A 60,652-nucleotide genomic window follows, 5' to 3' on the forward strand; every position below is an offset into this window, starting at 1 on the left:
TGTCAGAAATTATTTAGGCCCAAATAGTAGTAGACTAGACACAGTTAAAACTATGTGTGGTTCTAAGGGAGGACGGGGGTCAAATACAGCCCATAGGCTGCTTTTTCAGTGTTATATTCCATTCTAGTCTTATATGCCATCCTATATTAAACGTTAGTTTAAAGCTTATTAAACTTGGAAGTGGCGTGTCTATCTGACAATAATATTCATGTGTTTTTTATTCCAGAAAAAAACATTTTACGGCATGTAAGACAGTGACATCTGCTGGCTAATTGCTGTTTTGTTAGCATAGAACGAGCGTACTGTGTGTTGTATTAAAATAAGTTGTGACAAAAAAGGACCAATCTGGAAGTTTAGAATTGTGTAAAACAGTATCACACTATCTGGAGATCAATGTGCCAATCGTTTTGGGAAATCCTGCATCGGACCACCATTATGATATTACAACTGGGATTTTTAGATCTATCAATGCAGGGGCAGCAGTCCTGAAGCTATCTAAGACAACAACCTGGAGTATGATTTCAGACCAGTAGATTCTAGAAAAGATGCAAACAATAATTATCTTATTTTATCTTAAAGGGATGCCTCAGGAAGAAGGAAGAACATAGTTTTGGCACAATTGGCTCTTGATATAGCAACTTGTTTTAAGATGTCATGCTGGCTTTAGATTGAGGTACTTTGCCATACCTGACTGCTTTTGCTCCGATAGAGTTTTGTAATCTCTGGGTAAAAAGTGGGTTGTACTAAAAGGGCAGTGAGTACAATGAAGACCACGGGAAACAGGGTTTTGAGGTTGTCCGATCAAAACTGGATAGTGCAGCCAAGTAAAATGTAGGTACTCTGGCACTCAAAGTAGGTACTCAAAGTGGAAATGTGTCCTCTGGATTGATGAATCTGGAAGTCTGAATTTTAGTTTGGTGGATGCCAGAAGAATACTACCTACTGGAACGCATAGTCTACTGGAAAGTTTGGAGAGGAGGAGTAATGGTCTTTAGCTGTTTTTTTTAGTGTTTGCACTGCTTAGTGCCAGTAAAGGTTAATGCAATGCTACTGCATATAAAGACATTTTAGACAATTGTATGCTTCCAACATGACACCAATTTGAGGGAGGTCCATTCCTGTTCCAGCATGACTGCTCCTGTATACAAAGCAAGATCCATAAAGACATGGTTTGGCTAGTTTGGTGTGAAAGAACTAAAATGGCCTGCACAGAGCCCTGACCTTCACTCCATCAAACAAATAAGAGATGAATTGACTGATATATCATAAAATCATTTTATATGATGGGTCCTGCATACTTATAGGATAGCAGTTTTACTATCTTCATTACTTATGTAAATTAAGTCTTTGTTAAGGACCAAAGATAGGCAGCATGGAAACCATTATACAGAAACACTTTCCATGAGGATTACAAGTCTTCCTGAGGTTTGAAAAAACAAATTAAAGATTGAGTAAGTGTTTTGTAATCAGACAGCCAAACTAAACACAATCCATGTAACCCTGTGGATTACTGGGACTGTGCAGTGAACACAGACGTCATGTTTTCCTGGCATCCACCTAAGACAGGTGTCACTTTGAATATGGATGATTCAGTGGATGCAGACAAGGATGGTTTTTGAACTCCCTTTGCTTCAGAGACTGTTTGAAAGATATGATTATCATTATTATCAACCAGATGTAACATTTTTATTTACGCTGTAATTGTAATATAATGTTTCCATGGGCTACAAAATATACAATTGTTTACATGAAAGCATACATGGGGGCAGCCCTCTATTTTGGAACACTAGCAAAATGCTTTTCATATTAGAACAAAAATTAAGAAATTCCAAAAGTAAAAAACTTGAGGTCTTTGCACAAAAGCAATACAATAATAGTTATCTGGGGAATCTAGAGGAGACGGCAAAAACATCAACAATCAACAATCTATTAAATTGGCTAAATTAGTGGTGTTAGTGATTGGAGAAAGTAGTCACGTGCACATGTTGGCATACTGCATTAAGGTCCAGGCTGTGGATTTATGAGGAAAGCATAAGTGCGTGCTGGCATGCTTAGCTGTGAACCTTACTGATTGCCGGATCTATCACTGGTCAATGATTTATCCTTATGCATGCCTTGTACACATGCCTTTGTGCATTATTAAACAAATTTAATCATTTCCCTACATCCTGATTCAAATAATATCCTTAACTTGGAATCCTCTGTGTCTGGCAAAACCATTAGGTTAGGCTTAACAGCTTTAAAGTTCTGAAACACAAGCCACACTGAAGAATTGCCTTTTTTTTTTAAAGTTCAGTATTTCAGGACAGCTTGGTCTCAATATGATTTGGTCCATAAAATAAAATATGCAGGACCATACCTAAAAACAAAAATGTCTTAAAGCTTCATGCTCCCCAGGTATTCTTGTCTATGATGGAGAGTCTCTTTCAGAGACCCTTTTCTTTCTGTTCCCTTATATCCTTCAGCATCTCAGAATGTTTGTTGGGTATACAGAGGCAAGAAAAAGTAAGTGAACCCTTTGGAATTACCAGCATTTATGTATAAATGTGTCTTAGAATACGACATGATCTTCATCTCAGTTACAATAATGAACAAACACAATCTTTTTTTAACTAATAACACACAGATTGTTGTATTTGTCTTGTCCATATTGAATACATCATTCAAACATTCATGGTGAGGGTTGGATAACCCCTAGGCTAATCACTTCAACAAAAGCAATTTGGAGTCAGTAGTTAGCAAACCTGCAGTTCAATTAAATTGAAGGTATGTTTCATAGCTACTTTGACACACAATAAACCACTGAAACATTTCATGTGAACCATGCCTCACAAAAAAATCAGAAGACCTACAATCAATAATTGTTGATTTTCATAAATCTGTAAAGGGTTACAGAGTTATGTTAAGGAGTTTACATATTCATCAGTCCACAGACAAATTATTAATAAATGGAGACAATTTAGTACTGTGGCTACTTTCCCTAGAAATGGGGATCCAACCTAGATAAATCCAAGGACACAATGCAGAATGTTCAATGATAACAGCTAAATGCTTGGCAAAATCATTGGAGCTGGTTAACATCTCTGTTCATGTGTCTACCATACGGAAAACATTGAACAGGCATGAAATCCATGCCAGGACACCACATAGGAAGCTGTTCCTCTTCAATTTAACATCACTGCTCACCTGAAGTTTGCCAAAGAGCACCTTAACACTCCACAACATTACTGGGAAAATGTTCTGTTTTTTGGTGAAACTAAGGTTGAATTTTTCCAGAAGAACACACAGCTCTACGTATGGTGTAAAAAGTGCACCGCATACCCACATGCAAACAATATCCCAATGGTGAAGTATATTGAAGGGAGCATCATGATTTAGGGCTGCTTTGGTGTCTCAGGGCCTGGACAGTTGCCATCATCGATGGGACAAAGAATTCCCAAATCAAGGTATCATACAGGATAATGTCAGGATGGCTGTCCACCAGGTGAAGCTCAGTTTCACCAGATAAATCTTTTGCCCATGACAAAGCCGGGATTGTGTCGGGCATGCTTCAGTTTTAGTCTGACTGACTATTAGAAAATGTATTAACTTTCATTTAGTAAATTGTGATTTATAGATCTCTCTCCCCTGGTTCCCTGCTATTCAGAACCTGGCTTATCGTTTAATCCCCTTTCCACTATATGCAGCTAGTATTTCAAGTGAATAGTAATCTGGGGGCGGGAATTTGCATTTTATATTATTTATCTAAATGACCATTTAATAATTTCAATGAAAGGTTAGGTTTTATAAGATCACATATATCCGTTTTCAATCATTTTCTCCTTAAGGTTAAGCCGTGGTGTATCTTTTTGGGCAACAGCTTTCATTAAATACTTTGAGATTAGTAGTGAAGGAAACTGCTATTTTATTAGTTTATGTATATTTTCAATAACTAATGCAGGAAAATTTGTTGCATAGTCCTTTTTCGTAATTACCACCACCTTCCTGCTGTTATTCACTAGCCAGTTCTATTCTTGGATTAGCCTCTGAAAGATTTTAAGGTCAGCGTTAATCTTATTTCTCTTATGTAGCACATGTCTAGTAAGTAATCCACTGGTGGGTTTAATTCCAGCTCTCACTGTTTACAGACCTGTCATCTAAATAATGTTTCTAAAGGTATCATTCCATTTACATATGGTTGAGGTCTGGTTTCTTTTTGGCACCGCTTGTTCATCCCTTTCATTGTAGATGGTCACTGTCCATAGTGGTCTAAAAGGTTTATGTTATAGATATAAGGTTCTTAGCTTTGTATAACGTTGTGATGCGTTTACATACCAGTATCCCCATGATGAAACACGTTCAGAGACCAATAATTTGGGAGAGCTGGTTTAGTATACCTACACCTGCACCATTACCCCTGGCATACTGGTGGCAGCCTGTTCATGGTATCAGTATGGACACCTTATAGACAGTGTAAGGTGCTAGTTGACTTCTAGATAGAAATATTAAAATATGCAGCCAGGTTGTAAGACTTAGAATTCGATCCTTTTCTATAACATTTCTATAGTCCTGTTTATTAAGAGGTATTGTCTTATTTATCGATACCTATACATTATTACATGTGCATATTGAGTTTTAGATATATTTGGGGGTTTAACATTATTACACCATGTTACTAGATATGCCCTAAAGGCTGAAAGTGGTTCTACTACAATAAGGCCTGCCAGAAACCCATTCTGTGCCAAAAACTAGCTAATGGCATGTGATTCAGTTACTTGAAAGCAGAATATTTTTTAAATTTTAACTAGTTGCCTATCCTACAAGAGAGTACCATTGGTAGAGGGTATTGTGTTTTTTCATTAAACTGAATCAGTTTGTGTCAGTAGCCTATTTTATTTACTTAACATTTATACCGGTGCCCATCATTCAAGAGCCTAGACCTGACAGGGATTAACATGGTCCTGAAACTCACGTGCATAATCCCAAATCTCTGCATTTCTTTATAGTACTAAGGGATAGAACTGATTAAAGATCCACCCCCCACCTGTGTGTGTAGTATACTTTCTGGCTGTCCCAGTGATTGGAACTGCGTACCAGGTCCTGTTCTTTCTACCCTATGTGATACTTTTATAAGTAAATACAGAGTTAAAACCAACATTGCTAGTTGTGATGAATTCCAAAAGCCTGCCCAAAATAAGTATTTATACATGTAAATTTATGTCTCATTCCTGCTTTCCCGGAATTCATAATTGTGGCATTTATTCAACGTATAGGTATCTCATGGGAATTGGTAGGTTTTGTTTTGACTCAAGAGGTCTGCATGGACATTATATGGCATATATGGGCCCTATACATTTGTGCACAATTTTCATTGGAAAATTGGTGAATATATAGCCAATGGTACTTGCCATGTAAGAACACTTAGATATATCATGTATGCTTAATGTTTGTTATCATGTTTGATCATGTTTAGATAAAAATATGTGTTTCATTGTGGACCCTTGGGATCAGTTGAGCTAATGCGTAGCACTGTTGGGGTGTGAGCATCTCGTGTGTCCTCGGTGATGAGACTTAAGGTCCTTATACGCATGGAAATAAAGACAGAATGAGCGAGAGGCTTATGGTAATCATTCAGTTAGTAGCAGTAACTGAATTAGAGACTCAAGAAAGACTGAAGGCTCACATTTAACTCATCTGCTCTGAATCACTTAATTTTCTATTTACTCACTTTTCCCAGCGGCAGTGCCTTCTAGATCTCAAGATGCTATGGAGCAGGCTAAAAATATAATATGTTAGAAGGCTACAACCAGGTCTTATATACATTGTTCTACAGATACCAAATGTCAAGAAAGGTTGGAATAGTGGAGGAGGTAATGACAGAACTTCAACAAGATGTAGCACAGCACAGAAATAACCAAGACTCTAAGGAACTTGAGATGGTATGGGAGACGCCACCTCAGCCAGATGGTACTGAAACTATTGGTAATATACCAGCTGTACATTTACAGGAGACGGACCCAGAACCTGAAGAATGCAGAGAGAATGAGAGGATGTTGCAACGGACTCCCAGTTTTGGGAAAACTGTCAAATTTCTGTTGCCCCCCATTACCATTGATGACAATGCACCCCAAGAGGAGGAGATGCTCTTTTTTCAAACAGTTCAAGAGGTTATGGGATCAAAAGGCTATACTTTTAGGCATCTATTTACCACAGATCAGTGGATCGATATCACAGGTAGGTAGAAACATGATAAATATCACAAAAATAATGTGAAATCTGTACTTTTTAGATAAAGAATTTGCAAACTAGATGATATGGCATGCCATTTTCTACTGTACAATTGTATGTGTCTCTATGTAATTAACTATTCTTAATGTGGCAGTAGATCCTTAATATCATATTAATAAAATATTCCAAACAAATATTGTTGCACGTACAGTATTACCACAGAATTAGGTGCAAATTTGTCTAGAATTCTGTTCATATCTCGTTTTGGAAGTATATATATATATATATGTATATATATATATATATATATATATATATATATATATATATATATACATATATAATAGGATAGAGGGACACTGAAGAGTTTAATTTAGAACTTTCGCTTAAGGAATAATATATGCTTATTCTATTAGATATTTATTAGTAGAAAGATTCCAATACCATTTACTGTTAAAGTAACAGATAGTACTTGCACAATCAACACAAAATTTGCTTTGTAAATACTACTTAGTGTAGTTTGACCTCCTATTTGATCAAAGATATTTATGAAAATCTGGTTATAGGGTTGACCAATTATAACATAGTAAGGGAATGTAAACATACATGAGGTAGGCATATTGGTATTTTACACAAGACCAAGACAGAATAAATGTCTTTACATCAAGAAAAATGGGCAGACTAGATGGGCTGAATGGTTATTATCTGCTGTCAAATTCTATGTCCCTATGCTTTTAGTCATGTATGCTGTATTATTGTGGTTGTAGGTTTACAGTATGATTTATATAAATAAGTAGAGGTAATAAGTAAGGGTGTTCCAGGCTGCAGACAAAGACAGCAAACAGGTGTGGGAAATCTACCTACAAACTTATAATCACCAGGTGGAAGAAAGAATTGAAACTTAAATTCCAAAAAGGTTAAAAGGGGACCCGGGCCAATTAATATGGGGAAACTGTACTGGCTAAACTTTTGTTCAAAGTGCCTCTTCCATGGGTGTATTACACATAAATTAATGTTCAAATGTATATTCATTTTATTGTTGAATATTTGAACCATTTAGACATAAAACATAACAATGTCTCTCAATTTTTTTATTTGCTTTGCTTGTATTCATTGGGTATTATTTTTTTGGTTGGTTATGTTGCAGCCTGTGAATGGGAGTCCCTCACATTGTACCTAATGCAACTTCTTAGTCTTCTCAGTGCTAAATGGAAATATCATGTAAACCTGAGTGGCCCTGCTGCTTTCAAGTTGATTAACGGGTTTAGTAAACAAATGTGCTATTGGAACAGATAGAGCCAGCAGGGTACAATCCTGAACGCATTTAGGGGAGAAAACATTGGGCCAGCTCCCACCCAACACTTTTGGAGGTCAGAATAGATATGAATATATTGCATGCATGTTAGTTGGTAACTGACATTATCACAGGCCATGTGACAAGTAAATTTAACACCCCTTTGAGTTGTTGCTCCTTTAGAACTGTTGGCGGAAGTAGCTCAAGGGTCTTGTAAATGTGTGTACATATAATAATAAGACAGCATTTATTGAAAAATCCATTTGCAGCATCAATACATATTGGTTGAACATGGTGGGGATTTCCAAAGAAAATAAACTTTATCATCTTGTTTTTGAAATACATTGTTACTCCTTGCAGAAGACAAGCTGCTAAGAAAGAAAATCCTGAAAAGAGGACTTGGTGAGGCTACTAAAGCTCTTCCTGGTCAAGAGGTTACTGTATACCTCATAGGGATCTTGGAAGATGGAAGTCTAGTGGAGAAAGACCCAAAGTTGTCCTTTGTTCTGGATGAAGGAGACGTCATACAGGTTAGATAGCCTCTCAGAAGACATTCACCTATGTTCTCACTATTACACTGGATAAGGCATGCAGCTGATTTAATGCAAGTAAATCATTGTTATGTAATAGGCCTTAGATGCATAGAACAGAAAGGCAAAGTGCTTGAACAAAAATTTAGTACAGTAAAAGTAGGCTGTTGTGTTTTTGTGTTGTGTCTTCAGACACTTTATGCATTTACCTAGATCCTTAGAGATGTATTTTCCAAGCTATATAAATTTAATTTTAACTAAGTTCAGACACAAGCATGATCATCATTTGTCAACTTACCAGGTATTGCCAAGACAAGAGTTCTTAATGGACCTCTATGTGTTTTCAGCTTAACTATGTGGGTAGGGGACTGTTGCCAGTAACATTCTACCAAGCTCTGAACCCAGCAGCATTAGAACATCATTAAAAAATGGCATGGCACCGTTATGTAGAGTATTACATTACAGGTACTTCATGTTGGTTAAGTTACTCATTTGGTTAACAGATAAAACCCCATTTGAATGCATATCATCCAATGTGTGAATGACAAAAAAACAGACCACTATCTATCTATCTATGTGTTACTGAATTCTGTATCAAATGTATAGATAAAGTTATATATCATACTTCAATTGAAGCCTGTTAAAATTGATGGTCCCAAGCTACCCAAGAGGAAATATCCCATAGTCTCTGCGAGTAGTGCCATGCATCATATTGATAATACAATAGAAAACAAATAAATATGATTCTTCTATAATACATCCCCCATAAATTTGCATTCTCCCTTCTTGTCAATGAATGCAGGCCTTGGAACTGGGTGTTCGATCAATGCAGCTCGGAGAAGCAGCCCTTCTGTTAACTAATGGTCTTTACGCCTTTGGTCTTCTGGGAAGGTATTTATTTCATGTTGTGTGATCTTCCGTGACTTACGTAAAAAATAAAAATACTTAGACATATTAAAACAGCATATTGAATAGACAAGGTAAAGGATATTGTATCATAAAACCAAATCATAACAATGATTAAGCACCTCTACACAGTGGCATCATAACCCGGGTGCGGGGGGTGCGGACCACACCCAGGTGACACCTTACAGGGGGTGACACCACACCAGGCAGGGAATTCTATGAGAGTGTAATCCGCCTGGGATCACCCTACCATAGGCAGACCTGGCACTGGCAGATCATCACTGGATGGCAGAGAAGGAATTACGGCACCACGCAAGTCGAGGGGGTGACACCATGTGTCATCGCGCCAGGTGACACCAACCCTAGTGACGCCACTGCCTCTACACACATGCAGAGCAAACTCCTTATTATGGTGCCTTGAGTCTTAATCATCCAGCAGAACCCTGTGATAAACGGAAGTCCATGGAAAAATTTCTTGGATAAGCTGTAACTCATTAATATTGCCTTTAACCATCAGCTACATGGTATTTGTGTAGGGGATGTCACCCATATATCACATGACAACTTACAGTATCTAAAGTTCATTGTAATTATATGAAATAACATGTTTGTTCAGGGCTGCACTGGCATTACTGTATATATCACATTTGAAATGCTCATACTCCCTGCTCTTAGGGTCTATGTGATCCCCCCATTGTGGGGGGGGGGGGAAAGCAGAGGTTTTTATAACAGGAAACTACTATTCTTTTTACATATTTTTTAGAGATGTTGGCTTTATTGTAAGCCCTTAAAGGAAAGGAGATGTAATATTACGTACCAGCAGGGCTGGCTTCTCTCTGATGAAGACAATTTAACACCATAGTGTTTCTTACATTGTTAAGTATATAGATGCATTTCTGGGATCTCCTTCTGGTAAGATCAGCACTGATGACCCACCTGCCACTGAAAATACTGACTGACAAGCAGCGAGATTCTCCCACTTCAAAATATGGGGAAATGTACAATCCATTGGCATTATTGATAAATTAATTTGCTTTTGGTTGACTAAAAAGTGCAATCTCTCTGACTGTAGACTTTCCTAATATATCAGTAGAACACTGCAGGTTCATCCATTGCCAAGACTTTTAAACGGCTGCATATAAATAAATGATATAAAGTTAGCAGTGATTCATGGTTACTTTTGTCACTAAATGATAGATGCGTAGCTTGTGAACATCTTTATTTTTAGATAAGTTTTAAGAGACATCAAAGACAATGACTTTATTTACATTTCCCAAGAATGCCATTTTAATTAGCCAGCTCTGTTGGCAGGAGTGTTTCCATGGCTCTGCAGGACAGAAGGCTAAAGCCTTGAATGGAATTCGGCTAATAAGAGGTTCAGATCTGGATTGAAGAGGCTCTTTACAATCCATGTGTAATTTTACTGTCCCTCTTCGTTTACTGAATATGTTGCAGAACATATAAAGTAAATAGTATAAAGTATATACATATATAGCAACAAAAATGAAAGAGTCAATGTCTAAAATCTGTATTACATACAATATGGATCTCAAATCTACTGGTTGCCTTTGCGGTATTCTTTTTTTTTTGGTTTATCACCTGCTGAATTTCAGTTGCTGCTTTGCGTTACGTTCACAAGATTTTAGAATACTGGAAGGGACTCTCAACTGTACAGTCTGTGTGGACCCTCCATCGACTCTACTTGTCTTCACAGGGATCCCGACATCCCCTCAGATGCCTCTTTATTGTATAAAGTGACTTTACTCAAAGTCAGAGACAAGCCCAGCCTGGGAGTCCTCTCCGCAGCTGACCGCATAAGCCTTGGAAACCAGAAGAGGGAATGTGGAAACTTCCACTTTGAACGTGAAGAATATCGAAGTGCCATGCACTCTTACAGTCAGGCCCTCAGCATCCTCACCCCTAACAGTACAGGTAATATACATTAACAATGAACCGGGCACTGCTATATCAAACATAAATGACATATCATAATTAGTTATATAACACAAACTACTGGACCACTTTTTATCCAAAAAATATTAACAATGACAGCAATGTAGACTTTATTGTACGAGTAATCACCACAAAAATGATGGTGGATGTGATACAGCCAATTGGAATGTGGTGGCTAATTTAGGCTGGGGTTTTTTTTAGCAAAATTCTGACATTTCACTTAATGAATATTTTTAATTTACTATTTTTATTTATTATTTTACTCTATTAGAGTTTACCCCATTGGCTATGTTGTCTATAGCGGAAGGAAAGAGTTAGAAGAGGAGTTTTTTGCACATCAACTTTGCATGTTGATATTTGAAAACGGAATGTGGTCTTTCGATACGTTGTCATGGTAGCCTACAGAGAGATGCTCTTATGTACTCTTTTGCTGCCTAACAACTCACAATTATTTGTATTACTCAGACCTGCTGAGCTCAGAAGAGGAAGAGGAGATTCGTGAGCATCGAATCAAATGTCTGAATAACCTAGCAGCTACCCAGCTGAAGCTTCATCACTTTGATGACGTCATTAACTCCTGCAACGCTGTCCTGGAAATGGATGTGAACAATGCAAAGGCACTTTACAGGAAAGGGAAGGTAGGGTCAACGTATTAGTCTTTTCATTTTCAAACTAATTGTTCTGTGCACCACTGTCAAAATCTTGAGAATTCAGCTCCTTTCTGTCCATCGGTCCCCTCTTTGTAACTTGAAGTGTTAAATTTGAATCTGGCCAGATAAGAGGTTAATAGGTTGCTTATAAAATTGCATGACTCACTGCTCCAGTCAATATCATGTCTGCCTGGTTTGTTTTATGGCATGATCACTCTTGGCTATTCATCAGCGTCAGTAAGGGTGTATTTTGGGTTACCTATCATTGTGTTAACTCTCCATATCTGCTACACATAACACACATTGTCATGTAACAGATCTTTGATATAAATCAACATATCAGGTTTATTACGTTATATTTATGTAAATTCAGATTTCATAGCACAATTAAAATGGGAACAATGAAAATTAACAATAATATTAACATTAACATATTAACATTGACAATACTTGACAACAAGACATAGTGGTACATAAGGAAAAGAGTTTGCTCTTGCAACTTACAATCTATTAGGTATATCTAAAAAATGATGTGTCTATAATAGGTGATCATGATCAAAAGCTCTCATGTATTGTGAATTTGCAACATTGTACTAGGGAAAAGCTAAAATTTGCATAAACCTAGAAGGTCTGATCATACAGAGATGTTTTTAAAATGTTTAATTTGTTAGACAAGACAATGCAGCGCAATCTAAGGAAGACTGAAAAAAAGAACAGTAACAATTGTAACTTCAACTAAAATGATACAATTTTCAGAAAGCAACAAAAGAATAAAATGATTTTTAGCATTATGCACATTTGGAGATTTTACATTCTGTTATGATATCAATGATACGAAGCGTGGGCAAATATATTTTCAGAGAAATTTACCTATAAGCAAAATTCTGAACTTTTACAGAGAACCTGGTTATGCAGATGTTTTAAAATGTCTGTGTGATGCTACTGTATTCATCAGGTATTGTCAGAGAGAGGAGAGTATGAAGAAGCAATGGTGATCCTAAAACAAGCCCTTAAATTGGAGCCAACAACAAAGGTATTTAGTAGAGTTTGGAATGAATGTGTAACCATAACTGGAACCCTTAAATGCCATATAGGTCACTGTTTGATCCTTACTAACACCAATGAAAACTTGTACCGCTTTTTTATTATTTATTTGCTTGCACAAAAGTTGTTCACAGTTCTCAATAATTTAAACTTGACTAGTGCTACTGCCATGCCATGTAATGCCACTACTGTTAAACTAGTGAGAAGATATGGGAAATCATAAGCACTTCTTCCCACCCATCTGTATACAGAGAGGTCCATTAATGAAGACATACACCTGGTACAAGTTCGTGTCTACAGCGATGCACTGCCGATGAGTGTTCACTAAATGCTGTCAAGCCATATACTCTTAAAACAACACCAATGAGCACTTCAATTAGTATTTGTGATATATACATATCTCACAATACTAGTGTGGAGTTACCACAATGGGATCTTTGTTTATTTTTGGGGTTGGCGTGAAATTATGAATGGGAATACTTATGTAAGAATGATCAGGGCTGTATGTAATGACAACAGGATCCCAGGTGAACCTCAACTGCAACAGCCCTATCAAAAGTCCTAAGAATAGACTGTGAGACCCAGATTGTGTGCCCTTTTGCCTTCTCTGGCAAGTAGAAATATTATGTTGCACTATTGTTTTACAGCATTTCTTAGTTCATGTATATTTAAATCCATAACTTGTGTTAGAGATCCTTAACTTTATGCTTAGACCCTTTAAGGAGCTGCCATCCAGCTGTTGCAGAACTACAGCTATCATCATATTCATGGACCAGCCGAGAAGAAAAATATGTATACGTATAATTACTGGTTACCAGTAGGCTACTCCTGACCTAAAGCTGAATCTAGTTTTAGGAAACTAAGAAAGTACTAGGCAAGTTAGCACGACAATCAAGGCTTAATGCTTTCCCTACTTTGAGGTCTTTTTTCTTCATCATAGGGCACAAGTAATATTTTTATATCATTTTTAACACTTTTTCGGTACTGTGGCACAAGCCATTCAGATGGAAAAAATATTAAATGTGGAACTGCCAGTAAATTGGCCACAGATGTTTTACTAACTCCCCCTCACTACCCTTGGAACAACTGTCTTTCCACGTCATGTATGAAACAAGAGATCAGGTTGGGCTGTCAATATAATTACATTTAAATTTTCCTTATGAACTGGATCAGATGCTGTGTATATCTTGGGAAGATTAGTTTACCCTTTGTGGAAAATAGAAAAACAGCCAAATGTTTCTGTAACTGTATGTTTTTCTTTGTTTCATCTGAACGAAAAGGAAATGAAAAAAGTATTGCTCCATAAAAAAACAAATGTTAGCAACTAGATTTATTCACTTTATGTTCACTAAGCGTTTTATAGATGGCTCGAAATCAACGGATGCTAACCTGCAGTCATATATGCATTTTAACCATATCATCTGTAGAAAGTTATAATATATAATTTGAATGTAGCCCAGAGAAGAGCTAGTTACCTAGCAGTGTAATGATGAAGATGGAAATCTTGATAAGACTGATAAAACCAATATCTTTGTTTATTAACTTCCTGGTCCATGTTAGTAGCTAAAAATATTTCAGATTATGAAAAAAAATACTTAAAAAGATGTCTTTACTTTCCCACCATCAAGGATAGCACGTCCTGGATCAGATTCATCCCTAGCCTGTGGCAAGCTGTACTTAAGACGTGGCAAAGAGGCATTTGCTCAGGTCCTAGGGATTCCACAGGAGACCCCTACAGCAACCTATATTACGCCAGCTATTGGACATCTGTTTGCTTGCCTGACAGGAGTGGTCATCAGGCTTAAGTGTGAACGTTTTGTGAGGAGTGGACTGAGTTTTCTTTTTGTTCTTTTATATAAAGATATTGGAAAAAGCGTTCCTATTAGGTGCTTTCTGGGAATTCCTACCCTGAGCCCTTTTTTACAGCCCTTCATGACTTTCTCTTCCATTTAATGTCAGGATAGGCACAGTGTTTTCTAGCCTTTCCCATTTAAATAAATTTGCCACTTTGGAATGAACTGGAAATTACGTGGATGCATTAATGGTTAAAATGAATACTACATTATGAATGTTGCCTACTATTTCTTCACCACTAGAAGGTGCTATCAAGCACAGACTTTTATAGGTGATATTTAGTTGAAATTGATACTTTTTATTAGACCAACACAGTAAGTGGTGACTCAATCTTTCTTGGCTTTATATATGATTCCTGGGTACCCAACTTCCAGAGGAAGAGGTAGGGAGTAAAAAAATTGATAATCATAGATGACTTTTGAACGCACTAGATATATATATTCTGGAGGCGGTTGCTTCAACGGTGTTGCTCCAGGGCCCCTCTTAACATTGATTGATGTTTCACACACTTTCAAGACCTCAGAATAGTGGTATAGTCTGGGGAAGTGTCAGCACTTACTAAGTGGTCCAGTTGGGAAGATCTAAGATTTCTTCTGCCTCCATAGCATGCGGTATCTGAGCCACACATTCTTAAGTGATGGACTATTGGTATATTACATCATTTCCCAACACTTAGCAGAGGGGATGGCGGCTTAGAAGTAAGTGCTGAGGTGCTGCACTGTGTCAAGTCTAGGACACCCCTTAGCCTATATACACCACTGGTTCAGAGGTCTCGTCTTCAGGTAAAATGATCACTAAAGACTCCACCTCAAGGCTCTAAACATGTACCGTTCTCCACAGTCTTTGCCAATAACCCAAGCAGACAACATAACAACTTGAGCAGTAAAAGTATTCTTCTAATCATGGTGCCTCTTCCCCACTGTATGTACTTTATACGATCCTCTATGTTTTATTCAAATTTGTTTTAGAAATGCTTTCACTGCCCTGGAAAAGTTGAAGGTGCCTCTAATATAACAAAGCCAAGAACTCTTTCTCTGTAATTTGCAGAAATGTTCCTAAAGCTTAAGCACTTATGCGGAATAAAAATAGAATTTGTGAACACAGGAAGTCCAGATGCCACACGTGTTACACGGCTGGGTTATTCGTGTTGCTTCTACTTCGTATATAACACTGCATCTTCTGCCTTTTCGTCATGATGCCAGCACCATGAAGAATGTCTGTAATGTCAAAGTCAGCAAAACCTCTTTACCCCATAAGTGGGAAAAGCAGGTTTCTGCTCGAAATTAGAAGTATAAAAATAACTTTTTCATGTTGCAATTATTGTCATTCTCAGGCTATTCATGCAGAACTATCCAAGATAGTAAGAAGACAAAAGGGACAGCCTGAAATCGCCAAATCCTCAGTGAGACCTAAACCTAAAGCTCATCTAAAGCTTAGAGAGGACTTAAATCCGCTTATTCGTCACAACATAAAGCAGGGGGTGAGTGCAATGCTTCTGGTATGACTTCACTTTACTTCTGTGCTTCATAATCTCATTTGCGTTCTTAAATCATGCAGTAATGGAACATATAAAAAAAAAAAAACATGTGGTAGTTCTTTTCTTGGACTTCTGATTGAGCGTTAGGCTTCTACTTTGTTCTACAAAGAGCTACAGTAGCTTCAACATATTGCTCCCACATCCCAGTTCTACCAGGGAAAAACTGACTACATTTCCTATTCTTGCTGCTATAAGGTCATATATAGCACATAAAACGTTACATATTATTACTTTTCTTAAGAATATTTGCAACAAACCCACAGGTTAAAGTCACATGGAATAGTGATGTATGTTAACATGCACTTACAATACCCAGATTTTTATGTGTTTAATAAGTGCATAATTGAATCCCCTTAATTTTGTTTTATGCTTGTATATGTTTAAATATGATAAGGAAATGCTATGCAACGTGCACATATACTGTAAAAAGTCTTCATTTTTAAGATAATGCAAAATGCAAATATGTGTTACACTGTAAACTTTTATCATATGTTTACGTTAACTAAAAGTTCATTTTGAAGTACTTGTGATATTGAGAAAGTGGATTGCACTTATATAAAATATATTTCTCTCTTAATTACCCTTAAAAAAGATCCTTAATTCAGAAAGGCTCTGGATAGGGAACATATTTGCTTTTGAACACAGCTAAGATGATGCCTCAATATTTTTGTGGAAACGATATCCCTGCTACTAGACAACATGATGCCTTCTGGAGATTGAATAACATATTAGCATCTTCTAGCATTGTTCTATCAACTATATCCGCACAAGAATGTACAATCAAAGGTAATTTTACATACAACTGTTGTAATGTATTTGCCTTTTTGTTGTTTTTTAGGCTACTAACCGGATGCTGGTGTTTGGGGCGATGGCAGCGCTTGTGCTAAGCTTGGTGACAGCTTTTATCCTTATGCGAGAAAACTGAACGTGGCAGGTCACTGGACAAAAACCTAATGTAGTCTGATCCATCCGCGCTGCTGAGAAAACAATTGTTGGGAATTACTTGTCACAGTTTATATATCCAAAAATGGCCTGCCAGGGAGAGCAGTGACCGATAATTCTTACATTTATGACACTTAAGGTTCTTACAAGGAACCAAATTAACCTAAGGCAAGGGTTAATATTTTTAGAATGGATTTCTTATGTCATCAGACTGCATATAATATACTTGATTGAGTAACATACATAGACATGGAGTACAACTCATTTAATTTATACACATATATATACATATATCTTGCTTTATATTTATAACATTATTTCAATATTACTTCAAAATCATTATTTTCTAGAGTACGATTACAAACACCTCTCGGTCACAGTATATCTGTATATAACTGTAGGTATATATTGCGGCTATACAGTCTTTGGTGCCACAGGGGTAAGCAATCAACTATATTATCAGTCTCTGGTATCTGATGTGTTTTTATATAATTGTTGGAATGCCCGTACTTATGACCTGAAACAAATAATATTTCACTATTTATATTTTTATTCTAAAAAAGTAACCCACCAAACATATTGTTTTAATACGGAATGTAGTATTTCTTTATAAATAGCCATTTAAATTTCCTGTATTACCGGTCTATATATTGATACACAAGGGTAAAATGAAATAGTACATCATGGTGAATTATGTGATAATGCAATTCTAACAATAATAATTACACCAACATATTTAGAATATTTTGTGAATATTTGAAACAAACCCACAGGTTAAAGTCACATGGCATACAAGAACAAAATGTACAAATTAGAATAGGGATGTATGGCATGCACTTACAATACCCGTATTTATATGTGTTGAATAGGTGAGTAATTGAATCCCCTTACTTTTGTTTAATGCTTGTATGTGTTTAAATATGATAAGAAAATTCTATGCAACATGCGCTATGGTGAAAATTTTAAATAAATGCACCAATGATTTTCACGAGCCTTGTCATGTATAAACGGGAAATTTGCCTAACCTTGGAGAAAACATTTTGAATGACCGCAGAAAAAAATTCACATTGATTAAGAAAGATCGTACATGCAGCTCTAGAACGATTGAAGATATACACTCTCTATAAAAAAGATATACACTCTCTATAAACAAGATATACACTCTCTATAAACATTAGGAGGAAATTCCGTTGCAACAAGCGGCAAACATGGGGTAGACCTTTGAGAGTCTTAGAGGCAGCGGAATGGGAATAGCAATTCCAGCTGAAAACCAGACACTCAGCAAGCCTAGTCTTCATGGGGTGGGGTGGGTCAGGGGTCCATCCACATCTACCCATCATTGCTGGAATGTTCCTGGGATCAGAGTAACAGCATGTAACCTGTGTGCAGGATGTTTTCTCTCAGCTATCTCTCCTGGATTCCGTATACAGATATTGACCGCTCTCATTATGGATTCCACTGTCTGTCTGGACGGATTTCTACCTGGCAGATATTTCTTAAGCCCGTATTATTATTATCAATGGGACTTTCTGTGCCTCCTGAAGGCTGTGTGGATGCCACGCTCTTCATCAGAAATGGAATTGGCATACATGTACACATACAACTTTGTACAACAGTAGGAAAGTGTAAGAAGATCGGATTTGTGGAGACCTTTTTAAGGAGATATGCATGTAAATGTAAATCAGCTGTTGCCCACAAAATCCATAGCATATGTATTTCTAAAAGCTATAATTAACTGAAATTGGTATGCGTCGGTATAAAAACCAAAAGAAGGCATTTTGTATACTATGCAGAGAGGCCTGTGGGTACGTACTGTACATGCACACAAATAGCCATATTCACATTCTATTCTCCATATCTCATGAGTTATGTTTTCCTCTAACACGATGAATGGCTTCCAATAGCACCGGGTCACTAGTGTTTATGGCCGTGACAGAAGCAGCCGGATGGATTCTGAAGTGTATAGGCATATATTGTCTGCTCAGATTCAACCTAGTTCAGTGAAGCTGATTTACAGATGGACAATGACCCAAAACATACTGCGAAAGCAACCCAGTTTTTTAAGACAAAGTAGTGGAATATTCTGCAATTGCCGAGTCAATCACCTGATCCCAACCCGATCGACCATGCATTCCACTTGCTGAAGACAAAACCAGAAAGGCAGAAAGACCCAGAAACAAAGAACAACTAAAGGCAGCTGCAGTAAGGGCCTGGCAAACATTACAAAGGAGAAAACCCAGCGTTCGGTGATGTCCATGGATTCCAGATTTCAAGCAGTCGTTGCCTGCAAAAGGTTATTGAGTGACCGCAGAAAAAAAGAGAATATTGAAAATGAACATTTTATTTATGATTGTGTTGATTTTTCCAATTACATTTGAGCCCCTGAAATAAGTGGACTGTGTATAAAAATGGTTGCAATTCCTAAACGTTTCATACAATATTTGTGTTCATTCCCTTAAACTAAAGCGGAAAGTCATGCTTCAATTGCATCTCGGTTGTTTCATTCCAAATCCATTGTGATGGTGTACACAGCCAAAATGATGAAAATTGTGTCAGTGTCCAAATATTTCCAAACTGCATACCATAAATTTAGGGGACAAATTGTTTTTTTGCTTTAGTAGATATATTTTTTAAATAACCTTTTAAAAAAAGGTTTAAATTTAAATTAAAAAAAAAAGATCTAATTTAATAAGAGGGTTTTTTTGCCCTATCCCCTTTTTATGGGAGGTTACATAATTATTGGAGATATGAACCCCCAGCCATGCCTCTTCTTATTCATGGTAATAGGTGGTCAGGGAGTATGCATGGGATAGGACCAAACAATACTCTCCGGAGAAAGAAGTAACTGTCCCCAAGACCCAGAGACCAGCTATGGTCATTCACAGCTTATATTCTTCTGGGTGGTTTTTATTTTTCGAGGTGTAGTTCCTTCAGAAACACTAATGTACTTTGTTTGCCTCTTCTAACATCCATCTAGAAAATGGGCTACCAGGTCCATGATGTCTTCCAAGTTTGTGCCATATGTTGCTTTCTTTTGTTTTTGTTCAGGTTCTTTTTCTTTTTTACACGGATCCAAAGCCAGGGCTGATGGAGAGGCACAACACCTAGTTTTCCCTGAGGCACAATTGCCTTGATGCCCCATCCCAGATGGGGCATCATCTTTAGAACGCATGTGGCCATTTAAGCGCATATGATGGCTGACATATCCATTTCATGAGATTAACAACATTAGATATATTTTTTCATACATATTTAACACGTTAATAAAAGGTGTATTTCCAATGCATTTTCTTGTATTTCATGCGCTCAGGGAGTGGGGTGAAAACACTGTCTAATGGTGAAATTCCTCAAAACCAACAGCGTTTCCATTTTATTCAAGGACAATAGTTTTAAAATCAGTGCAACGTTTCATATTTTTTTTAGAAACCATGGCAACCATAAAGTATGCAATTCCCCGAGCTGATAGCAATCCCATCACCACACGAACAGGTTATTATGAATTAAGCGCGTTCTTGTAACGTGCCGTTTGTTGTTTCAGCCCGTATATAAATGTTTACACACGTACAGGCCGCCAGCAGCCGTCTGACTGGATGACGGGGCATGGGCGGGGCGTGCAAACAACACACTGGAAATCGTAGTTGTGCCCTGATTCCCGTCGTGCTTTTGGTCATGTGATATAATATAGCCAATAGGAAAGGGTCTGTGCCCGACTCACAGCGGACTGAGGTAGAAGTTAGTGCTGGGCTAGTGACGGGAGACCGGAGCGATGACCCGTGAGTATACGACGGCTATTTACATGAGCTGAGGGGGCAGCTGTCGGGTACAGCAGCCCGTTAGCGAGGAACATGGGCGACTTTTGCCTGTTGTTGTTTGCTCTTTAGGTCGCTGGCTGCGGCCTGCTCTGCCACGTCAAACAGGCCCTGGCTCCCCATGATCGGATGGAGGTGCTATGGGCCGCAACCGTGGGTTTAACGGGGCTGGTTGTGGCGTTTTAAATGTCTACCCATTAACTAATACCAAGTGTGGCATTGACTGTAGCATCGGGTCTTCTCCATAACCGGGACTGGTCCACAGGAGCCGGGAGGGGGTACAAAACCATGGCTTTCTTCCTGTGTGCTGAGCGCAGATGTGAGTGGATATGCTGGGCAGGCAGATCCCTCCAGCCGGTTGGCTTCTTGTATGACTTCTATTCTTCTATTCTTTCCCCGGCCTTTAGATTGTGTCTGACACGTAATCTATGCGTAATTTGCATTATATATATATATCCCTTTTTATTTATATGATGTGTATATGTATCAATTTATATTATACCCTGTGGAATATGATGATTTATGAATCGATAAATAATGGTAGACCAATAGCCAGTATTTATTATGTACCTATTACTTGTTTTTTGTGAAGTACATGGTGGCTTCAGTCTCGCAAGCTTTTTAATGCATTTTTCTCCCTTCCAATATGAGTTTTTTTTAAAAAAAAAAAAAAAAAAAACTTTTTCCGCCTACCTTGTGTTCAAGTATACTGCCTGCACATGCGCGGTTACTCAAAGCAACTCAACTTGCATGCATACAAACTGAACTCCCATTGTATGGTCCTGGTTCATCTTCCATACTTGGATATTAAGCAGCTGCGGTTCACACAAGAATTGGGTGCAATTCCGACCAGTCGCTCTTCATGTGTGATTTAAGCAGATGCGTTGGCTGTGACTTGACACACTTGATTCTTAATGGGTGCAATAAGGTGCCTTGTTGTACATCGCTTCATATAAGGGGGTGTTTATTTGTCTTGGGTAGATGACAGGGTCTGCAGCAGGCACAGGCCAGCCATCGTATGCACTTTAGTACATATGATGGCGAAAAGATTCATTCGGTTTTGTTTTTTGCCGTCCTCCAGCTAATTTCCATGCAGAAGCCGTCCTCTACTGAACGCATCTCTTGGCGTGTGATATAGCTCAAGGGCTGAACCTCCCAGGGGGGGCCTAATGAGACCCCCAGTGCACATGCACAGAAAGCGCTCCCATTGATTGCAATCGGTGCTCTTTCAGGCAGCCAGTCAGTGGGGAGGAGGTGGGTCGCTGCGGCTTCTACCTATGGGGAATCTTTATTTTCATGCTTTAAAGCCCTCAATGAACTTCCATTCTTTTTGTGATGCTGTCATTAAACCTTCCCTTTACTAATTTGTACTGGGAACAATAACTTAGTCATAAGGGGATTATAATGAGCCCCCTTTGCCGTTTTGAGAACTGACATAACATAAGCAATCCTATGAGTGCGCAGTGAGAGAAGATCCGTTGGCATCCAGTCTCGGCTCATTGACTCTGACATAATTTCTGCGCATCTGCAGACCATCAGCTCTCAGACGGAGATGCGCATCACTTTATGTAGCTGTCCCTTCCACGGAATTCCCAGTGGAAATGAAAAATGACTTTCATCACACAAGCCAGAGTTATCGTGGGGGGGCTGGTTATTTACAAAACCTTACATTTTTACTACTAAGAATGCTTAGTAAAATCAGCTAAATAGATCACAGAAATATATTCTGAGAATACAGAATTATGTATAAAATGACACACACGGGAGAAGTGGTGATCTTACTGCTTGACGATTGCTTCCCTTTTTGTTTTAACAGCCTTTTGTAAGTATGAGATGGATAACGTAATAGGAATTTAATAATGCTAGTTTAACCTGGCACCCACAGAATTGTGCTTTAGAAAACATTATCCCTTGTAGTGCGCCAGCTTAATTCTACTGGAGCCATGACTGTGAAATGCATGCAATTATGACACCATTTTCAAGCTCCGAATACCCAGCATATCAGTCTGCCTGATAATTAATGGATAAGGAATTCCAAATTGTCGCTGATGTGGTAATGTCCCTGCAGGTGGAAACCAGCGTGAACTTGCAAGAGCAAAGAACCTGAAGAAAACCCAGGACAAGCAGAAAAAGTCTGATGATGGATTGTCAGCTGCAGCGCGAAAGGAAAGGTACAACAAAGCAGCCTTCTGCAGCAAAAATCACACATGTACCGCACTGGCCCGAATATAGGCTGCACTCTTGGTGCTATTTTAAAGGAAAAATTATTTTTAAAGCAAAAATACACATTAGTGGAAAGGTAAAACAGTATTTTATCTAATGAACAGGAATACATTTGTCAGCAAATGTTATATACAGATAGAAAACCAATAGCCATTTTAAACCCCCCCCCTTAATTCATAATGCACCTTACTTAAAGATATGCCACTTACCCGCCCCTCAGAAATGCCCACATACTCACCCCCCAGAAATGGTTTATGCCCCCTAGAACTGCCACTCTGTTTCCTGCTATCCCCCTCTGCTTCCTAGAAGTGCCCCCAGAAGGTGCTCCACCATAGAAGCCCCAGTGGAAGGTTGTCTATGCACATCGCGCAGAAGTCCACGGCTGCCGGAGAGGAGTATCCGAGTCCCTTGCAGCGCTGCGGGGGATCTGGATCCTAACCCTGCTGCTTACCCGCAGCAGGGATAAATGAGAGGGGGGGGGAACACGTGTTGGGCAATACGAACTGCGCATCCCTGCGCTAAACCCTGAATATAGGCTGCACCCCCACTTTAAAGACCTAACCCTGGAAGTGGAATTGCTTTGATCGCACATTAAATACTTCGGTCACGTTGCTTTTGCTTAAGACTTACTCCTTTATGACCAAGGATTTTTCATACCCTAAGCACTAGAGGTTTTGGGTATTTTTAAATGTTGAACGATTACTCCCTTTGTTTTTAGTTTAGCGTACCTACACAAAGTATCCATTTTTTTTTTTTCATGACCATAGGTCCCACTGTTCAAAATAAACCCAGTTTATGTTCCACATAATCTAATTGCATATGCCTAAAGAGACTTTACGCCTCTCAAATATTCATTCACAGGCCATGAACCTAATAGTATGGGGTGTGTAAAATAAAGCACGTAGCCCGTCGCCTCCATAGATGCGCATTGGCAGTAGACTAGGTGGTTCTGAAGAGCTCGGTGACAGGTTGCCACAAGTCAAATTGTGAAATTTGTCTCCTGCTAGATCTGCCCAGTCCACTGTACGGGATAATGGGCTGAATGGGTACAAATTCCCACATACTCGCCCAAAAATAATAATTCCCAGAAGAGTGGAGGCTGTTATAGACATGGAGGCAGGGAGGGCAACACTATATTAATGCCCATGTTTTGAAAGGGATCTCCTGCAAGCTCATATAGGTGTGATCAGGGCCGGCCCTACAATGGAGCCGACTGGGGCAATTGCCCCAGGCGGCACTTTAGAAGGGGCGGCACTTTGCCGCCCCAAGCGCTTTTTTTTTGGGTTTTTTTTGAAGCGGAGGAGAGAGAGGGGCACCGAGTGGTTTTCGCTTACCCGCTCGGCGCCCCTCTCTCTCTCTCCTCCGCGGCGAGTCTCCCTGTTTGGTCTCGGTGCCGGCTTGTAATGCAGAGCGCCGGAAGTGACGTCAATTTCCGGCGCTCAGCATTACAAGCAGGCACCGTGGCAGTGCAGGGAGACTCGCCGCAGGACTGTTTAAAAGTAAGTACCGGGGGGGGGTAAATTATGGCGTCGGCGAAGTTTAAAATGTCGTCCCCCCCCCCCCCCGGCGTTGGCGGGCGGCATTTTAAACTTCGCCCCAGGCGGCGTTAAGTCTTCGGCCGGCCCTGGGTGTGATGGCCAGTTGTCTATATACTTGGTATTTCATTAACTGCATTATGTCTTACACTGCTTGTCTGTTTATAAATACTTACTTTTGCAGGGCGGCTTTGAGCTCTGTCACTGCTAATACAGATACAAGCTCATCACGCTACATTTAATGCACTTTCCCATATCGGCCCTGTAATTTAACTAGATAAAAATGCTATTCTCTATTTTAGTGGAATTGCATATATGCATTTTTAGGTTAATGTCTTAACAAAGCACTTCCATCCTGAAAATAACTCATATAGGTGCGTTAAATAAGAGGATTCTTTATTAAACAAACATATCAAAAATCGTCCGTTTTCTGCTGAAGTGTCCAGAACTATTGGACACGAAGGGTTAAGGTACATTATTTGTGTTCATGATACCGTGCTTTTTTAAATAAAAGTTGTCCAAAAGCTGATTTGTAGAATTCCCGTTGCGCTCAGTCCTCTCCCTGTCCCTTGGTAAGGAGGAGCAGAGTGGGGAGCTATGACAGGCAGTTTAAAATATAGTGTGTCTGTGAGCTGACTTCTCACTTGACACTCGTGTCTGTCAGCTGGCACCAGAATTTGTGCTCTAAACGACTAATCTGTAAGACTTTTTTTTTTTTTTTTTTTTTTTTTTACGGGATTAAGGCGATACTTCAGCCATTGTATGCACTTCAATGCATATGACAGATGAGTGATCTCTTTACATTTTTGTTTTGTCCATTTTCCCCTATATGTGTGTTTGCCCCCTCCCCACCCACTAGCTATTTTCCATGTATTATGCGTGTTTGGCCAAACACATCTCTAAGCATGTGATATACTCGCCTCCTGTCAGCTCCAGTGCTAGCTCAGGGAACGCTTCAGCCTGTGTTCTGGTCAGAACCAATTGTGCATATCTGGGAAGCATTCCCATTCATTTCAGTCCGAGTGCTTGCCTGCCCCTGATGGACTGCTTCAAGGATAAATAAATCTAATTAAATGTAATGGTTTTAATTTTCTAGAGATGCGCAGATTATGCAGGAGAAGCAGAAAAAGGCGCTGCAGAAAAAAGATGAACCGAAATAGCCTCTGTGGAATGCAAGACGAAGAAAGTGGGAAGATGAAACGGCGAGACATCACCCCTGGCTCCAAATCAAAAAACCTCATCTAAATTGTTTGTCCCAATGCAAAGTGTTTGCTGTGCATTATCTGCCTTCCTTTCTCTTAATTGAATGAGTAGCATACTGTCTTCTTTCCTTATGTACATATTATAAATATACTACTTCATCAAAATCCTGCACAATCTCCTGGCCCATGTTTTTATTTCATTACCTGATCCCCCAGCCTTCTAGCCCATGACATTTTTCTGAATGATAATACAACAAAATCATCTTCAGGAAATACCTGTTCAAAGAGAGCATGGATCTTCACCGAAGTGGAAATAAACTGTCATTTTTGTATTTTCAGTGGACCAGTCAGATATTTAATAAAGTTACTTTTTTTCCGTGATCTGTACTTTTTGTCATGGTGCTTGTCTTGGGCCAAATGTGGCCTGTCTTACCAGCTACAGCTTCCACAGTGCTCAGGCAACCGTGTTCGGCTGAGCAGTTTAGATGTTTAAATACCAGTTGCCAGAATACTGTTTAATGTATTTTACAAAGCAGGGCTCCATTGTCAATAAACCAATTAAGGCACTAGGTAACCTTACATACGGATTATACTTTTTCTGCCTCTCATACTGGGACATATATATATATATATATATGTACAATACTGTACATGGCTATTCTGTGTTATCGTATGTCATCAGATGTTTAACATTTCACATACTTACGACACATCAATAATGTGGTGAATACGTGCAGGTTCCTGAAACTCAAATAAGCCTGATGTATAGAAAATGTTGCCTTGCCTTTGTTAATACAATTACATTCCTAATTTATATTAAAAAGCTTTGATGAGCTGCCATATGATGTTTTGGGGAGGTTTTCCTGATTTTCTGTCTTTTGAGGCTCCCATTGTAAACTGAGAGCTTTACTTAACCCTGGCTTTGGCCGTTTCAGTGAATGGTGCCATGACCCCTAAAAAAACAAAAACACACATTACCAGAAAAGTGTCATTAAGAATTTCACACAACATTCCGGTAGAGTCCCTGCAGGATCATAGTATTCTGGCATTAAGTGTTTTCTGCTGCTGTTGGTAGACAGGACTTGGCTTTCGTATGAAGTGGTAGATCCTGGAATTGGAGTTGTAATTATTAGATGTCAGATGCATTTGCTGCTGGTTAGTGAAGGGAGAGGGTTTGGATCACCCTTAGGCTAGGTTTCCACTTGTTTTTTTTTTTTTTTTGCTAAAAACGCCCATAAAAACGCCAATTCAGCCACACGGCGTTTTTTTTAGTGAAAAAACGCTGCAGCCAGATGTTAGCTGTTCTTCAATAGGAAATCGCAAAATGCCATTTCCACTTGGCGTTTTTCTGAAAAAGCCATGTGGGTTTATTGCCTTGGCGTTTTTTATGGCGTTTTTTCCACAGTTACAATGCAGAGGATGGACCCAGTATCTGTGTGTCCTACGAGAAATAGGCTGAAAACAAACAGTTTCACACAAAACAAAGTCCTGGACTGGTTCATATTGAATTTTACAGCATTTGGAACAAACATGCCATTACAAACAAACATACCCGACGCATCAACTGGATCCTGCGTGCCAAAAGCAACAGCAAACAATTTGCACCATCATTTGGGGCCAATCTTCCCAGAGGAGCAGACATTCGGAATAAAGCATGCCTTACAAACCATAGAAAAGAGACAAAAGGGTCTACCAAGTAAATGACATCAGGAGAGGGCAGATACTTGCCATTTATCCGAATCCCTTTTAGCTGGGTGAAACTTCTAACTTGTAAAGGCTGGAAAAACTGCCTAAGGTAAAAAAAAAAAGCAATTTCCACAGAAAGGCTAAAACGCCAGAAAAAACTGGCCATCAAGAAAAAAACGCAGGACAAAAACCCAAGTGGAAACCTAGCCTTATAGCGGTTCTTTGGAAATCAGCGTGATGTCACGTAACCCTGCGCGAGATGCGTGGATGCTGCCTCTCTGTGGAAGAAAAAGTGCTTGGTTAAGCCGACAGCCTCTGTATTTGTGGCTGAGAATGTCATGTGTGCAGTTGAGCTGCGTGTGTTTCACATGCATGTTGTGTGTGCTGGTGTGGTTAACTGTTGTTAGTGTGTTCGTGTATAAGAGCAGTGTGGGCAGATGCGATGTGCATTTGGTACGTGAACAGTAATCCCTTCTCGGGAGGGGGGTGTCCACCAACAACCCCCCCCTGTTCATTTGAAGGGCCACAGGGTGAATGCTGTCCTGTAAGAGCTACAGAATTTCACAGCTTGTACAGGACTATATATAGTGCCATAAGTTTGCCGAGATGTCCCAAGGGCATCCTCTAAAAGAGATGAGTCCTGCATTGCTTTGAAAGTGGCCAAGAACATTTATACGTTGCATTGGGTGATCTGCCTACTGTTATCACAAGGCATATAAAGATGGTTCTGTTATAATAGATCATTTCTCTACGGCCAACATTTGGAACGTAAATTGTTATACATTAAACAATTATGTAATATTACAAGTGAGTTCTAGTGCACCACAAACAAGCTGGTGGCTTAAACTCCATATGAGATCTGTGTATTACATGTGTACAAACTGACTGGTTTAAAGATTGAGCTCTTTGGTGCGCAGTATGTCTAGTAAATAGAAACAGAGGTTCTTATCTGCCATTACATTCTTTCGCCTCATTTAGTCAGCCCTTTTTCCTGATGTGGAGACAGACTTTATTTAGTATTGTCTTGTCGTAGGTTCAAGGTATCCAAATGCCTATCCCATGCATGTTTAAATTCCCTCATTGTATTAGCCTCATCCACTTTTGCTGGGATGCTGCTCCATTTATCGATCACTACTTTATCAGTAAAGTAAAAAGTTTCTATCTCCCCTTACAAAACAATATAGAATAACCATTATAACTATGTAGATTTGTCTATAACTTTTGTAATGACCCTAATTATGCAAGGTCAGTAAATACCCGATACATTCAAATACTGAAGCTTCAATATAAAAAATATTTACACAATAAACAGTAACGCAAGACGTGAAATAAAATCTTTATTTAGCATAAAAAGTATCTGAAAGGAAACAATCACATTTAGAACAGTTAAATGGGCTATTTTATTCTTCAGCATTTTTTTCCATTTGTTATATAAATATATATGTATAAAAAGAAAATGTTCAATATAAAATGTGTTTCCTTAGAACCCTGTGAATTTGCCCAATGGGTAGCAGCCAGTCAAGGTGCCCAAGCGCCAGGTAATAGAGTCAGCCTCCTGCAACCTCCAAGCCGTTACTGATGTAGGGTCACAGCCAGGCTCAAGGATTTAGAGAGAAAAAGGTTTTACTTGGAGACAAGCAACGTCCCAGAAAAAACACACAACCCCCAGTGCTGTGACAAATAAGGAAATCATACATTTAAAAGCCTCATAGAGGAGTGCCGGTGTGCTGCCGTCCAGACAAAACAAGCTGTACTTTTAAAACTTCTATACAAATTGTCTTTGGTAGTCAACCATCTACCCAACGGCTGTGCGATAGAATGTTCAATCGTTTTGATATATCAAGTATATTAAAAAGTGAGTGTTTAATTAAGTAACGGCACTTGTGTGTTTAGGGGGTCCCGAAAGACACAACGGAACAGAATGCCTCATACATGAAATAATTATTCCCCTGAGCACACACGCAGAGGGTCTCGGTCCCATGACAACTATTTCCCAATCTTGGGGATTTGGATGTGTAACCTGTGACCAAACGTTTACCGAGTCGGTCTTAATACAGCAGCTTCTGTTAGTCCAAAGTGACTTCTTAAGGCATAGAGTCCTTCACAGTTAGCGTGTCCTATTTGAAAAGCTTTTTTTGACCAGTTTGTATTTATTCCTTCATATTTTTCCATTGATGGGCACGCTGCGGAAGTTTTGGCATGTGCGTGTGACTAAATCTTGCAACAATTGGCCTTTTTTTCTGGAATACTGAGTTTGGTCACGGTGTCTGCATTTTCCTCTGTCGGATCCACCGTCTTCTTTACTTCTCTACACAAAGAACACAATATTGTTAGCCGCAAATATATTGTGTTACATTTTTTTTTTAATCTAGCAGGAAAGAAATAAAAGTTACAGTTTCAATCTGCAGACTTCAGTCAGTACGGAATATAAGACCCAACCCTTCTCCTGTATGAAAAGCTTGGTTATCCTTGCATAACAAGTATTTAAAGTGTTAAAGGGTCCATGGTAGCCCCTAAACAATGCATATCATATGCTTTATTCACAGGATTCTTGCCAATAATTGGCTGGGGAATACCCCCATGTATTTGCAACAAGGAGGACACCATGTTAATTTAAAGGAACCTCTGCCTTATCAGAGCCAGCAGATTCCTGGGAAGACCCTTCATAATGCATAGTAAAGTCATTGAGTTGAGACATCCAGAGAATACATTTTGCTGGGATATATCCACACATGGTAAAGTAAAAGGTTTCTGGCACACAACTTAATTTACCAATAACACTTATTTTGAATGAAACTGATGTATTTTAACCCATGGGTGATACAATTGGAGAGTTTTCCCGCAAAATCTCCCGGTAACACACCTCGCAAGGTGAAGAACGGCTTCCACCACGTTGGTCCCATCCTTTGCACTCGTCTCACAGAAGAGGGAGCCATAGGCCTGCAGATACAGAAATGTGAAACGAGACATCAAGCACGGGCTTATCCGGAAGCGGCGGATGTGATCCATGTCTGCCTACAACGGATCTCCTTACCATGGCCAGCTTCTCCCCCATTGAGGTATGAATAAAGCCCGATTCCGTTCTCTCAGGCCTCATGTCTGTTTTATTTCCAATGAGCATCAATGGGATAGGTTTGTCTGACGAGTTCTTTAAAAACAGAAAGCAATATTAAAACGGTGAAAGGGGACTTAATTATAAATAATCATAGGACACAGAAGTCTAAAGTTTCCACTTGAAAAATTTTATGAAATATTTTCAAAACCGGTTTTCCACACTTTGCTGCCCTTAGCACACATAATCAGATAAGGCTACAAGAGGTTTAGTTTTTTTGGGGGGAAATTAAGAAAATAAAACTGTATAATGTCACATGATAAAAATTACCAATAAAACACACAAAAAATCTCCATTATTTTCCTATTTTTCAAACCAATTAAAGTAATGAAAATTACTTCAAAGTAAAATGATCTAATACAGGTTGTTATACATCTACATGTATGTGCGATACGTGTAGACTGCACACACAGCTCATGTAGGTGACAAATCACAGGGAAGGTGCGTATCAGATGGTGTTAAATGCAATAATTATACTAAAGAAATGCAACTTAGGCAGAACATTGGCTTGCCCGCAAAAATGCCACCCTTAATTCACCCATGGTGCAGCTGCTTTTGTGGACTACAAATCCCCTAAGTCTGGTTGCCTGCAGCACATCCCCTACATGGCTGGCAAAGGCTAAAAAAGGTACCATTCACCTATATATATATATATATAACTTTACTCCTGGTTAACAAGCCATTCTGTTGCAATTAAAGAAACCCATGGAATGAGCCTGGTGATTGCTCCACGTTCACCATTTTCCACCATAAATGTTATTCATACAAGAGCCTTTTTGTGAACGTAACATGCTTTATAATGCCATATATATGACTAGCTTTCATTTCAGGTTAAATCTGGATTTTAGTGCTAATGTAATTGTAAGTGTTGTGCTTCCACGACAATAGATGAAGGATCAAAAACTCATACCTTAATCTCATCAATCCACTGCCGCACATTGAGAAAGCTGGCTTCGGAGGTAACGTCATACACTAGCAGAACACCGTGTGCCTTGCGGAAGTAAGACTTTGCTATACTGCGGAACCTATATTCACATACATAATGTCATTAATTTAACTTGGAAAAAGGGCCACAAACTCCAACTACATACAAGATCAATAGTATACTATATCATATATATCCAATTTATACATACACGTATATAAATGTACTCACATTATGCAAATTATAGGATACTGGGGAACTTTCCATTAAACTTTTTTTTCAAAATAATATGGTTTCTTTAAAACTATGAGCTTAGCTTACAATCTAGAGTGCAATAATGGCCAAATATTAAACAATATTCTAAATGTTTTGGGTTTTTTTGCCTTGATCATAAATGTACATTTTAAAATCATGTTTATGTAAGAGACATTAATGATCAATATGAATGCAAGTATGTTATATTCTGCTTACAAATGTGTCATTTACATTCCTATCGGGGGGTTGAGAAGGTTTGTTCTTACCTTTCCTGGCCGGCCGTGTCCCAGATCTGTAGCGTTGTATGGTCTCCATCAACCATGAGCTTCTTTATCTGAAAATCGACCCCTTAAATGGGAAAAAATCATAAGTCAGGAAGGGTTAGTACAGCAGTGTGAAGGCCAAGCGGCTTCATAAATACCAATACACGGAAACACATAGCAGGATTGTATTAAACAACTATAAGATCTCCTGGAGGATTAGGTTTTTAAAAATGGAAAAGCAAACACTTAAATGTTCTAATCTGGATGAGAAATACACCGTATGTTCCTTCTTCAAACAAACAACCACTTTGATTTTACGAAGGGAAAACTTTGGATCAATATGAATCCGCACAAAACAGCGTGATATACGATTGTCCGGGTTATCACTATAAAAAGGTTCTTACTTTGGAAAACAGGTAAACTAAATTCCTAAACTATAACAGTCTAGGATTTAAATCCATCGGTGGGGAAAAAAGAAAAAAAAATAATATCGCTGCCAAATGTTAGCAAGAACTCTTGATCACCCCAGAGAAATGAGTGAAGTTGCGGAGAAATAGCCTTGAGTTTTAATGTCTGCAAATACTATGCAGAACACTCAACTCTTCTGGGAAGGGAAAAAACGCCAGTAAAAAAAATAACAAAAGTTATTTTCAACTGCCCTATAAACTCACTCAATTCCTTACTAAACCCCAGAAACACAATGGTCACACGTGGAAATAGATTCTAGAGCTTCAATAAACCTACAATGACCATAACAAAGACATTATATGTTACAGTGCAACGTAAGGTAAGTTCTAAAGTTCTAAATATTCTCTGTAACTGAAAAGAAAAAAAAAAAACAAAAAAAACATTTAAAACAACCTAACGTGGTTGCAATGTCTCCTCTGAACTCGTTCAAACACAGCCGTAAGAGGAAACTGGATTTCCCCGAGCCAGCATCCCCAGCAAGCACAAGTCTGTATATCGGACTGGAAGTCTGAGACCCTTCCTCCAACACCATCCCTTCTTTCTGTGAACAGAAGAAATGATCATCAGTGACGTATTTGTGGGGTTCACTGACCTTGGCCTGACCCTGGACAGGACGCCTTGCTGTCCCCAAGATCCACCGTGGTAAGTGGGTCTGTCCCCTGCTGTGGGTCTTCCTCCCACAGAGTGCCGGGATATGACATCAAATCCTGAAGCTCTACAGTAGTTTAGGTTCAGAAGTGACTACAAATGTCTACAAAGACCTCAGTGTAAACGGTCATTGATTTCCCCAACCCGGGCATACTAGAGAGGACAAAATGACACATGAAGATGATCCAGCCCATAGTAAAGAGGTCCAGATGCGTCCCCCCATCATAGACCCTAGGCCGCTCAGCGGCAGACTGCAAAGACTCGTATTTAATTAGAAAGACCTTGCCATTTGGGTTTTATTCACTGAACAGAGATGAAGACTGTATGGCATGATAACAGAAACAAAATATGCTATAGACTATTTTACACGTGTATTTCATATGCTTTGAAGGCAACAACCCATACTTAGAGATGACATTATAGTTTTACTCACTTTTGGCGTAAATGCAGGGAGTCGCCTCTTCGAGGAAACGGTGGAGCCACTACGGCTTACAGGTCGGGACGGAGTCCACTTTATCCTTCCAGCTATCTCCGACCTGGTTTCTAGTGCCTGGTAAATTACATTCATATACATTATGTACAGTATATTTACCCCACCGGGGATGAGCCATAACATTGGGCAGCATGTGAAGGTCAGACCTACTTTTTGGGTTTTCTATGCATTCCAATGTGCTTTGGACTGGGTGTGCACTTCCAGTGTCTTGGAAGGAGTTGCCAACCAGGCTAAACGTTGCCAGCACCCCTTTGCATATTTAACATACATAACTTGCAGGATCCGATTCCTCAAAATGAAGAGAAGAACTACAAGCTTTTCTTTTGTAAAGGAAACCTCATGATTCATTTGGGCATAACTGAAACAAAGCCTTGTTCTCCCTATGTCAACTACAATTTTTGTGGATGCATGTAAAGTAAACATTTTGTAATCTGTTGTGTGTTTAAGCACTTTTTTTTTTATAACTAGGAATTCTTACCCCCATAAACAAAGCACTAGTGAAAACAAAAAAGAGTTACCTCTCCATCAGAATTCAAGTAAGAAGCACTTTCTCCCCAGGGCTCCTCCGAACTGTTACTGTGTTCACTTCCGTATTCACTAGGGCAGCTCTCCACATCGCTGTAACCCATGCTGCGGGGTAGTGAAACCCCACTGTCTACACACTTGTCAGCCCACAAAGCAACATCAGACAACCTCAGGTAAGGATCTTCTTCAGCCGCATATCTAACAAGAAATTCCATGCATTATACTCAGGCCATACCTGACTTTTGCGATCACTTTCTAAGCTTGTTTAATTAAATGACGTTCCAGACACCTCATTGGTCATCACCTGACTGTTTTCACGTGACGTACCTGGCCCGTCAATGGACGTTAAGGGGTTAAGCAAATCGGACCCTTACAATTTAAAGGGCATAAGTATGCCCATATGTAAAGTATAATGTTTTCGTCACACAAATCCTTAGGAATTATACCTTTTCTATGAGCCTCTTGGATATTTTGTGTGGAAACTCTCACTGGAAGGGTATCTTTATACATATTTTTGCGTTACACATACAAATGTATTCACTTATTATTTGGGTGTGCAGACACTTGTCTGTTTTTAAAAAGGTATTTAGTGTATATGTATGGGTAAGGGACACATGTATTCTTTCATTAATAAATAAAACATTAAGAAACATGAGCAACCAATTTGTTTTATTATTTTTTTTAACAAAAATAAGGCACTGAATATGCTAGTAAATATTATCCCATTTTATTTATAGGGCACCAGAAGATCAGAGGCACTGTTACAAGGAAGAATAAAAAACAAGGTTTTGGGGAAATGTTCATGCAAATAAAAGAGTTGCATAGATGCCAACACATCTTACCTGCTGTAGGTAATCACAGGAGTATCTCTATTACTGTTGGGAGAGGAATGCTGGAGGAAGAAATGGTAACAATAGATTACAGAATTCAATGTGACACCCATTATTCTATAATATTTGGAACACGGTACACAGGACCAAGTATCAGAACACCTTACCTAATAAAAGGGCCTGTTTTACCAGTTCAAGTGAACACCGGAAACATATTAATCACCTTGAATTCCAATACCACTGATGGGTCCCCAAGGCTGACTTTGGACTATAACTTCAGAACTACATGTAAACATTAGCATACAATACATTATTATCTACTGCCTAAACAGTGAACATTAAATTGCCAAAATTCTACTCTTGTGGTAAATATAAAACAAGATTAAAAATGTATATTGCATTCAAAGATTGGAAAGACAATTAACTCACCCGTTTTCTTTCATTTTCGATGGTTGTGAGTGCAGACCGCATGCTGTCATTGTTGTCATACAGAGACTTGTTGGCTTCACTGTGTATATAAAACGCATTATACACCTTAGTTTTATAGAAAGTATTGAATTCTGGGAAAAACATGCTACCCCTGAGCAAGGTCATGATGTAACTGGATTAAAGTATGTGCAACATCCAGTGTCATATATACCGGTATATATATATACTTGAACCTCTCTTTAGAGATGATGGGTCACGAGTACCAAAACAGTAATTTACTAGATGTCCTACAAAAATGAGCTTTCAAAATTATTCTATACCATTGGTCCCCAAATCTCTATGAGACAGGTTTTTAGCATATCTTTAAGGCAGGTAGCTCATCTGTTATCTCTGTATTTCTGACAAATCCTCTAGTACCAATAAATAACAGCAGCCCATTGATACAAAATGAGCCAATGGGGTAGAAGTGGACATAAAGTATATTTTTCTGCTAAACATACATATATTTGCTAGCCATTTGGAAAAAAAAATACCAGTAACACTTGAGTACAGGTACATATGTGGGTAGCCCAAATCCTAAGACCCACCACCATGGCTGTAGCAAGGGGGAATCCCTACACAGATGAATAGGCATATATTCATATTTCTGTGTATTCTGATCCAAATCATTAAGATTAGCGCCCATTACGCCTGTTATAATCTCTCTAAAATATCCAGTATTATATGAACTATTTCAGAAAGGTAACAGGATACCAAAGCATTTCCATTTATTGTCCAAGGGGAAGTGAAACTCACTTTAGTATCTGGATTTTATTGATGTACTCTCTGCTTTCATCTATCATCGAGTTTAGCATTTCCTTCTCTCTGTAACAAAGAAAATAGCCGTGCATATTATCTACATTTAAATAGGATCATATGACAAGCAAGATTCAAAATCAAGGTAAGTATGCGCTAGATTCCGACCTATTTGTCAATAGTGCACTGTAATTGCTTTTATATTTAACAAATAATAATTTAGAGAGAGTCTAGCATTCAGCATATCTGTTCATAAGCCAAATCAAATAGAATTAGCTTTTTTCATATGCTACTGTTTATTGACTGATGATGTAGGGTTGGGACTTCAGAGGCCTTTATGGGCCATAAGAAAAAATCATTTAAGGCTCTCTCTCTCCTTGACCCAAGATTTCTAAATGCACAATGGAATAATAAATCTGTTTCATACTTTGCATCAAACAGCCATGGGCGTAGGAACCCCTAAAAATCTGGGGGGATAGCATTTTTACTGGTAGGGTATATTCTTGTTCAGTAAACTGGGAATTGTTCATGGCAAATTTTATATAAATGTATGTGTGGTGTGTGTGTACAATTTCCGCACAAAAAAAGTATCATGTTCAGTTTTCACAGACAAGCTCTTTATTAAACAAACAGGTCAAAGAAAATTAACCAAAAGTTTGGCCTATATTTCAGTTATTTCACTTAGAACAACCGGTAATAATACTTTAAGTAATGCACAATTGCCAAAATTTTAACAAAAGATCCTACAGAAATGCAATGATGCAATTAACCCTTTCCGCATTTGTGGTCTGGGAGCAGACAACACTTAAATACTCTTATAGAAATATTTTATTAACTGCAGGCAGAGTAAGACCCTACAACCAACGCACTGTAGTGGTTATGGTGCAAAGTAGCTGTTTTGCACACTGGGGCACAGTCATGATCCCCAAAACTGTTCCCACAAAGTTAGAAGCATAGTGTTGTCCAAAATGTCTTGGTTTATCACCTTCAGCTCATAAAACGTTCTACTGGATGAATGGGAGAAAATTCCCACAGAAACTCACAAAAAGACAAATCTTACAACCACAGATGGACCCCACTGGACACGGCCACAGAGACTACTATGATGTATTGAAGGATCCATCTAAGACTCCTAACACTTCATACACACAGGAACATATCCACACACTTAAACACTTGAATAACATACACACGCATGCACACACTTACGTACACACACACAATGGGTTAAACATGTGTTACAGGGAATCATAATCTTCCCTTTAAGTACGGCATGCCTGCTCATACCCACATATGCACTGCTCTTACGCATGCCTGCCCACAAAAACACACGTATACGCTGCAATTGCCTGCACATACACACTTGCCAGTACTCACACTTATGCACTACCCTTATACACGCCTGCCCAAACATACATAATCTGCTCACACACACATGCCTCCCCATAAATATACACTGCCCTTGCACATACTTACACAGACATATACACTATAAGACAAATACACTCCTTATATACACACATATACACTGCCCATACAGATGTACACGTATACAATGCCCATACACACGTACACATATACACTGCCCATACACACATACACATATACACTGCCCATACAGATACACACATATACACTGCCCATACACACATACACATATACACTGCCCATACAGACGTACACATATACACTGCCTATGCAGACATACACATATACACTGCCTATACACACGTACACATATACACTGCCCATACACACATACACATGTACACTGCCCATACACATATACACATATACACTGCCTATACACACGTACACATATACACTGCCCATACAGACGTACACATATACACTGCCTATGCAGACATACACATATACACTGCCTATACACACGTACACATATACACTGCCCATACACACACATATACACTGCCCATACAGACATACACATTTACACTGCCTATACAGACGTACACATATACACTGCCCATACAGACATACACATATACACTGCCTATACACACATATACATATACATATACACTGCCCATACACACACATATACACTGCCCATACAGACATGCACATATACACTGCCCATACAGACATACACATATACACTGCCCATACACACATACACTGTCTATACAGACATACACATATACACTGCCCATACAGACATACACATATACACTGCCCATACAGACGTACACATATACACTGCCCATACAGACGTACACATATACACTGCCCATACAGACATACACATATACACTGCCCATACAGACGTACACATATACACAGCCCATACACATATACACATATACACTGCCCATACAGACATACACATATACACTGCCCATACAGATACACACATATACACTGCCCATACAGACGTACACATATACACTGCCCATACAGACGTACACATATACACTGCCTATGCACACACATATACACTGCCCATACAGACATACACATATACACTGCCCATACAGACGTATGCACATACACGCACATATACACAGCTGCCCTATACACATATGCCTGCCCAAGTGCCCATACACATACCTTATCATATGTATATACACACACAAATCTACCATCAGACCCCCCCACCTTCGTTCTCCACATCAGACCCCCTCCCACCTTCATTCTCCACATCAGACCCCCTCCCACCTTCATTCTCCACATCAGACCCCCTCCCACCTTCATTCTCCACATCAGACCCCCCAACCCACCTTTGTTCTCCACATCAGACCCCCTCCCACCCACCTTCATTCTCCACATCAGACCCCCCTAACCCACCTTTGTTTTCCACATCAGACCCCCCCCCACAACCTTCGTTTTCTACATCAGACCCCCCCACAACCTTCGTTTTCTACATCAGACCCCCCCACAACCTTTGTTCTCCACATCAGACCCCCCAATAATCAACCATCCACCCACCTTGGTTCTCCACAAATCTTACCTTTTCTTCCTTCTTCCTCCTTTCTGCTTTCTCTTCCTTCTTCCTCCTTTCTGATTTCTGTTCTAACTTTCCTTCTGTTTGCCGCTCGCAGTCTGTGCAGTGCGGCTGCGCACAGCTGTTTCTGCTGAGCGCCGGGGCTGGATATAAACGTCATATCCCGTCGCCCCGGCGCTCAGTTACAGACAGCTGGTGAGTGTGACCTTAATGCAGCTGCAGGACTGGTTGGGGAGATCACGGATTTCCCTAACCAGTCCTGCAGGCTGCAGCTGCCGATCGGGCAGCTGTGAGCACCCTCACAGCTGCACCCGAGTGCGCTCACCCTGGGGGGGATTTCTATATTATCGGTCCCCCCCGCATGATTTCCTGGGGGGGATCCGTCCCCCCCGGTTCCTACGCCCGTGCAAACAGCAGCTCGATACCCTGATTACCAAACAGCAGCTTTTCTATTCACCAAAATGTAGTTTCTCTTACATAAAATATGGACCAGTATTTAGAAAAGATGGGTAGAGATTATATATGCGTTACATTAGCCTGGTATATGCCTCAGTGATGATACACAAACAGGAGAGCTTATAAATGTATTATAAATTAGAGAGAACTGTTCAGGACATCATTATCCAAGTCTTATACCTCTCATGGTGCATCTGCTGTTCAGTAAAGTTATTCTTCAATTTGTCCAGCTCAGTTTGCAACAACGAGACATTGGTTTGGGTCTCTAATAAATTCCGCTTCAAGAACTCGTTCTCCTAAAAAGCATTATCAATATTATAAATAATAACTATAAACCAAGTTGTTTTAAAAAGCATGCGATATATTTCATTTTTACATAATATTAATATTCATGAACTCAGGCAAGTGTTGGCTCCCCATGGATTTCCACAAACCGAACATGCCTCTGCGTTTCCGCTGGTTTACAAACATCTAAAAGCAGGTCATGCGTTGTTGGTAAACTCTTTGATGATATACGGTTTGGTGTTTAGCGTCTCTGATAGTTGGTTGTTGAGGCTGATCAATACAATTAGGGACTATCAGCTCTTCAACAGTATTTTACATAAAATAATCAACCTCAGTAAAAGGACCCAAGATAATAATGTTTATATATTATTAGAGATAAGAATTGTACACATCACTATGAATACAGCTTGATTTCAACACTACATGTCATACGTAAACCAATATTAGACCTACGGCATTTATGAATCAAATGGTGTATTTTAATTTATTTAATACATTGCTGCCCTGCTTAGCAGCTGCTATCCAAACACACCAGACAAAACATTTTCCGATTCAACAAGCCTTACCATTGTTAGGATTCACTGGTATTTGGGTCAATTATGCCAGAGGATAGCTCATACATGGTATAATAAATGATCTGACCCAAAAAACTTTCAATATTATCCTTTCCGCAGTCAATAACATTCTATTGTAATGACTGCAAAAGGGAGCAATCAAATGTTGCAAGTAATTCATAATAAGCTGTTATCTGTCAAGAAGTAAAGATTAAACTCCTTTTATTCAAGCAAGGTTTTTTCAACCAATGAGATAATATGCCTGGGACCTAGATAGTCTCAAAAGCTTGCAATCCATTATACGTCAGTTAACCAAAAAAGGTATCATTTTTACCAAATGAAAAAATTCATTATATGATATCTATTAGGGAATAATATAGAGGAATCATCCCCAGAACGTGTGATCCCGAGAATCTGTCCATTCGCCCTCAATTTAGGCAAAAACCCTGGGGGCTCACAGTTAGTATAATAACAAATTGTTATTTATTGATGTATGTAGCATCATCATATTCAGCAGCATGGTATAATGGGTAAGCATGGCATAACAACAGATCTACCATATACAACACAAATCTCTGGTAGTGAACCCCTGTCTTTAATTTGATACTGCCCAGGGGGCTATTGCCCTCCTGCCATCCTTGCCAGCTCCCCCACCTGCAGGTGTTAGTGCTTTCCCAGCATCCCTTGTTGCCTCTGGTTGGCCTGCATCAACGCTGCACATGCGCAGCTGGCATTCTGCTTAGCCAAGTTAAAAGATGGGAGGAATGCAAAGCCATTCAGGGAATCTCTCATAAAGAGGCAACAGTCTGCGCGTATATGAGCCAATAATTGCTTGACTCATTGTGATTCATTAATCAGTGAAACAAAAAATATACTTTTAAAGACAGACAACACCACCACATCCGGCAGACACCACATTGTCTTTGATTTGAGGGTGAGGGACGTTACAAGGCCGTGTCTGTTGGTTGGGACCAGGGGCTTCATTAATCTATAATTTTTAGCTTTTTTCCCCCACTTTCCCTTCTCTTTTCTCCTCCTTTCTTCCTGTTACTACCATGATTTTCATTGCTTGAGTTATCACTTATAGAGCATACTGCAAGCAGCTGAATACTGTCAGGCTTCCCGAGGACAAATTGTATTACCACATGCACAGAATGATTGCATGGATCTCATTGCATAACCCAACTTTCTTTTATGTTATTGTTGTATACTTATTGCAGGGTAGTCTCTCGAGTCATATTCATTTTACCAGCTGCAATATACATGTTGTCCATATATGCTTGGAAGCATAGCCAGGACCATGAGTGAAACAAGCATTTTAACTCGCTCCTATCATTAAAATGACACTAAATGTTTAACTTAAAAAAAAAAAAACAATAGTAATTTTAATTTGGATTTTTAGCAATTTGTTTTCTTTCATTTTGGTTTTTAAGTTATGGATCATCCAATCCAAACAAGGAGACTACAAAGAGCTGTCTGTTTTACATAAAGTGTGTTCAGACAGATCCTTTCAGAAGTTCAGTGAGTGAATGAAAACGTAATCCATGCATGCACCCATACCATTAACACATGCACAGTTCAAACAAAGAGAAAGTCTCTTGTAGGTCAACACTTCACTGATCTAAGGCCAAACCACAAACATGCCAATTGGATTCCGTCCCAAAAAAGAGAGTTATATAACTGCTGTTTGGCATAGGATATAAAGTAATCTCACACAAATTATCTAAAAGTATAAAAGTTGTTAGAGAGGGACCCACACAACCATTTTACTTAGCCCCCAGGCCCTATCCACAAGAATGAATAGCCCTAACTCTATTTAGCAGTCAGGGCGGCATGTGATTGTAGGGATAGAGGGGTCATGTAGAGGTCAGGTTAGGTTAGAAGTTACATTAAAAAAGTAGAAGATTCTAGCTGTGCTCGCGCCTCTTTCTTTGCGGCGCTTTTTGCGCTCGAGGGCATCTCGAGCCACTTAGTTTAACCACGCTTTTGCCTGCTCTGAGGTAAAGTATATCTCACGCTGCGCAAAGGGCGGGATTTCATTCTATAAATAGAACTTGCTGAGGTGCGTTCCTGACACACCTGCAGCGAACTGCTAGCTGCCTGCACTGATCTCTTTGTAGCGTCTGGTGAGCAGCAGCATAGCGGGAGAGCCAAGGGTACGAAGATGGAAGAACTTCTTCAAAGGCGCCCACCCTCCCAACCAAAAAAAAATTGTCGTGTCTTTTATTGGGGTTAAGGTTACCCTATGAGTAATCTATGAGAAAAGAGGGTGAACCAGTTGTATTTGACCAAGTATCTAAGTATGGTTGCACTCTGGGGCTTGGGCCAAGAGTGCTTTATGGTTATAAAGTGTCTGTCGATGTAAGTAATTGGTTGATGTTACATTGTAAGCTAAAAAAAAAAAAAAGACCACGGCCTGTTTATCCAATACAAAGTTGTCAAAGTTGATATGAAAATAGTTTGTTGAAACTAGTTTATTTGTTGTTGGTGCATATCCCTTACAATCACATGACGTTATTTCCTTGTTATGATTGCTTACCTGTGACAAATCAAAGACTTTGTTTCTCAGCTTGGTGCATTCTTCTTTGGATTCCATGAATCTTTTCTCCTCTTCTTGCTTAAAAGTAAAAATATGACATTATGGGGATTGAAACAAAAAAATAAAAATGACATTGGCTTGGCAAACAGTGCGCTAATGTTTCAGTAACTGTTCAGGGCATTAGTTCTCAAAATTGAGTTTGTGGTTGACATGTGGTCCACCAGTAGATTGCATGGCTTTCAAGTGGCCCTTACTACAGAAAAAAAGACATTAACATTAATAAAACTATATAAACTTATTAGTAAAAAAACGCACATGCACAAAAAAAGTGTGCTCATTACTAGACATCTTGGCTAAACTTTTGCAGTTAGATTCCTCCAGTTAGAGCTTGACAAATAGAATCCTTATTTCAGTCACCCCATCAGCGTAATGGCATGTAAATAAAAGCCCAGTCGAACCCTGGCCGACCCTTTGTGAACAAAGGAGGCAGGAACACAGCAGGCTAAGTAACGCAATGTGAGAGAGAGAGGGTGAGTGAGGTTTGTTGGTATGAGGGTGTGTGTATGTGTGTTAGCAGAATTTACTTTAACAGAGAATAATCTGTTTGTTAAACCTACACCAGAAGTATTTCCTATGAATGTCAGTATACAAATCAACTTCCCCATTAATGAAACAAGTTACAGCAGTTGCTCTTCCTCTCGGTCAGTTCCGAATTATATTTCTCCTTTCCTGTTAAATGGATTATGAATTTAACATTTTGACTTTATCGGGAAGCTGGGAACGGGACGAATGCTTATGGGGGATTCTGATGACTGGATGTCCCTTTAAGTAGGAGCAGAGTTAGATGCACGTGTGATGATTTTCTGATTTCTTAGTGGTGTTTTCATAGGTTGTGTTCTAAAGTTTGAGAACATATGTGTGTACATGACTTAATACCGTGTAATTACAGTGTCTAATACCTACAAGCAAATCGTTAATCTAAAGGGCAATAAAGCAGATATTTGCATCCCTGCCGCCAAGAGTAAACAAGCAAACGCCACTCGTTTCGGTTATTTTATTCTGGTTAGTGGACGACTAGAGAAGACATTTACTGTACCAATAGGCGTAAAGCGTTTCAAAGCATCACTTCATGTATAGGTTGATACAGTATAATGTTTTAGTAGTGCAAGGTCCACCTGATAAGTGAATTGGGAAAACAGGATCTAACCCCATTCCTTAACCGTCAGCCTGTCGTTAACACAATGAATATAATTTCATACGTTCTCATCACAGCGGATCAATAAACTTTGTCGCGGATTACCTTTGCCAGCCTCTCAATCTGTGCCTGCAGGTCAGATATCTCCACCTCATGCTTTGCTTGTAGGTCCTGGATGGCAAACTCATGTTTGTGCTGCTCCTACAACATAAGTGAGAACACTCAGTAAAAGGTGATACCAACAGAACCACAGCAACATTATATCATGTGCAATCTCGGCAATACATTTAGATGGGAACTTGCACTATTTTTTATTACTAGTATTACAGACAAAAGAAAATAATTGGGCTGTTTCTTATACTGATGATTTTTTTTTTGCAGCTCGGTATACGAATTATAGCTACAGAAATGTCATCAAGCAAATGGAAAATTAAGATGTGCAATACACATGAGGAAGATTTAAATATTTCCCACAGCCACATTGTCCAGTAGTACTTTAAATCCTTATTAAATTAATTTTACATTAAACATATAACATATTATAATTTCTGAGAGTTAGTTAACTCTAGAGACAGAAAGGCAGGAAGGCATGAGGGAGGAGGGCTCAGGGTTAATTAGGAGGGCTTTGGATGGGAGCAGGTAGGTTAAAGTTGGGTTCAGTGGGATTATGAGTAGGTTTGTCGTCATTAAATACAGTGGTTGGATAGTGGGGAGGTATTTTCTGGACTTATGCAGTGAAGGAGTTGCCCACCCTTTATACATGTTCAGGCACATCACTGTCATGACATTGGCCAGGGATCTAGAGTAGTGCATGCAGGGTTCCAGGTGGTAGTTATGCTGGTATGTGATAATGTTATATGGTGCCACTTAGCCAGCATTGGTTGCAGCTAGGTGGCTGGGGAGACAAGTTGAGTGCCGGGGCAAGCTTGGTGGTGTTACAAGCAGATTACTCAGACCCAGGAAGATTGCTGTTCGGGGGGTCCTTAAGAAAAAGGGACAATTGTTTGTCTTATGTCATTATCTTGTCTCTCAATAAACAATGTGGCCACTGTGGGGGCTGTGTGCGAATTTAAACATACTTGAGGTGGGCATTTGGCTATCCTGAATCTAAGACAAGAACAAGGACTGATTAAGGTCTGAGTTTTATATCAGCACTAGATGGGCCGAATGGTTCTTATCTGTCATCAGATTTTGTGTTTGACCAGCAACCAATCCTGACAGATAATTTCTCTATAATTAGGTTTGGAAAACCTGTTACTACCCAATATGTAATTATTTGTTTCCCATTTCAGTGTTGCTGACTGTAAATCAAGACAAACAATTCTAATAATAACAAGAACAAGCAAATATGTAAAGTACTTTGCTAAACCGGAAATGTGTATTTGAATTCCCGCCTAGACATCAATACTTATGAAATTTTAATTACAGTATATTTCATGCTCTACATCATTATCTGCTATACACATATCTAATCAACACAATAAATAGACATGTTTTGTAAAGTTAATAGTGAAACTTTTGTGTACAAATGACCACAGCTAACAAAAACTATAGATCACGACTTTACCTAATTTATATGATAAGTGTTGTACATTTTTTTAGCTTAAAGGTAGGGTTAGTTTTCTTTAGAGTTAAATTTCCTTATGCATACTCGTTTGGAATGTATTCTGTCATTTAGGGAACATCTTAACCTAATGGACAATCAGAGTGATTGAAGTGTATGGGTAAGAACTTAGACAAGTATATATTAAGCTCCTTGTGCTCCAAGTACTGATATAATATGATGAGAATATCTATGGTCTAACCTGAAACACAGCATAGCAAGGCAAGAAAGGGACAAGAAGTCTAACCCAACACATGACAAGAAGTCAGGAGCATTCCTCCTACCTCCTCACGGATCTGATGTTTCATCTTGGTCAAGTGATGTTGTAAGTCTTCTTCTAATTCAGCCATTTGCATAGCTGTTGTCTCCTCTGTTCTGTAAAACACACACGTGTAGGTATGATAAGGAAAATACACAGGTGTAACATACCGAGATAAAGTTTAAAAAAAGAACAAACACAAGAATCCAGTGTATATTTACTGTGACTAAAGGGAATGTTTGCCAGGTTAAAATTCCTGGAAGAAATTTGTTTTAGTAGCTCGACTATAAAATATAGTTTTATATTACAATGCAAAACATAATATATGATTCAGCAAGTGAAATACAACAGAGTATCTGTTGTATAGTTTAACTAAATAATTAAAAACTAAAATCAAGAGAATTTTCTAAGCTAGAAATAAAATAACTGAATTAATATAGACAATATGGTAAGAATATTTGGAAATAAACAAAATTATTATTACATGCATAAAAAAAACATAACCAATCAATAAGTCCCTATATTTGCATTTTGTATCTACATAGGCATATTCAATGCTTAATAAGTCCTGTTTATTTTTAAAAAAAACCTACAGGGAATGGGACATTCATGATCTAGAGCCTCAATATAGTCTATACAAATTCATATACTATTCAATAAACACAGACTACACATATAAATCGCCCACTGCGCTACAATATGTTATGTCTGATTCAGGTACTGAATGTCTGATTCAAGTACTGCTTATGAGATAAGCTAACGTTACAATTCCTAATCAACGAAAGACCTAAAACTCTATTTTAACAAGGGTTGCCACTTTTTAATGGTAAGTCAGTATGAAATAATTAGCTTATGATCCTTAACAAATCATTGGGAACAATACCTATGAACATTGGATGCTATAGTCACAATCAATAACGGCACAGCACATATCATCAAATGTCCATGACAATTAGCAAAGCCATGGTCACAATCAATTTGCATATAGATTTGAGAGTCAACATTTAAGTAAGTCGAACAAGAACCGAAACTATCGTTGAATGAAGGCCAAATATTCCATAAAACCCCTAAGCATTGAGGAACACTACTTAATAATAGTGTATCAACACTGTGGACAGAATAATAAAAATGTACTTACAAATTCACGCTGGGCATAAGCAGTCAAGCTTAAAATTAAAAGGATGACAAAATGTCTTCTCTTGAGCCCTGCTTTCTTCTGTTTCCATGCTGTGCTGTTAGCATGTCATCATGGACAATATCCTTAACTACACACACTCATCCTAGTGTTAGCTTCCCCTATGCATGCCCACTGTAGTTGTCATAGTTACTCAATGAAAGGATAAGCGGAGGAAGGCTTTGAACTTCATCTCAGATTCAGCAGATAACCGGATATCTAAGTCTTTTTTCACAAACCTTTTCAGGACCGATTCCAACTTTTCGACGTTGAGCCGCTGAGCCCGAAAGTCATATGACACATTCTCGATCAGCTTCTCGTATTGCTCAAGAAGTCCGGGTACAGAAACTCCCTGGATGTTCTGATGCAAGTTCAACAACCGTTCTTTGGTGGCACTTAAAAGAAAAATTAGATATCCACATTTAAATATGCTCAGAAATACTCACCACTTCCATGTGACTCAGGCTCATAACTATTAATGAGTGAGTTATAAGGGGTGGAGAGTCTTCACCATATACCTGTCCATCCATCTTCCCAAGTTCATAGGACTATGTGCATGCCACAGTTCATTTTAAGAATAACTTGCAAGTGACTTTAAATTGAGAATATGGCAGCTATTTATCTGAAGATGATAATGTCATAGGGTTGTAATTGCTGTGTGTGGATGTTTTGCCCACTAAGCTAAAATTTGGTGATTACTCAAAAGACCTCACATTGAATGTGATGAATGAGCCCAAGTGCTAGGTTGCAATTGTATGGATGCGTGAAGGGGGTACCAATACCCCTTGGGGTTGTGCTGCTACTATGAAATACCAGTGACGGATTTCTAGCAACTGACTAGTTATATATATATATATATATATATATATATATATATTATATATATTATATATATCACACATACACACACACACACACCTAGTATTACATTAAAAAAAGTTATTTATATTGCCAGACACCATATGCTCTCCATTCATTAATCGAGAGGCCGTGAACCAGTATAGTAAATATCCAGCAGTAAAAAGAAGTCAGTCTTCTACAAGTTTAAACTGGGATAGTGAGGAATGTGGGAGGGGAAAGATTTTTTTATCTTCTTCAAACAGGTGTAGCTCTTATGACCAGCCTCACAGCGCTCCAGCACATGAAGAATACCTTCGGTGACATATGTATGACTGTTTACAGTCTAGGTGGAGATATACAGCACTGAATCAGTGACTAGTGATTCATCGCTATAGGCATGGGGCCAAACAAGCTCTGTTATAAAGAGATGGGAATGGATCCAGTTGTTGCCTAGGTGACAGGGAGATAGGTATGCAATTACCATTCCATCCAATTATATATAGATACATTCATTCACACACACACACACACACACACGCACACAGTCTGGCCATAGTAGGTAATATAAAGCTGCAGACGGTATTGGACATACACAGGTCACACACCTAAAAGGCCAGCCATGGCTGTATTTTAAGGTCTTGAAACATGTGTTGGTACATTATCTTAAACTACACGCCATTCTGGCAGACATAGTATTAAGCGCATATGATTTGGGGAAAAGCATCCCCTTTAAGGTTAGTTTAGGATTTACCTTTCACTTAGGACAGCAGCGGCCCGCTTCAGTCTGCTCTACATGCCTTACAGGCGGAATGTCGGCTAAGAGCAGCACACGCTAACTAATAAAAACCCGGTCACCAGGGCAGGTTTTACAGGTCAGACATATCAGAGCAGGAATATGCGTTTGCCAAACAGGTTATGTCAAGCGTGTGTGATAGCAAGGAACATACTTATACCTGGAGGCAACAGTCAGACAGTCTCTAGCATGTTTAACTCTTTTTCTGCCAGGGGTGACAACTAAAGCCTATCAATGGGCACACTAGAATGGGGCTAACCTGTTGCAAAACACTGCAACGCAACCAGATTCCCCCCTCCTTAGGTGCTAAAAGTCTGTATCCCCTCATTTTATAAAACAATAACTTAAAGTTTTGTGTAGTTGAGGCGTACATCTTTAAATATTCTTGGTACAAGGACAGACAGATCAATAGTTGCCGGTTTAGTTTTACAGCGTCACGAAAAAAAAAAATCATATTGAACAGAAACAAGACAACTACTTAACCTGTTCGCAATCCAGATGATTTAACCATAGTTATATACTCGTCCTGAGGATGAGACTGTATCTAACAGCAGCCATGTGGAAAAGGCAGAGACAAACTGGTGATAGCAGGCTAAGAGAATGGAATTAAATTGATATAAAATACAGTTTTATTATTGTTATATCTAAATAAAAAAGTACTGACATCTAGCATAAATAAAAAACAAATTTAAAAAGTTCTTGCTTTGTGTCAAAACCACCTGACACGTTTCACTGTGAAGTTTAGACTACATAAACACTAAATTTCACCTCTTCAAAAAAGCTTGTCGGTGAAACGCGTCAGGTGGTTTTGACACAAAGCAAGCTCCTTTTAAGAAAAATAAATTTATTCTGGATGTCTATTATTTTAGTGAGATATTATATTAAAACTACATTTTAAATCAATTAAATTTCTGTCTCTTAGCCTACTACTTTCAATAGCGCCATCACCAGTTCGTCTCTTTCTTCCTGCGCTCCAAGGTCATTGGGAATGACCTTCTATTTGGCGGCTCAGTTTGTTTATCTCCATCTCTTTCCTCCTTTTCTATTATTTCCCTGGCGCATCAAAAGGTAATCAACATTTATCCCAATCTCATCAACAGGAGGAGAGCCGATTGATTGTTAGACTTTTATGCCACATTCATAAGAGATACCAATTATTCTTTAGGAAATACTAAATGTATGGAAATCAAACCCTAAGATCTGTATAACGGTAAATAATTCAAAATAAAAGATACAAATTTAACATAAGCTCAAATCTGAATGGCAAATATCAATACAACAGCTGTTATGCCAATGTCAACACATGTAATTCATATAATTAGCATCAGTTTTGAACATGGAAATGTTCTATGTTGTGCAATGTGAATGAGGCTTGGAACAATGCAGACATTTAGAGTTACTAAGAAAGAGCAAATTTAGTCATCAGAAGCAAAACAGGAAGAAAATCCATCAGACTTGCTGGAGGGTAGAACAATGAAGCTACTGAGTAATCCGAAAGTGACAATTTGTACAAACGGATAATACAAATTTCCACACTTTTTGGCTTATTCTGCCAATTTTGACACAGTGACTATTCCTTACATTCATTTAGTTAATAATCTTTATGTCGAGAACCATAATTGATTCCTTGCCAGACAGCAACATCTGAAAATTACATATGTTCAGGAAACAGATTAGATCCTGGGGCATATAGCCCTACAGACACTGGAATCTACGGCTATTCAGTCTCAATGTAAATAGCCAAGCTCCACATTCAAACAAACTCAGCAGGAGAAGACAAACTTTTGTACGTACCAAATATAAATGAGGAACCCAAAAACAGTTTATCCTCCTCCTGACTTAATTCTTTCTGTTTAACCAGTGTGTTGACATAGATAGTATCAATGACAAGGGAAGACAGGAACTATTCGGATAGCACTCAATCAGGATTAATTAAAAGAACAATCCTGGCAGTGTGTTTACTGATAGGACCATTCCCAGGGTTGTTTTGGTCATTAGAATGTTAACTGGATAGAATTTAACTCCAAGTTCCTTTGGCACCATAGGACATGTGCAGCGACCATACAACCATCCATGGGAAGGTGGTAAATTGGAGGCCACCTGAGATAGCTTTAGCCACAATCTTATTTGCGGACATGAATCTAAAAAGCTATTCCAGACAGGTGGTATCCAATGAATCAATAAAGAGAACAGAGAAGTAGAGTTTAAAACTGTTAGAGGTTCAACAACCCTGCATACACTATCTTAAGTCAATAGACTCCGATATATTAATTAGCCTTAGGAATTTGTCACTCAAAAGATTTCCACAAGCAACCCCATAAATACAGTGCTGATCAGGCCCAGACTAGCCATTTGGCACAAGGGCAAATGCACTACATTGCCCCATTAGCACCCAATATGCCGTTCAAGTAGCAGATGGGGTGCTGTAGAGTGCGGCCACCAGCTGGGTATGCCCAGTCGCACGCTGTGTGAGCATAAAAATGTCATATCCAGCTGTTGGCCTTCAAGTGCCAGGCCCACCTTGTTATCCCCAGTCCGGCCCTGATACAACTGTAAACTCGCAAGGGAAGGGTCCGCTTCTCCTTCTGCACCAACATGTCTTAACAACTGGCAAAGTTATTGTCCATTTTAAATTGCCTTTGTTAAATATTTTCGCTATTAATAGGGAACCTATTGTCAGAATGCAATAAATGTAATATCATCTCTAATGACCACTTCTGTCCACCTGCCTGCTCAACACCCCCATCCAAAGATTTGTAACCTATAGATTATTTCTCTAAAAAATATTTATTGTTAAAAAAAATAATCAAGGGATCTAAAATTAAAATGATCTGAGGAACAGAAACAGCAGTAATACATTGTAAAATATCCAACGTGCAATAAATCAGGTTGACATTATAGGTGTTTTTTTTCTTGTTTCTGACATTATAGGTGTGTCAGACATTCCTCCAGGTGGCCAAAGGAATAGAAGGAGAACAAAAAGAATCTTCACCTAGAACTTCAGGAAGTTTAACCCCTTTTGTGACAATCTCTATTCACCTGGTTAACCTTCAAGCTCTTGCAGACTCTTGATCCAGGTTATTAAATAGATCAATAAGCTTATAAACAAAGTGAGGAGGGATTGTGTCGGCTTTACTTGCTTCTTAGTAAGAGTCAACACAGAACATGCCTGTTTGTTAGCCCTGACACCCATCACACTCAGCCAGCCAAAGCTTAGCTTGTGTGGGGTAGGGGACCTTACCTGGCCAGGTGCCCCAGCTCTCCCCCAAGCCGGCTGTCCAGCTCCTCCCAGGCAGCGGGTGCTTCAGGTGTATGGAAGGCAGACAGGTTTAGGACTTCGGAAACCTCCTCGAACCGGGCAGAGAAGTCCTGGAAGTTTATGATCCCGTCCCGGTCCATGTCCAGCTTGCGGAATAAGGGTCGTATTTGGCTGGAGTGGACCCCGAGCTCCGTGCACACCGAGGCGAAATCCTCCAGCTCCACCAGCCCGGAGCCATTCACATCGCAAGCGAAGAACAAGCTCCGGAGCTGGGACAGGTCGTGTACAGAACCCATCGGAATCGTTCACAATGGGGGTCTATGACACAGAGGGGACCCCGCTTCTCCCGCGATCCGATGGCTGCTACTGGAAGCAAGCCACTTGTTTCACGTGCACCCTACGGCCGCACTACCCCGCAGTCACTACGCTGCGTTACTATACTCGGAGCAGCTAAAGTAGAGTCCGGTTAGTTCCTCCTAGTAGGGAATGCCATTGATTCGAAACAGCAGACTCTAAAGACGGGGTAATAACGCCAATCGCCTGCTAGGACCTCTTTACGACCGTTCGATCAACACTGATCCAGAAGTTAAAATGATCCTCGTCCCAGGCATTGCCGGGGAGTTCGGTTTCAAACCGGGTCCTACCCCCACATCAGGTTAGCATAAGACACGTTCCTTGTAATGTAAACCGCATCGGTGCCGGAGGTGAAGCCCACAGGTGGGGATTTCCCCTGTGCCAGCTATAAATCGGTAATAGATCAGGAGCAGGGTTCGCTCTACTCCAGTCCTGAAACGTATCGAGCAGCCCTCCATCCCATCGGAGTAACTCCTCCCCATCCACCTCCTGCATCCCCAGGCAGGGCTGCCCTCACCTTGCACAGGCCCCGCCCCTTCCAGCTCCACCTGCCCAGCACTGCTTTGTTCTTCTTTAATCCACATATGAAGTTCTTCCTGCTCTCATGGAATCTGGAATCCCTGAGTAGTTTTGTTTTGGAATCTGCAGATAATTCATTTTAAACATTTCTATTAGTGCCAAACCTCCCAAATTCTATCCCCGAGACATCCCGATGTCCGCAGAGGCAGAGCTCGATGGGACAGTGGGATAGAGTGACAAAATCGGGACTGTCTCACGCAAAGCGGTGCAGTTGGTAAGCATGTGGTGCTCAGATCATTGCTAGGAGTCTGCATTATTCAGGCCCGGAATGGCCATCTGGTGCGCAGGGCAAATGCCCGTTGGGCCTCTGGCTGCCCCGACTGTGGTTCGTATAGCCACGAATGAAGTTCAATAAAGGATTAAACCAGCAAAAATAATGTGCACATATTCCTGCGTTTAGCTTTATATAGACAGAGAAACCAGTGTCGTCCCAGTTAAAACCTATTCTGTATCTTTCCAAACTGCGTGTCACTGAATAAATAGTCAATAATGGCCATTACTCCTCTCATAAAATGTATAGGAGGTGAGTGACTTATTACAATGAGCAACTGCGATTACTGCCAAGGTTATAACAGCAGAATGCTTCTTAATGCTTTCACAGACTTAACAGCAGGTAATGCCAGAATGAAGAGCAAGTTTGTCAACACAGTGAACGTCACTGCAAATCATCATGGAGAAAGTAAGCATACGTGATAGATTAGGTTCCTGCAGCTCACTTTCTTTCCTCGAATGCATTACTTGGACTTGAGCTTTTATTTAATGTCACAGAGACTATAAATAAAATCCTACACAGACTGATTTAGTTTCTGGTATTCGCTAAGGTTACCTGGACCACAACTATTCCGTGCTTTCCAAGTTCACAAAATGTGAAGAATTATTAAAAAAAAGTCTAGATGTTTATTAAAAAATTAAATCATATACACCAGTGGTCAGAGATCTTCATCAAGTGAAGACAGCGCCATCTGTTTGGAGACCTTCAATACAGAAGCCAAACTGAGTCTCTTAGCAAAGACCACACCACCGTCTCAGTCAATATAAAAATGCTGCTACATATTAATAACATATAATATATAATAATACGTTAATATCATATCATATATACATATAATATACTTGAACAATAGCAGTGCCTGTAAAACACAAGCCATTCCCAGTGAACTTGAGTTGAATCTGAGGAAGAGAGCTCTGATGTGCCAAAGCTCAAGTGACTCATCTTCAGCTAAACTTCAACTTCTCTAGGCTATTTCTTAGAAGACAAAATCTGTGTGATAAACCAGGTCTGGAATGGTCATCTGGCATACCAGAAAAATGGCGAGTAGGCTAGTGGCCAAAAGGGCCAACAACTTAGGGATCTTACCACTCCAGCAGGAGATCGGATCCTGGAGTGTCCAGCCACTAGCTGAATACGCACAGCTACGTGCTGGAAGAGTATCAAAAGGTAACGTGTGTCTGTGGGTATCCAGCCCAATGTGCCAGGGCTGCTTCCTCATCCCCATGTTTTACAGGAATAATGAAGCCTCTCTGTCGCACAATATTCTGGAGACTCTGCAGTGAAAGGACATATTACTGAAGGCAAAAATGCCATTTGTCTGCATATGTATGGTGTACCAACAGGGTCTGAGGCAGAGAAACGGAGAATATAAATGATAGGGGAGAAAACATGCAATGAAGTAGAAGAACATTGAACAGGAGAATGGCTGAAAGGACATGCAAATGCCTCTGAATTATATACGCAAATTGGAAAAGATAATATCCACTTCCTATGTCTGTTTTTAAAGAAAAAGTAAAATCATTGCTACTACCTAAATCTAATATTCCATAGGCTTTGAAGATACCAGCCCGTGTAGAAATATGTAACGCTGTGAGAGAAATCTCTAGTTTGTATGTTGTTCTGTTTAGAAGATTTCAGCAAATGTGTAAAACACGATTTAGAAAATCAGAAGTTCCCTAGTTCTTGGAAGACTTCTAGAGCATAATATACAGTAAGTAAATAAGGCTAAGATGAACTGCTAGAATATATACTAATATGCACCTGTCTGAAAACTTTACATTATGCAAAAAAAAAATGCAATTTTGTTTAAAAAAAAAAGCATAATATTTTTGAAGATTGCCAAGACCCTGAAACTGAGCTGCAGCACGGTGGGCAAGACCATACAGAAGTTTCACAGGACAGGTTCCACTCAGAACAGGCCTCAACATGGTCGACCACAGAAGTTGAGTGCACGTGCTCAGCATCATATCCTGAGGTTGTCTTTGGGAAATAGACGTATCAGTGCTAGCATTGCTGCAGAGGTTGAAGGGGTGGGGGGTCAGCCTGTCAGTGCTCAGACCATACGCCGCACACTGCATCAAATTGGTCTACATGGCTGTCGTCCCAGAAGGAAGCTTCTTCTAAAGATGATGCACAAGAAAGCCCGCAAACCGTTTGCTGAAGACAAGCAGACTAAGGACATGGATTACTGGAACCATGTCCTGGGGTCCGATGAGACCAAGATAAACTTATTTGGTTCAGATGGTATCAAGCATGTGTGGCGGTAAGCAGGTGAGGAGCAGGTGAGGAAGACAAGTGTGTCTTGCCTACAGTCAAGCATGGTGGTGGGAGTGTCATGGTCTGGGCCTGCATGAGTGCTGCTGACACTGGGGAGCTATAGTTCATTGAGGGAACTATGAAAGCCAACATGTACTGTGACATACTGAAGAGCATGATTCCCTCCCTTTGGAGACTGGGCCTCAAGGCATTATTCCAACGTGATAACGACCCCAACACACCTCCAAGACAACCATTGCCTTGCTAAATGAGCTGAGGGTAAAGGTGATGGACTGGTCAAGCATGTCTCCAGACCTAAACCCTATTGAGCATCTGTGGGGCATCCTCAAACATAATGGTGGCCACACAAAATATTGATACTTTGGACCCAATTTGGACATTTCCACTTAGGGGTGTACTCACTTATTGCCAAGGTTTAGACATTAATGGCTGTGTGTTGAGTTATTTTGAGGGGACAGCAAATTTACACTGTACAGTTTACAGTTGTTTCTTTTACATACAGGCTGGGAACAACTTATGAAGACAAGAGTTATATTTTGTAGTGAACACGTAATTGATGCATTCAACAAAACCAGTTTGTCCAGCACTGAATTGTTTGAAAAAAAATCACATTTTTGTTAGAATACATTTTCCTAAGGACAGTCCTTTAGAATTTCTAAGCATTGCCCAAAGCCTTTCAATACCAGGGCAATTTTTAGTTTTACGTGTTTTGTTTTCTTTAACAATTCTATAAGCAGCTTTCCCCTACCACTCCCAATCCATGTCATAGTACTCAGAGCTAGCACCTTCCTTGTCTGCCGCTAGCCCAGCCTTTGCAGGGCTAACCACATCCATTACGTGGCTAGCCCCATCATCATATGTGGCTACCCCCCTCCCATTCTGACACCACATATCCTCAAAGAATGACAGCTCTGTTCAGCCTGCCCTGGGATGTTCCATGATATGGTGATAGCACTATGGAATCTCCTACACCCTATTAATGCAATGTAATGAACAGTGGTCTCCAGTATAAGTGTTTCATACTCGTGTGTAACCAGGGCCGGCGCCTCCTATGGAGGGGGCGCCGGCAGCCGCACAGCCTGCAACCGCGGACCGCCGGCCGTGGTTATTCATTAGAAGTGTGGCTGGGGCTCACCGGCCACGGTCATTCAGTAAGCGTGGCTGCGGCTCGGGGTCACTATGGGGAAGAGTGGGTGTGTCAAAATGGGAGGGGCTTGTGGGGGTGGAGCCAGGGGGCAGCAAAATTATGTTTTGCCTAGGGTGTCAAAAATCCTTGCACCAGCCCTGTGTGTAGCCACCAAGGGGCATGTGTAGGAACAGAATGGATAGGTCTGTAATTTGTCCTACACATTTTGGGACCCATTCTACATAAATAGGAATTCAGGCTCCTGGATCTTCCAAAAGGCTTTTATATTGACTTATTCTTGATTTTTCTTAGGGAGATCTCATTAACTGTCCCATTTACCTGTTGTCATATGTTTTGGACTGCTATATTACTTAGCTATTTAACTGGTCATATCCCCTTCTAGAAAGTTCTCTAGAGCAAGCCTTTATTGGTCTGCTGAATATTGGCATATTGGCAAAGTTCTGTATAATACCATGCCCCCTGGCAGAAATAAAAAAAAACTCACAATCACAGCAGAAAATATATTTAGCTTTTTCACTCAGAGTTTTTCTTTTGGTTTAATCATGTTAAGTCTAATGATACACTTGTTTTTGCTTTAGTAATACTTCCCAATGAACATGATGCAGGCACAGATACATAGATAGATGCAACTACATTGCGTTGTGGTAACTGTGTCCCTTTATTGTTAGTTTTTATGGTGATCTGTCAGTTTCATTACAAAACTCCAGCCCTACCTGCCTTTTAATTTACAAGCAACATGCATGAGGAGAAAGGGAGCTGACAACACGGTTTTACGCAGCACATTCCAGCAGGCATGTAAGATACACTTGTACAAACATCTTTGGGGTTCCAGGAGGAATTACCTGCCCTCCCATATAAATACATAGTAGGGGTGCCATTATATGTGATACCATTGTACTGGGTCACAGGAAGAAATCAGCATCATGTAGATAAAAGTAAAAGAAGACTCTGACATTTTGTTTTCATCCTTAATGCTCCCTGTCTCTTAAAACAGTGTTTAAAAGTTTATTGAAATACTACAGTCGTCTAGAAACTGTCATTTCTCCAAAGCCCTTCCCTATGTATTATATCACAGCACCCTGACAGTCTGCAGCCACTCTCACCTACCATTTCACGCCCCAGCATAAGAAACAACAAAGCTTTAAAGATCCACATCGACACGGTGATGGCCAGTGAGTGTGACCGAGTGTGGCGTTTGTGATTGTGATGAGCTTAATGAGAGAGGTTAAATGAGCTTAAAGGTAATGCCCCTTCAGTGAAGACAGACAGGATTCAGAGGCCCAGCTGAAAAATACAGCAAAACATTACGCTATTCTAAAAAAAAAAAGGGAATATGCTTATATTATATTAGATAATATAAAAATCTAGGAATGTTGCAAAAAATGTCTGTTTTTGCAGAAAGCCCAAGCACTGAGCATCTGCTCATAAAATAGAGGCACTGGTAGGGAATTTGTACTATTAAACAATTTTAAAAATTATGAGCAAATTTAACCAGAGATCAAATGCACACAATTTGTTTGTCTTAGTTTGAAGTCATGCAAAAAAAAAAAATCACACTCAGAAATGCATACTTGGCACATACACTTGGATCTAAGACACATAGCTTCATATTTGGGCTCCCCTTTTACCTTTTGGCAGAGCGTCTATATTTGACACCCAAAATTGTGCACATAGTCACATAGTTAAGATAGATGATTTACAGAGTGTTTTGATTGGTTCTTCCTCATTCCTGTAGAAAATAAATAACCCTTTTTCATACAGAAAAGGGGGCAGATTAACAGCCCCCTGGTGGCATGCCCCCCACTTACTTGCTGTAATGTAAGTTATGCATTCGTATGCACTGCAGAGGAAGGAATATGGCTGTGCTAGTTGGTGTTGGGGAATAGAGAGGGGCCTCTTGCCACAGAGGTATTTGCACATAGAATACATTTCTGAGATATGATTAGTGATGGCTTCCCGTTAAAAAGTGTACCGGGGTCTCCGTTTTCGTGTTCATACCGAAGACATGATGAAGAGAACACAGCGGCGGTAAAATGTAGACGAAGACACACACACAAAGAATCTCCGTGATCGTCTTCGTCTTCGTCTACTAATCTCCCCAGTCCCATCTAGCCTACCTTATCTTCGCGGCACCACGGGAGTTGACGGAAGCGGAAATTCATAGGTTCGCCGTCAGGGGTAATAGGGCAGTGCGAGTGAGCCTATTGGGAGCACGAAGAGATGGTGCCCAAGTCTACTATACACCATCACAATCCTAAAAGTAGGACACATTGTCATTTAGCGTGCAGGGCTGTCTGTGATGTTAGGGGTGGTTTGGGATGGGTGAAAATATCAGATATCCATCACCAGATATCCATCATCACATCTATATAAACATTTTGCTTTTTTCTCATTTTGAGACAACACCTATGTTCTGAACTAGAATTTTAGAATCTTTTTTTAAGATCCGTTTTGGAAGTGTCATAAAACAAATATTTTGTGTAATTCAATTTTTATTGAAATATCTTAATCAAACGGATATTCAAGATTTACGTTTTTTAATATGGTATTTTTATTATGATCATTATGCTACACCCATGTCATTAACCTGAGTCACTGTCTCTATGAGATTCTATTTCTGTTTAATACTCTTTATAAAGCAACCAATAATTTCAATTGCATTTCAAGGAAAAAGGGTTTTTTTGTGATGTGTCGGTCAGGCCAGTTTTAGTTACTGTTATCATTCTGTGTTTACAATTAATCGCAGCATTGCATATATGTGTAAAATACATAGAAATGATACCTATTGTACAATAAAACTTTAATAAGTAAGTAACCAAGTGGGGAAGGGCCTAGTGATTCTCATTTATGGCACAGAAAAAAAGCATTGGTGTAAAAGGTATTGCCTTGTTGACTCCCTGATGCTCCTTCGACCTAGTGCTAGTAATAAATTAGTTATAACAGTTCATTGCAGTGTCACTATTACATTTTATGGGTTGTTTGAAGGTACAAAACACATGAGCAATGAATTTTTTGTTTACAAATCATAGTTTATATTCGGTCATCTTAAAAGTGAGCTCAGTATTACAATTGTTACGAAAACCAGGCCACCTGACGTGAAGGAATCTGAGCAGCCATTTTACTTTTCATACTGAGAGAGCCAGAAACTGAAAAGTGTAAATAAAACACCTTATCGAGAATTCCTAAAGAACTTTCATTCTGGAGACAAAGCACAATTCTGAATTCTGAAAACCATTCATCACTTATGTTATTGTTGTCCTGTTTTTACATTAAAGAGAATTATATTATACAGTTCCTGCTATGCGAGATTTTTAGAGGCCATGAATGATTCATCATTTCACTCTCCATAAAGTGTTCAAGTTGGGATACCCTAAAACCCTGGTCTTTTTGAAGACAATAATGAATTGCGTTTAACATGTCTGATCTAAGTGATGGACTGACAGAGTGGATCAGCGTGTTTGTACAGTTCCCAGCCATTTAATTATACCACAGGAACGGTATTAGAGAAAGTAAAGTGTTGCAACACCTGAGACCTGGAGTTTCCCTTTAGTGACTCGGAGAAGCCACGTTTCACCTGGAGCCTCCGGACAAAACCTGGAGAGTTCCCAGGTATTCCTGAGTGCTAAATGCCAAGCCCCCACCAACAAATTACTGTAATCACACTTTCAGGGACCCAGTAATCAGATCTTATTTCTGTAACCTATGAGATACAAAGTATTGACAAGAAATCAAACACTTGATGACATCTAACACACATTATGGTTTATTCTTTTCAAAACAAAAAAGTGAGAAAAAGCACAGCACCCGGGAAACATAACTTCCAAGTGTTTGTGGAAGGGTGACTTCCTCTTTAGGATGGAATTGCCTTTGTCTTTCTTTCATCCCTCGATATCATTCTTTCCTAGGTCCTTTGGCCGTTTGAGAAGGCATGAAATATTTAATGCTAATCAGGCCGTGGTTGCCAAATTCTATATATATATATTTATT

At 39.4% G+C, this 60,652-nt stretch overlaps 3 protein-coding genes across 4 annotated transcripts; 2 read left to right on the forward strand and 1 right to left on the reverse strand.

Annotated features, from left to right (window-relative positions):
- Positions 1-5,745: 5,745 nt before the first annotated feature.
- LOC128490370 (peptidyl-prolyl cis-trans isomerase FKBP8-like) lies at positions 5,746-17,193 on the forward strand. Its single transcript, XM_053462224.1, has 8 exons — positions 5,746-6,213; positions 7,862-8,031; positions 8,834-8,922; positions 10,652-10,869; positions 11,356-11,528; positions 12,496-12,573; positions 15,772-15,918; positions 16,814-17,193. The coding sequence occupies exons 1-8, from the start codon at positions 5,769-5,771 to the stop codon at positions 16,898-16,900; spliced, it is 1,407 nt and encodes a 468-aa protein (XP_053318199.1). The 5' UTR covers positions 5,746-5,768; the 3' UTR covers positions 16,901-17,193.
- A 3,356-nt stretch (positions 17,194-20,549) lies between these two features.
- SERF2 (small EDRK-rich factor 2) lies at positions 20,550-26,067 on the forward strand. Its single transcript, XM_053462226.1, has 3 exons — positions 20,550-20,690; positions 22,795-22,897; positions 25,581-26,067. The coding sequence occupies exons 1-3, from the start codon at positions 20,684-20,686 to the stop codon at positions 25,642-25,644; spliced, it is 174 nt and encodes a 57-aa protein (XP_053318201.1). The 5' UTR covers positions 20,550-20,683; the 3' UTR covers positions 25,645-26,067.
- Positions 26,068-29,280: 3,213 nt separating this feature from the next.
- LOC128492496 (ras and EF-hand domain-containing protein-like) lies at positions 29,281-52,835 on the reverse strand. Of its 2 annotated transcripts, none has more exons than XM_053465075.1 (17): positions 52,020-52,835; positions 47,385-47,540; positions 45,997-46,087; positions 44,215-44,310; positions 42,915-42,992; positions 39,717-39,832; positions 36,116-36,184; positions 35,321-35,399; positions 34,904-34,953; positions 34,055-34,259; positions 33,477-33,593; positions 32,789-32,936; positions 31,931-32,012; positions 31,395-31,509; positions 30,407-30,520; positions 30,236-30,312; positions 29,281-29,680 (listed from the first exon to the last, which is right to left on the reverse strand). In XM_053465075.1, exons 1-17 carry the CDS (start codon positions 52,331-52,333, stop codon positions 29,584-29,586), a joined length of 2,004 nt encoding a protein of 667 aa, XP_053321050.1. In that variant the 5' UTR covers positions 52,334-52,835; the 3' UTR covers positions 29,281-29,583. The 2 variants fall into 2 exon arrangements, with proteins under 2 accessions (XP_053321050.1, XP_053321051.1); XM_053465076.1 differs by lacking the exon at positions 52,020-52,835 and adding an exon at positions 48,737-48,811.
- Between the last annotated feature and the right edge of the window lie 7,817 nt (positions 52,836-60,652).

Source organism: Spea bombifrons, chromosome 4 (assembly GCF_027358695.1).
Source record: "Spea bombifrons isolate aSpeBom1 chromosome 4, aSpeBom1.2.pri, whole genome shotgun sequence".
Lineage (NCBI taxonomy): Eukaryota > Metazoa > Chordata > Amphibia > Anura > Pelobatidae > Spea > Spea bombifrons.

Coding starts and splice junctions, on each gene's coding strand:
- SERF2 (XM_053462226.1), top strand. Junction 22,898..25,580: donor GCTGCAGCGCGAAAGGAAAG/GTACAACAAAGC, acceptor TTAATTTTCTAG/AGATGCGCAGATTATGCAGG.
- LOC128490370 (XM_053462224.1), top strand. CDS start 5,769: ATGTTAGAAGGCTACAACCAGGTCTTATATACATTGTTCTACAGATAC. Junction 6,214..7,861: donor TCAGTGGATCGATATCACAG/GTAGGTAGAAAC, acceptor TACTCCTTGCAG/AAGACAAGCTGCTAAGAAAG. Junction 10,870..11,355: donor CCTCACCCCTAACAGTACAG/GTAATATACATT, acceptor TGTATTACTCAG/ACCTGCTGAGCTCAGAAGAG.
- LOC128492496 (XM_053465075.1), bottom strand. CDS start 52,333: ATGGGTTCTGTACACGACCTGTCCCAGCTCCGGAGCTTGTTCTTCGCT. Junction 39,833..42,914: donor AAGTCTTTGATTTGTCACAG/GTAAGCAATCAT, acceptor AATGCTTTTTAG/GAGAACGAGTTCTTGAAGCG. Junction 32,937..33,476: donor TCCCTGCATTTACGCCAAAA/GTGAGTAAAACT, acceptor TTCTGTTCACAG/AAAGAAGGGATGGTGTTGGA.